A 72089-nucleotide genomic window follows, 5' to 3' on the forward strand; every position below is an offset into this window, starting at 1 on the left:
TTTGCTTGCTTACTCACTCAAGTGGGCTCTCCACACACCAGCCTTGAACAGACTGGCTGCACCTCTTAACCCTGCACCTGGTTCTAATTTACAATGCTCACCAGGTGCAGGGGATAATTAATAATAAAGCAATTAACAAAAACAATTAACAAATACCATGCATTTGCACCAGTTTTAACCCCCTCCCTGCTGTCTTACAATACATTAAAAAAAGATCCACAGATTTAGAAATTATTTATTTTTTAGCCATTGCTGCAACCACATACAGCACAACATTATAGCAAGTCACCTTGTTTGCCTTCATTACATTTCAAAAACATCATCTGCAAGAGCATTTTAGAACCCAGACGGGCTCGATGAGGGTGCATAATAATGCCACCTCTGCTAAACACACGCTCAATAGGGGCAGACGATGCAGAGACTGACAAAACCTTAACAGCCAAGGTAAAGTTTTGGGAACTTTTGGCGATTATCAGTCCAAAACTGAAATACACTTTCTAGGTCACTGTACAAAATCTTGGATGATCTCCAGGTACTTTGTAAGAGCCAGTAGTTACGTGTGTGTACTGGGGGGCAAGTGTCTAATCCCATATAATGACTCTTGAGTCTGCATGGCTAAACCCACTGACAGTGTGTAAAAACGCAAGCTACTAGCCGTTCATGAAAAAAACAACAACTTATAAACAACATATATATATATATATATATATATATATACACACATATATATATATATACATATACACACACACACACACACACACACACACACACACACACACACACACATAGGGTGGGGGGAGGGGGCAGTTGCTTCCCCCCTCCAGATGATCTACATGACATTTAATTCTTCTGCTTTTTGACCTCCGCCAGACACATAATATAATCACATACAAGATGGTTAAAGTTTTCTTCACAGACTAATAAAATACGTTTTTCAAATGTCATTATTTTTTAATCTAACCCGGATCCAGAATGATTGCTATGTGATGTAATTGCTCGCGCTCAAAGTCTCAAGGCGTCCGTCAGCAGCATTTGTTAAATTTTTATTGATAGTTCATCGTTTTCCAGCAATTGCAGCAAAGAATTGCTTTGCCTTTTATTCTATAATAATTGTGTAGCGTGCACGGGGGAAGGCAGCAGGGCTGGTAGGTGACGTAATCACACGTAGATATAAGCCCGATATATACCCTCCTTCTAAAGGAGCTGGCTGGTTTGTACAGTGGTATTAGCGCTATACTTTAGTGCGAGAGGTCCCAGTGTTCGCGCCTGCCCTCCATTACCTCACTCTGTGTGTTGCGCCTGCCTGTGTGAGATCGCTACAATATAATATTGTTGACATAATGATGAGTCAAAGGCAAATGTTGGATATGTTAAACACAGCGAGAAAAAGAAGGATTTACTTGCGGAAGAAACTATTAATATTGCTTATGCTCAGGTAAAGTATTTATAAATTCTCAAAAGAAAAGGTGCCATAGATTTGAAAATGAGATTTAGCCTCATGTGTAGGTCTGGGTGTGTTTTCAGATTTAGGCTCATGTGAAGGGCGGGGTTGTGCGTTTTCAGTTTTAGGCTCGTGTAGTTTTTGGGTTTGCATAACTGCTGTATAAACTCATTGTTGTCTTTTTCACAGCTGATCCAGGATCACAATCCTGCATAATGTGAAACCACGTACCTGGGTTGTACCCGGGTTAACCTGAGTCCCAGCAACCCACTTCAGAATGGGCTAAGCGAGACAAAGACAAAATGCGTGATATAACACTTCAGCAAGGAACGTTTTTGTTTATTCTGTTTAGCCATATTTTTGTTGCTTGAGACACACCATGAGCCAGATTGCAGCAGGGATGAAGAAACATTTGCTCTAATCAGCATTTGGGCCGACGCTTCATCCAGGGAAGCTTGGATGGAAGCATCTGTAACAAGGTGCTGGGGTATTGATAGGCATATTGTGCACTTGTGTCTGTCACCCCGGTCAACCTTGCTTTATCAAAAGCAGTGTGAAATCACATAGCCGACCCCTTTGACACCGGGTCCTGACCCGGGTAGGCTCCGACCCAGGTAAAGCATGCCAGTGTGAAAGGGGCTTATTTATTTATTGCATTTATATAGCGCTTTTTATACAAGTGTCACAAAGCAACATACAGTACAAAGCAGAAAAAAATAACAAATCACAATACATTTGTATAGCATGTCACACATACAACTGGCACAGTCAGACCATTTCATTAAAATATTTAAATAACAGTACACACAATAATAATAAATAATAATAATAATAATAATAATAATAAGAATAATAAGAATAATAATAATAATTAGAACTGCCAGGCAGTTTTACGGCTCCCAAGCCCCAGTATCAGTACCCGTTTAAGCGTGTTTAGTTCTCAATGTGTCAGGTTTAAAATCAGCAACTTCAACTGTTCCGCAGAAGAAGATTTTGAAAGTTTTTTTTTTTTTTTAAAAATGCATCAGGCAGCCATCTTGTTTAACGCGAGTTTCTTAAAAGTCATTTGTATTGTTACAGTGTCAATGATGATACTTGTGAAGTTTCGAGTTAGTCAAGTAAACCATTTGTCAACTGAGGCAGTTTTAAATTTCAGACTTAAACGTACACCTGGCGGCCATCTTGTTTTATAAAACAGAACCATTTTGACATATTTGTATTCCACTGTTACTGGGACAATAACCACCAAGTTTGGAATTTGTTGGTCAAACGGTGTTCAAATAGCAGCAGTTTGCTGTTAAGGGAGTGTTTCTTTAAAGTTTGTGGCAGCCATTTCGACATTGAAATTTATCGCAGAAACTTCTGCTTCGCAAACTTGATGCGGGTTTGGATGCTGATGATATATGCCAAGTGTCAGATCAATGGCTTCACCAGTTCCCAGGAAGAAGATTTCGAAAAGTTTCTAAGAAATGCGTCAAACAGCCATTTTTGTTTCCGGTCAACACAATTTTTTAAAAGTCAGTTGTATTGATACAGTTTCAGGGAAGATGCTTGTGGGATTTGGAGTTAGTCAAGTAAATCGTTTGTCAACTGACGCAGGTTTAAATTTCAAATGTAAACCTATAAGTGGCGGTCGTCTTGTTTTATTAAACATCACCATTTTCACTTATTGGTATCCTATTGTTACTGGGATGTTAACTACTGAGTTTAGAGTTTGTTGGACAAACAGTTTTCAAACAGCAGCAGTTTGTTGTTAGGAGCTCTTTTCGATAAGATTTGTGGCAGCCATTTTGACATGAAAATTTATCACAGCAACTTCAGGTTCGCAAACTTGATGTGGGTTTGGATGCTGATGATATATGCCAAGTTTCAGATCAATCACTGAACCGGTTCCTAAAAAGAAGATTTCGAAAGGTTTTATCGAAAAATGCATCACGGTGCCAATTGCAAGGACGCAGCACCAAAACATTTTCAACATCTGACAGCCAATGTATCCAGCTTGTTAACTGCCAAGTCAGAACCTGATCAGTCACACAGCTTCCAAGCAGTAGCAGTTTAAAGTTTTGGGAAGAAAAAACAAACAAACAAAAAAAAAAACACACTTTAACAATAACAATAGGCTTCCCAGCCTTTGGCTTGGAAGCCTAATAATAATAATAATAATAATAATAATAATAATACAAAATAAGCCAATTTAAAATTACATTAAAGCCCACTAAGATAAGAAAGCCGTTTTATAAAAGTATGTTTTTAGTCTTGACTTGAAAACTGTAACGATCCGAGCTTCCCTGACAAACGAAGGCAGAGCATTCCATAATTTGGGAGCTCTACAAGAAAAAGCCCTCCCTCCCGTGTTGCTTTCGTTGACCCTAGGAATAACCAGCAGCCCTGCATCCTGTGATCTCAGAGTTCAGTTTGGAAGATACAGGGTCAGTAACTCCTGGAAATAACTAGTTGCTAATCCATTCAGGGCCTTGTAAGTTAACAGCAAAATCTTAAAATCCGTTCTATACTGCACAGGGAACAAGTGTAAATAGGCTAAAATTGGGGTAATATGTTCACTTTTCCTGGTCTTAGTCAGAATTCTAGCGGCAGTATTCTAAACAAGCTGCAAGCGGGATACCACATGTTTTGGGATTCCAGAAAAAAAAAAAATTGGTTGAAATTTACTGTTATAATTACTACTTTAAAATGTTACATTGCTCTAAATAATGCATGTATATGGAAATAAATAATTAGGAAATGTTATACATGAAAATCAATGTTTTTTTTTTTCTAACATATTTTTGCCGTATTCAAATGTTGGTATTAGTTCGGCAAAAACATTGGACTTACAGGCTGGTGCTGACAAATTTGCTTAGATTAAAGCAAGACGCTACCACCATTTATTTGAGTTTATTTGTGATTATCTGTTTTTAAACATGTCATTTAAAACTTTGCTATGTATTACTACTTTCAGTATTCGTAGAATTGTGGTGGTTATTTAGTAGTTTATGTTCATTGGTTTATATTTGGTACAAAGTGTAATCCTTTGTGGAAAGCATGTGAAATGTATCCAACTTAACTTGAGGTTGTAAATATGTATCAAATCTGGTGAGGTGTATTTGGATGGCACTCTAAAATAGAGTTAAATTGCTTTCTTACCCCTGGCTCTTTTTGTAAAGCCCATGCAATACACAACTTCAGTGATCTGAAATAAGAGTAATTGAATGTCCCTAGCTGCTACTGTAAAACGATAAACAAAAAACTAAATAAAAATGCTGCATCGCTATTTGTTTAATGAGGCAGTATATGTGACTGAAATGTGCATTTTACAGGCATATCGGAAGCTGGCAGCAGAACAATTTGGGTAGCGTTAAAGCCTCTAACCTCTTAAAACACAGACGTTTTGTTGAAAGTGACGATGTAACGTTACACCATTTATTACAATAAAATGAGACTTAGTGGTACCATGTGTCTGAGTTTTGTTATAAACCAGTTCCATGTTTTAAAAATACTTGCATTGCACATTTTGTTTAATTTAAGAATAAGAACGACGTGTGGAGAAAGCGCAGTACGCTATCTCGTTGTATACTCGCCCAAATGCTGCCATTTTTTTCTCATCCATGATGCTATTTGGGACAGAGGATGTTCAATGTTGACACAACTTGGGCTATGTTTGGATCCAGAATTTTGACCCCCGTGGTGCTTTATTTAGTAACCCCATTGCTGGATCACTACAGTAGCCATGTATCTCAAATTAAAGAAACCCACAAAACCAAAAAAAAATAAAAAATTCAAAAAGAACAACATTTAAAAAAAAAAAAGAAATTAGATACAAATGTACAGTGGCAGCTTTTGCCAAAGTTAACCCAGCATTTTCTAAACAAATAAATAGTTATTATTAAGTTACATTGTGTTTTTCTTTCTGTGGCCAGTAATTAGCTTTATATGTGAATCCTGTATACTGCTTCATCCTTGTATTAGCAAAGAAATTAGTCATGCGCCTTTTTCAAAGGCAGATTGATGAAACAACATGTTTGCAGTTTTGCCTCTTCCGACTTAGAAGTCACCAGCCACCACTGGTACAGAAACAGTTTATAATTATTTTGTTGATCATATTATTTATGTCAGGTCAGAGTAAGAAACAATAAAAGCTTTGTTTCACAATTCTCCAGGGTGGTACGTTGTGTGGCAGCTGTTCCTGTCAAAATTTAAATTCCTGCGGGAGCTGCTGGGAGACACCGGGTCCCAGGAGGGAGACACTGAACCAACCGAAATGGAGGCAGAGTGTGAGTCTCCTCCAACGCCCCGCCACAGACCCAAAACTGCCCGGCAACGAAAAGCACCAGCTGAAGAGGCCATGTAGAGTACCCGGCCTGGGCACCCTGCTTAAACCTGTTCATTAGGCCACTAAACACAACTAGGAGTTAGTTTAGTTTCAGACACAAAGCATATTTAAGGTAACATTACTCTCTGTGGTACACCGCTGCTGAAATGTATGCAATATCTACTGTAAACCATGTTTTTCTCTGGTTTCACATTTGAACACATGCTGCTGCCAGCAAGTGTCCATGAAACCTTGCTGCTTGGTTCTCAGTGTTTACAGTGTCATGGATTTGCTTGCCAAAACCAAAATGTTGTCTTTTACAGTCAAAGAAGCATTTGGCAACTCCATTTAGATGGCAAAATCAGCTTATTGTAATTTGACAACAGTTCAGTAGATTAGTAGATTTTCCAACTCAGAACTGAATGATGCTCATAGGGTCTCACTAATGTGCAATGAAAGGAATATCTGATTGTGTCTAAATGGGGCAGCTGTAGCCAAACTGTTAAATGCTCTTCAGTAAGCAACACGATGCGATCCTTGGTCTGCTTCTGCCAGTAGGTACCTCAAAGGAAGAATGTTACACCAAGACACAACACTACATGCTAATGAACAACATTACATCCTAGTTTGCATGGCTTAAGAACGGCTGCTTTATACAATTATGCTATAAAATCAACTGAACATAACTTTTAGCCCTCTGTGAAGTACATGTTGTGGTGCACATTCACATTATTTGACTGTGTTTTTTTTTTTTGTTGTTGTTGTTGTTTGTTTATTGTACAGTACCTGATTGTGGAATGCTTTTATTGTTAATGTAATTGTAATTCATATTTAACATCTCCTGACATTGTAAACTGACAGTTTACAACTTGTATTTCACTTTTTTTTGCAATAGCTGTTGCCTTCAATAAATATATTTCTTCTTTTTTTATGGTATTACTTTATAACATGCTTGGCTTTGCATGAAAAAAGTCTATTAAGGCAATTAATTCTATATAAAAATGTGTTACAATGTAAAGAACCCAGTTAAATTATATAGTCTTTTTTATATTTTAATTGATTTTCAAAGTGTTAATAGCAGAACATAGCCTACAAATTATATTTATTATTAGTTTATATCCAAAAATATTTTTGCCTGTTTACTTTATAAATTGAAAAGATTAACTCAGTTAACATGTAAAACGGTCCCATGCTAGCATATGGGTGTTTTCTTGAATTGTCTTCCAATCCACTGTACTTTAAATATATATATATATATAAATAACCATCGCCAGCAGGACATTGGCTTGTTTATATTCCTGCTTGTATCTTTAGTGCTTCGAATTAATATCTGGCAAACAAAGTCTATAATTGCATGTACTGTACACAGATATTTACTACAGTAAACAAAGACTTCTTAGCATCAATAAATTAACCTTTATAACAGGGTTGGAAACTCACTCGTTCTGCACCCAGTTCTGGTGTTCAGAACTACCCTGAATTAAGTTTATATAAGGATCACAAGCCAGGAGTTTAATATCTCTGCTTTTATAAAAGAAGTTTATGGTTTTGATCCAGAGAAGGTTTCATTAACTGTTCTTGCTCAGGCCCGCAGAGGGAGTGGACGGCAATCAATCACTGGAACAGTGGAACTCAGCTAGTCTCAGGTGACACTAATTCAAGCTGTGATGAAGAGAGAGATAGGTTCAGAGCAGATTAGGCTTGAGCCTGACTGCTCCTGACACCTTGTTTTTTCAATAATATGCCTTGGTAAGTGTAGCTCTGAACGTCATGACTGCAGAACTGCGGTAGTGTGAGTTTCTAACACTGTTTATACTTGGGCAACAGCATATAATTTTCGAATTAATTATTGTTGTGTAAGGATCTCTGGTTATAGTGGAGTCATCATTACATGCATCTCACTAATGTGGAAAGTCAGTCAAAAAGGCAAATAGAATGTTAGGCTGTATTGCAAAAAGCGTGGAATACAAGTCTAGAGAGGATATGCAGTGACCTAGAGAGACCCCACCTGGAGCAGTGTGCAGTGGTCACCTCACTAGAAAATACATCACTGCACTCAAGAAGGTGCAGAGAAGGGCAACTAGGCTGATTACTTAATGACTTGAGCTATGAAGACAGGTTAAAACAATCTCACCAGCCTAGAAAAAAAGAAGGGAAAGAGGATTCTTGATTGAAGATCCCCCAAGTAAGGGAGAACGGTGTGCTAACGACGGATGAGCCTTGATGGGCCGAATGAATAGCCTGTTCCAATTCCCAAACTTTTAGATTTTTATAAGACTATACCGGTATGTTAAAAAAGAAAAGAAAAAAAAATACAACAAATTATACAAAGCATAGTTTCGTATTTGAAAGAATATTTTCTGTTACCAACTTGTACACAAAATTTGACTAAAAAAAAAAAAAGTTAAAATATCCCAGAAAGGCAAACAAGTAATGGTACAGATTGATTTGATTGGTCTGGCAACACATTTTGAAAAGGGCACTTTATGAAATTAAAGATTTTCAGGTGGGTGGTATAATTGATTTCCTGCATTGTCCACTTTTGCAAGGGCCCCATATTTTTTCAGTCCCTTTTGCAGGCTTTTACAGACAGATAACAACAGTGAAACAGTCCACATGGGGGCAGTGCTGGCTAACATTTAATATTTATCCAGCCAAAGTGAAATATTATCTACTTACCAAATTAAACGTACTATCTCGGATTTACATTTTCCCTGCTGAAGCTTGTAATATGTGTTTTTGTCACTGCTTCTAAAGTAAACCATTTTCTCTTACTGCAAGTAGGTGATGTAGTATAAAACTCACAAATACAATTACATTTATATGTAATAGTATTTATTCCAAGAAAGATGCTGTCTGTTAAGTTCCGATTAAGAACATAAGAACATAAGAAAGTTTACAAACGAGAGGAGGCCATTCAGCCCATCTTGCTCGTTTGGTTGTTAGTAGCTTATTGATCCCAAAATCTCATCAAGCAGCTTCTTGAAGGATTCCAGGGTGTCAGCCTCAACAGCATTACTGGGGAGTTGATTCCAGACCCTCACAATTCTCTGTGTAAAAAAGTGCCTCCTATTTTCTGTTCTGAATGCCCCTTTGTCTAATCCCCATTTGTGACCCCTGGTCCTTGTTTCTTTTTTCAGGCTGAAAAAGTCCCTTGGGTCGACACTGTCAATACCTTTTAGAATTTTGAATGCTTGAATTAGGTCGCCACGTAGTCTTCTTTGTTCAAGACTGAACAGATTCAATTCTTTTAGCCTGTCTGCATATGACATGCCTTTTAAGCCCGGAATAATTCTGGTCGCTCTTCTTTGCACTCTTTCTAGAGCAGCAATATCTTTTTTATAGCGAGGTGACCAGAACTGCACACAATATTCAAGATGAGGTCTTACTAGTGCATTGTACAGTTTTAACATTACTTCCCTTGATTTAAATTCAACACTTTTCACAATGTATCCGAGCATCTTGTTGGCCTTTTTTTTTTTATAGCTTCCCCACATTGTCTAGATGAAGACATTTCTGAGTCAACAAAAACTCCTAGGTCTTTTTCATAGAGTCCTCCACTTTCAGTATCTCCCATATGATATTTATAATGCACATTTTTATTTCCTGCATGCAGTACCTTACACTTTTCTGTATTAAATGTCATTTGCCATGTGTCTGCCCAGTTCTGAATCTTGTCTAGGTCATTTTGAATGACCTTTGCTGCTGCAAATGTATCGTCTGCGAATTTAACAAGTTTTCTTACTATACCAGAATCTAAATCATTAATGTAGATTAGGAATAGCAGAGGACCTAATACCCATCCCTGTGATACACCACTGGTTACCACACTCCATTCTGAGGTTTCTCCTCTAATCAGTACTTTGTTTTCTGTATGTTAACCACTCCCTAATCCATGTACATGTTTGTTAACAAAAAAAACACTCGGCTGTTGACTTTCAGCTGCAGTTTTTTCCCCAATGTCCTGTGTTTTCTGATTAAAGCAATTAAAGATGTCATTTCTCCTTACTGCTTCTAAACTGCTCTAAACTTTTCCATGCCTGTACTTCTCCCACGCTGTCGCTTCCACTTGCTGTCACTGGGAAGACTGCCTCGTTTATAGCTGCGTTGTTCTGTTGTGCTGTTGGCTCCTCCCCTTCTCTGTGTCTCAGAACGGCGCTGAATTTGAATCGGCTGCTCCGAGTTTCAGCTTGTTTGTTATCAGAAAAACACACGCCGCTGTTTGACTTTGAGCTGCAGTGTTTACCCAATGTCCTGCGTTTTCTGATTAAAGCAACTAAAGATGTAATTTCTCCTTACTGCTTCTAAACTGCTCTGCACTTTTCCATGCCTGTACTTCTCCCATGCTGTCACTTGTGAAAAAATGTGTAAAAAATTGTTCACACGTTTTGGGATGAATTTTATGGAATCTGATCTTATGTACTACTTGGATTTAACTATTTGTTTTGTATATTTGCCAATGAGACAAATATAACCAAGGTGGTTATTGCGGTGCTAGGATTAACATCAGCTCTGAATCATACCTTGTGTCCTCTTGCTCCAAAAAGCAAACCACTACACCACACTGTTCCTATTAAAACTATTGTAACTAATGCAAAACCTGGTGCTAAGACTTTAATTGAAAAAGCGAATACCTATGTCGTACTGCAGGCTGCTGATCATTTATACACTTTATAAAGTGAAGTGCTTTGGCCAGAGATCAGTCAAGAAATGGCTTTCTTTACCACTCTCCTCCATTTATAAATAGAAACATGTCAATGTTGTAACCACATTGCACAATTACAGCAGGATTATAAACCTATTTAGGGCAATGTTCAACACCAATAACATTTCCCCTGTCGTTTACATTTATTCCAATAATAAAGGGTAAAGTGCAGTGTCTCAGATTCCTCTTCAGTATAATATAATTTAACTGCATTCATCCATAGTTTATTCTTGTGCACTTTAGTCCATCATAAGAAATTGGCTTTGTTTACTACAAAAATAGAGGGGGTGCTTTGCTAATAGTGCTGAAGAAATCTATTTAACCCTGCCTTTTTTTATTTTGACATAGGTTAACAACAAACTTCAATGTGCTACGCCAGTGGATGTCATTTTATGGTAATTAAGGAGGGACTATGCTAATATTTGGGATGTCACACATTACATCCATTGTTGACAATGACTGTAAGATTTCACAATGCTGTACAGAAAGGTTCCAATTTTACTTGCCTAATAGTGGCCATCCGGGTGCTTTTTTTTTTTTTAGTTCAAAATAATAATGTGTTACATGTTTCCGTTAAGATACCCTCAGCACCCACACAAAAGTCAATGTTCTGTGCTAAAGCTGTTCCAAGTGACTAGTCCATCTTCTAACTCTATTTACCTACTAATATGTGCTTTGTTTTATGGTAAACCCATTCTGGGTGCCAGACGTCACTGTAAACAAAGCCAATCATGGCTACTATACTACTGTAAAACAAAGGCCTCATTGGCTTTTTAGTTTGCTTGTATTCGGGTACATTCGGCTGCAGGCCTGCAAGAAAGCTTCCCGTGTGAAGCTTTCTTGCCTTTCTTTTATAGTGATTGTAGTTGTTTTGCACTGCTCAGTATAAAATGTGCAGTTTTCTTGATACTCAAACGTTACTGGCTGAATGCATGTCAGTTAGGACAGGAAGCAGCTGAAGAAGATTTGCATAATTATTATTTTTAGCTTCAATCTCTACAACTGGCTCCAGGAACTCCCTTTGGCAGCTGGAGCTTAAAATGTAATCTTCCCAGACATAAGGTAAAAAAAAAAAAAAAAAAAAAAAAAAAATGGAAATATATCCAAACAATTTTTAATAGTACAACTTTCAATTTCTATCCAGGAAAAGAAACATGGAAGAAAACAAACCATATTTAGTTTAGCTTGTATTACAAACACAGAGCTGTGATTTATCTAAGCTGGTCATTACAGGCAGCTTGGTTAGGCAACACTGTCAAGCAAAGGGCAGATGTCAAACCCTTGTAGCTTCTTGTTGGCTGTCACGTGTTTTCTGATAACAGAACTTGCTTTTATGTGAATGGGATGTGCATCACCATGGACCATGTCACAACGTTCCCTGTCTCTTTAGAAGTTTCCAAACCAATCAGCAGTGAAAATTAATGATAATTAACAGGGCATCTGTACAGCTCAAAGCAGACAGTAGATTTTTTTTTTTTTTAAATTTATCTCAACATAATTCCTTTGCTTTTGGGAATCAGGCCTTGGCTTGTCCATATACTGTCATCAGTCATATCTTTCTTGGCGCCATCTTGAAGTAAGTTTCAAGAAAATGATTTTGGCTTCTGCCCCTGCCAAAAGTATCCGGACTTTAAAGTACTTGGGTGGGACAGTTGCCCATTCTACCCAGCTCAGCCCGCGTGCTAATTAAATAGCTTGGTATCGCTGAATAAATAACCATCATCTGCAATAATTACTGACGAGACAGGTATCACATTGAATATTTTGGAAGTCCCTTTTGCAGAAACACATTTTAAGGCTAAATGAAAGAACAAATATCCCATTCAGTCATTCTGCATTGGTAGTAATTGATGGAAACATTTGCCATGCTAATGCTCTTGTGAGCTGGCTTGCCCCTTAAAATCTTTTGTCAATTTCTGAAAAGGGCATCATTATCTATTCAGGAATACCAAGATACTTAGTTATCAAGTAGAGTGAAATGGGCAGCAAGTATTCCAGCTGCAAACATCACAAACCAGAAGGGATTTCCAGATACTTTCGTCAGTCAAATTTAACTGTAACCAATACCGAACATCAAAAGAAACTTATCACTATTATAACACATTTATTTTTGAAAAAAATAAGGTGTATAAATGATGGACAGTGACAAAATGTTTTTTTTTTTTTTTTTTTTTTCAGATCATTCATCCTTGATCATGACACGCTTGAGTGACTATAACTGAAGCATATGCACTTAATCACCTAATTAGTGAGACAGTTGATTGGACGCTGGGTGATTTCAGCTGTTGAATTGCAAGCTTAAATAAGAGCAATAAAGAAAATCACAGATAAAAAACCACATGCCACATCTGTCAAGAGAGCAGTGACTTCGTGCAATCGGCATGTTGGAGGCTGGACTAGGGCAGCGTATTCTGGCTGGCTGTCTTGGGTACTCACAGCCAGCAATTTCAAACCTGGCAAGACGGTATAACCAGACACACACTGTCAATGACAGGCCACGAACTGGGAGACCAAGAATCACGCGCCTGCCCAAGATCGACAGATCATTTTGCAGCATCTTTGTGATGTCAGTTGTTAATCAGGACAATAAAAAGTCACTGCACCTGCTCTAAAACAGAGTTTGTCATTTTTCAATCACATCTGGTGAATTTTATCAAAATATAAGTGATAAGTTTCTTTTGATACTTAAATATAAGTGATATGTTTCTTCTGATGCTCAAATATAGTGATACATTTCTTTTGATGCTCTAATATAACTGATAAGTTTCTTTTGATGCTCAGTATATACAGTGCCTATAGAAAGTCTACACCCCCTTGAATTTTTTGTCTTTCTGTTGTGTAAGTGCCACAAATTTTCAATTGGATTTAGGTCGGGGCTCTGACTGGGCCACTCAAGGACATTTACCTTTTTTTCCTTAGCCACTCCAGTGTAGCTTTGGCTGTGTGCTTTGGGTCATTGTCATGCTGAAAGGTACACTTCCGTCCCAGTTTCAGCTTTCTTCCAGAGGGCAACAGGTTTTCCTCAAGGACTTCTGTGTACTTTGCTCCATTCATTTTCCCTTCTGTCCTGACAAGTGCCCCAGTCCCTGCCGAAGAGAAACATCCCCATAATGTGATGCTGCCACCACCATGCTTCACAGTAGGAATGGTGTTCTTTGGGTGATGCGCTGTGTTGTGTTTGCGCCAAACATAACGCTTTGCATTTAGGCCAAAAAGTTCCATTTTAGTTTCGTCAGACCACAAAACTTTTTGCCACATGGCTACAAAATCTCTGGGGTGTTTTTTTTTTTTTTTTGCATACTTCAAACAGGATTCAAGGTGGGCTTTCTTAAGTAATGGCTTGCTTATTGCCACCCTGCCATACAGGCCAGATTTGTGGAGTGCTTGGGATATTGTTGTCACATGCACACTGACCAGTCTTGGCAATAAAAGCCTGTAGCTCCTGCAAAGTTGTCATTGGTCTCTTGGTAACCTCTCTGATCAGTCTCCTTCTTTCTAGGTCATCCAGTTTGGAGGGACAGCCTGATCTAGGCAGGGTCTTGGTGGTGCTATACACCTTCCACATCTTAATAATTGTCTTGACCATGCTCCAAGGGATATTCAAGGCCTTTGATATTTTTTTATACCCATCCCCTGATCTGTGCCTTTCAACAACTTTGTCCCGGAGTTCTTTTAGAAAGTGCCTTGGTGCTCATGGTTGAGTCTTTGCTTTGAAATACACTACCCAGCAGAGGGAACCTACAGGAACTGCTGAATTTATCCTGAAATCATGTGAATCACTACAATTTAACACAGATGGAGGCCACTTAACTTGGTGTGTGATTTTGAAGGCAATTGGTTACACCTGAGCTAATTTAGGCTTGCTATTACAAGGGGGTGGACACTTACCCAACCAAGCTATTTGAGTTTTGATTTTTAATTAATTTTCTACAAATTTCTAGAATAACTTTTTCACTTGGAAGTTGTGGGGTAGGATGTGTAGATAAATGAAAAAAGAAAAAAAATAGTGCACTTCAATTCCAGGCTATAAGGCAACAAAAGGTGAAAACTTTGAAAGGGGGTGTAGACTGTCTATAGGCACTGTATCACAGACACGTAAAATTGCCAACTACCTAATCCTGTAAACTCATTTAACTTGCTTATGTTAATATTCCTTCTTCAAAAACACCCCAGACTAAATACACTAGTGAATATGAAAGGTTGAAAGATGAAAATTCCTGAATCTAGCAGCAAGTCCTACAGTAGAGCTGATGGCAGTGTCTCCACTCACCAAGGTTTTATCTTGCCTATCCCAAACCCTCTCCCTTAAGAATTCATGTCCTTGAGAATTTGAGAAAGGATTATTCAGAGCTGGTATGAACAGGACCAAATATTAACCAGAAACACAGCAGTCTGTTTTCTGGCAAGTCCGGTGTTGTGGAAATACCAGTTTTCAATGGATTAATTGTTACATTGAGGTACTTTATCAGGTGTATTATACAGTTATTTGGTCACTTCATGGAATGTCAATTCCTGATCAAATTGAAGTACACAACCTGTGAAGATGCAGTACATGCCCATGTTAAAATGCAGACATCTACTGCAGGGCAACACTGTGTACAGGTATCAGCTAAGGTGCTCTGTATTGCCGAAGTGGTAGTTTTACTTTAAAAATAAATAAATAAATAAATAAATAAATCACCATTTGACTGCTCTACCAGCTCAGTCATTGCTCTGTTGCGTATGGGTGTTTTCCACAACACTAGCACAAAGTGGCCACATGACTATGATACGTAGCTCCGAAAGTAATGGCAACCGAGTGTAGAATATCAGCGTGGGGGCAGAGAATGTAAATGAGTTTGGTAGGAAACAGACAAAAACACATAAATTAGTATTTTAATGCTTCGTAATCACCTTCTGCAAAATTACACCCTGTATTTTAAAAAAGACCAGACATGGCTTAGTGATATATAGAATGCTAGCTTTTCTCATTCTATTTATTATGTTTTTTTTTTCTTTTAACAAAGCTACTTTAGAGACTAAATTATATCAATCAAGTCAGTGAATACATACACACCCACACATATACCTATATATATATATATACACACACACATACGTACATATACACACACATTTTATATATATATATATATATATATATATATATATATATATATATATATATATATATATATATATAGTGTGTCATTACAGCGTATTTTTCTAAGTCACAAGTATAATGAATAGCATACATATTGTATGCATGCATTTCTTCACCATAAAGAACAGGTTTAAAACTGTGTGTATGTATAAAGCAGACAGTTGCAGACAACAGTATGCTTCTCTAAATGACTGACATGCTTTCAGCCAGGAACATGCTTTGACCCAGAAAACACTGCTGATGTGAAATGAAGCACAAGAGTAACAGATACCTCCTGTAGTACCAGGTATATTATTTTAAAATAAAAGTAAATGTTTGCTATAAAAGATGTTTCTTTCAAAACTGCTTATTTGATGGAATTATTTTGTTAGCTAGAAACACTTTGTATTTTATTTTTGTTCATTGTGTTACAATTAATCATGTCTACTTTATCAGTTACCGGTCCAGAATTTTACCTATGATTAATTATTGCTCTGCTAATCTGTACAAAACACAAAATGTGTAGAATGTGTCTGGATCATTATTCCCCATATTTATTTAATCCTAAAATAATATATTTTCTGCTACTGTTTATTTTTTTTAAAACCTCTACAATTTTTCTATCCATACTTTGAAAATAAAAAAGGAAATGCGTAAAAACTCCAACTTAGAAAAGACCTTTGCAAAATATACCCATGTCCAGTTTTCAAAGATAATGTAAATATATGCCCCAAAAGGCATTTTAAAATTCCTTTCTAAATATTTTTGAAGTTTATGTCAAAGATACTGAGAATAAAAATATATTATTGTTTTCTTTATAATTGTTCAGCAGGTCACTGATTCTTCCAATTGATGTAAGCTCTAGAAGATTTATTTTAGCAAAGGAATTTAACTAAAATCCAATGATTTATTGGCCTATGAGAGATTTCACCTAACAAAACCACAGGGAAAACAATAAATAGTCATTAGTGTTTGTTAAACCTCGAAGAGCTACCAAATTTCCTTGTAAATGCATTTGAACTTTGGGTTGCTATGGATTTCAAAGCAGCTCTTTTACAAGAGAATTTGGGAGGTTAAAATAATGTATAATACAGGGTAGGCAACTCTGGTCATGGAGTCAATGTTTTCCAAATTAAACAGGTATAATTAAATGGTTTTATGACCTGGCCAGGAGTTTAATTGGTTCAACTAAATGATTAAAAGACATGGGTAGAACAGACCTGCGCAACAAGGACTAAGGCTTCCCCAATTTATGCACTCTTAAAAACATGTTCACATTTTTTAAACAGAAAGTAAAATGGAAAATATATTATCCTTTGATCCTCCTTTTTTTATTGAGTAATTATACCAATTAAGCACAAAGGCACTAATCAATTGGTTCTAGTAATATAAATTATGTATTCTTTACACATCTCTTTGGGACATTTCAATGTAACACAAGAATGCTTTTGTTAAACTTTCTAGTTAATTTACCCAACAATCAATTCAAATTGGTTTCAACTTCCACACAAATTGACTGCTGAATGTATTACTGTCCTTTTACTTCCCAATCCGACCCCTTTGCACAACTTCGGCAAGTCACATGTCCACCATGTTCAGTTAGATTACAAAATAAAAACAGTGTAAAAAAAAACAAAAAAAAAACATAACAAAATCTTTCCAGACAAAAAATATATAATATCAATATGTACAAAAACTAAGCTCTAATAAAATATCTAAAACTCATGGAAAACAGATGAAATAAAGACCCTGATATAATAAGCATTGGGTACTGAACAAAATATACACATTTAAAGGAAGCTTTGAATCCACCTCAGCATTTATTACCTGTATGCCACTTCTAGTTATGCTGGTTGAAACATAGGCTTCTCCTTAACGATTGAGATATAAAGCAAACTACTTGTTTAGTTCTTGAAACCCCAATTTCATCAATGAAGAGTCATCATTACTCATAGCAAGAACACATCATGACTTGGTATCATGTATACACCCTTCATCTTGTTTTAATTCATAACATTATAATAAAAAGCACAGAAGGCAAACAGCTTTCTGATTCTTTACATAAGTTACCATGAAACATACTTTATAGAGGCGTGTATTACCAGTAAAATATGACATTTAATTCAACCAAGATATACATCTGCTGATTGAATATTTCTGATGAATACTTCATAAGGTGCTTAATATGAATACCAATGGAGTGGAATGTTGAGACACGTCATCGTACTGTAAAAATAAATGTTCTTTTCTTTTGTTTAAAGCATCAAAATAGTTCTGCCAAGTTACCTTCAGCAAAAACACTAGACAAAATATATATACACTAAATATGTACAACATATTACTACAATGTATTGGTGCTTCTTTCCAGAAGAAAGTTTAAAAGTCACAAAGTCTGTTTTTTTGTATTTTATTTTACATAGATGCCATTTGTAGCAGCTGCAGCTTAAATTGCTGTGCATGATGGGAAAGATCCGTTACCCTGTCCACCATGTCCTGCACAGCTACTGTGCTGGGGTAGTGCAGGGCAGCCATTTTGGTAGATGACACAATTGATTTTAGATGTTCGCACAGGATGTTGCTGCAGTTCATAACTTTATTCCTGATCTCCAAAGTGGAGGTCTGTCTAGACAAGGTATCCCCGATAAACACGAGTTTGTGAGCACTGAGAATGACAAACTTGCTGTGAGCAACAAAGATTCGGGGAGGCTGGCCTGCACTAATGCAGCTGAAGAAGGCGTCAATGGCGTTCAGAAGTGTAACAAAGTGGGTCTCGCACTGCTCAGAATAGAAGAAAAGCAACTGCTTGTCCTTAGCACACTGGCCACTGTTCGTCTGGGGAATGTTCTGGGATGCGCTCCACGTAGACATGTCATTTTCTACAGGCTTGATAACCTCTTTCTCCAGCTGTTTGAACTGATTAAGCTGAAAAAGAGATTTTTTTTGTTTATCAGACACAATCTTAAAAACACAGACATACTGCATCTATGCTGCAAGGAATGATACGTGCCCTGATGGAGTCACCCAAAGTTCAACAATAAACTGGTTATACACTGCTGACTTGTGCCAGTTTCATAATGGCTGTTCAAAGCAGCATATCTGAAGGTGCCACGTTGCTGAATCCTTTCTCTTACAATATCTTACCAGAACTGCTCTACTGCCTACTGCATTCTGCTGGAGTATTGTTGTTTTTTAAGCTTGCACTGTGCTGTCATTATAGGTATCTGAAATGATGTTGTCCTTTCAAAAACTATTCGGGGTCTATTTTAATATTACCTAAACTAGGAGAGAGGCAACCTTTAAACTTTCAATCCAGACTTGTTTCAACCATGTTCTTAATTAAAACAAGCCAACTGAACCTATGACCAGGTGCTAAAATTCTGAATAAGCCCTGGCAGATCTAAATACTGCCACCCAAAACCACACAGCTCTACTGCAGAACTGTTTCCAGTGCATGTTTGGTGTGTTTATGAATAAATACAGAGTTGTTGTACTGATTCAATGCTACTAAAAATCCTACAATTCAATATTAGAACTTTGACAGAATAAATTTTGTGGTGTAGCGCTGAACTTACATTTTTAGGTCAAATAAGATATGCCAATTCTATTATATAGCCTCTGGCACTCCAGGTGTGAAAATATGTCCTTACTGCTTTACTTGTATCTAATGAGAAATTAAACTTTTATGCTGCAACAAGCCTGTCGATATATATTTAATTTATCGCCACTTTGTTTTAGGGGAAAAAGCTGTAGCTGCAAGTGAATGTATTCTTTTAACTGTGTGGACAAGTATGTGGTCCATGACTGCTTAGTATTAGAAACATGCTGAAGTTATACTGCAGTCTATGGACAGGATTAGTGTATGCAGCCCAACAAAAAGATTTATTATCAAAAGATAAAAATCGACCATTAAAAGCACATCTGAAAGGCATAACAAAGAAGTGTCTGGAATGCAGCCGTGACATACCTGTTCCTGTTCCAGCTGTATCTTCTTCTGTTTGATGATGTTCTCTTTCTCTAAAAGTTCTTTTTGTTGCCTCTCAAATTCCTCTTTTCCCTGTTGGAATGAATGCATTATGGTAATGAAAGAGAAGGTCCTGTACTCAAAGCCTTTCTTCTAGATCAGGTGCACTGTTTCTTAGATCACTCATTTAAAAAAAAAATATTATGATTATACTATACGTAATACTTAAATACAATAGAATCGTTGTATAAAGCAGCCCTTTACAGAATGCAATAATGTGGTATGGTCAAGGCTCCCACTTGCCTCATAATGTCATTCCACTCAACACCATTATAAGGAGGTAGCACTATACACATTTAAATAAATTAACTGCCTAGTTTGTGTTTGCATGGGAACTGATAAGCAGCTGGGGTCCATAATCACACATAAATCCCATCTATGTCAAGCTACAACTGTCTGGATGTTTCAAAAGGTACACTGTATCATCAGGGTATACTAACTTACACCACCAGGACCATCAAAGAGAGAAGAAATGAATCATTGCTCTCTACCTGTAGATGGACGTAGTCATAATCTTCCATCCAGCTCTTCACACATTTCTCAGCGATGCTGTTTGACTTTTGGTCAGTATCAGGCAGACCAGACAAAGCCCTGCTCTGGACGACTGTATTGTCCTCTTTTCCCAGGTGTGGCTGTGGGCTATTATAAATGTAGTCTACTGAGTTTTTATCTTCAGCTCTTGGATCAATGACACTAATAGAACTCAAGCCGCATGGGGATCTTTGAAACAGGAGCTCAGCGCTAGTGGTGATGGAGGATGCCAACTGCTTGACATCGTCCGGAACTGTCCTTGCCACCATGATGAACCGGTCCAGGTCATCACATTTGTTGTGTGGCTTATTGGTAGCCAATATATTTATGGACCAGCTCCAGCCATCCAGGGCATGACTGGTTTGCGTAAGGATTTGGTTAGAATCCTCCAGTCTCTGAAGCTGCTTTTTAAATTTGGTGTACAGGATGAGGTCCGATAGGCCTGATGCATTGGCTGTCGCCCCTTTGCTGAAATTTAAAAAATCTGTCAAGTTTTGCTTGATTTTGTTTACAGCTGCACGAATCTCATTCATGTGCTTCTCCATATATTCGTAGGACCTCCAGTTGGGGGCCACATAACCCATGAGACCCGAGACAGACGACTCGATACTCTGCTGAAGCCAGGAAACCCTTTGGATGGCTGTGTCTAAGTCTAAAAGGAGTTTCTTCTCCTGTATAGGGGTAGTGGAGACTGATGACTCTTTGGAGGTGGTGGAGGAGGTTGACATGTTGCTTCTTGCACTTCCTGTGCTGGAGAAAGACAACCTGTTCATCCCATCGATCACATCATGTAAACCTTTAGAATCTTGCAAAACCTGAGGGGGTACATCATATATGCCTTCTCCCTTCTCTGGGGCTAGCCTGTCTCCAGCAGCTTTTTGCTTTCCAGGGGGTTGCATCCCTCGAGGAATATCGTACACATCCTTCTGGGCCCCAAGTTGGTGACCAAGCAAGTGGGGGGGTGGGATGTCGTAGATGCCTTTGTTGTTGCGTGGCGCCATGTCAGAACTTGGTGGAAAATCATAGTTGGACTCTCCCTGTGGTTTAATGCTGGGAGGCGGTACATCATATACTCCTTCAGGTTTATTCCTCATTGCTGGTGGAAAATCGTAGTTACCCTCTCTTTGAAGGGGGGCAGAATACACCTAAAAAAAAAAATATAAAACACTCTTTACCCAAAAGTCTATAAAAACAGGCACGAGAGTGAAACAATATTTCATGTTATTTGAAAATACCGACGACAAAACTAGTTCTCTTAAAGTTATTTGCAGGTTTAACCACTTGATTGTTTTCCTTGTTTTATTATTGTTATTTGTAAATTGCTGTTGAAAATGCAGTAGCCAACTGTGCACTATATATGTAACAGCTAATGTTTTGGATGGTTGAACATTGCATATAGCAGTAAGTAAGTAATAATAATAATAATAATAATAATAATAATAATAATAATAATAATATATACATTTTATTGTTTGTGTGAAGGTGTCTGCATCTACTGATCCGTGCATCTGTTTTTTTCTTAGATCCAAATATATAACATAACATGTATCTGTGGTTTGGTCTGCTTTCCATCTGATGACAAGCGTTCACTGCAGACTTTAAAAGCACTATAATTACGACCAAAGTAAATAACAGGTTCACTCAGATAGAACATTATTAGCCATTTCCTACCAACAAGCTCTTATCTTTTGTCGTCACAATTCCGGAATGGTAGCTCGAAAATCAAAAAACACATTTAACAAGAATTTTCTCCTCTTAATCTTCACTGCTTCTACAAATACTCAAGTGAGTGGTGGGTGTTCCATACATAGAAGGGGAGGCAATTTAAAGGTAATTGAACACACCTATATGTGCCAGAGCCATTAACCCTTTGCAGTCCATTTATTCAGCGCTTGGCAGGCGTGTTAGGGCTAATTTATTTTCACTTGCTGTTTATTTTACATGCGCCGTTTAAAATATATATTTTTTCCAGAGTAAAACAAGTTTAAAAGGCATTGAATCTCAAACAGACACTCAGTACTGTATCTCCAGCAAAGCCCCACTCCTTGTTCGCTGTAGTTTTCACATACCTCTTTATAGACACGCATACTGATAAATCCTTTCCTGATCACTCATTTCATCAACAAAGTCCTCAGTAATGCGATCCAGGTGATTATTTTATTACTATAACATCAAATAAAAGCTCCATAAATGTCCATGATATTCTCCGAGAGCTGGATGCAGAAGCAGCTATTTAATTTGTTATGTCCGTGTTATCTCTGGAGCGCATGGGACTACGAGATACGCCATGGTTTAATTCAGGCATTGAAAGGTTTTCTCTGCTTTTTCCGGAGGAAAAATGACTACAGACATGTGCTTTACGTCTTTTCGATGATGTCGGACAAGGTCCAACATCGGACTGGAAAGGGTGAAATATTTAGGTTGATTTTCCTTCCAATTGCAATTGCCTCAGTAACTCCACTTATTCAATATTCTAAATAGATAATAAATCAACAACTCTATAATAGTCAGGGGCTTAAAAAAAACAAAATGGAAAGAAAACTTGTGTTCAATAATTCCTGTTGTCCTTGTATTACAGTATCAAGCAGTAGCAAAGTTATTTCTTACAAATAACTTGCAATTTCTTTCAGTGAAGGGCAGTTAGGTTTTCATGCACCTACCCCATGTGTTGAAGGGGGGATATCATAGACTCCTTGAGCCCGAGGATCTCCCATCTGGTCAGGGCCCTTTTGCATTCTTGGAGGGATGTCATACACCTGCCAGATCAAAATGAACTTTTTAGACCCCCATGCCACACTTTTGGAGTAAACACATATCAAAAATGAATAAAAATAGAGAGAGAAAGAGAGAGAGAGACACACACACACAACAGCGAGACAGTGCAAGACAATGAAAACAAGATATACTACACTTAATGACATAATGGTTAATTGTATTTGTGTTTATTTAACCGTCATGTTTAGAGTGTTATGGCAAACAGCAGCAGTCAAAATTTGTTCATACATGTCAGAAAGAGAACATTTCAAGGAGAGGAGCTTACATCATGTGATCGAATGGGTGGCACGTCATACACATCCTGCTGATATTGGGAGGGAGACTCATAGGCATAGCCCTGTCCAATCCGGACTGGGGTGACCACCTGTTTGTCAAGAAACAAGGAAATATGGAATTCAAAAATTACAAAAAATATTTTCCCAATTACATTATCCCGAGTTACCTTAACTATACTTCAAGTTTACCTGCACAGAGAAAATGAAATACTATAAATAATTTTTATATCCTCAAAATTAAAAAAAAAAAGTCCCTTGCCAGTTTAAAATAACTCCTTGACGTTTAATTCAGAACAATTTAGTTTAAAAGTATAAATCTGATCTCACAGTAGTGTCAATGAAAGTATCTCACAAGTATTTTAATTTAGTATGTGTGTAAGAGGAGTTGATATCTACAGATGCAATCCCTTATCAAGTTCTAGGGGACATGCCAAAAACCTCCCAAAGAAGTTGTGATTCCCCTTGCTAAATTCTAAGTAAGCAGACATGACTGCATAAGTATCTCAGAATGAATACAAGTTCTGCAGTAAACATTTCCAAAGCTTGCAGTCTTAATCAGGTATAGGCCCTCATCTCACCCACCCACGGTATTGGGTTCCCCTATCGTTAATCAATCTTGATCATCTCCCAAGAGGGCACGTTTACAGGAAAATGCATGATCAACAACAGCAGTTAGATTTTCACTTTTAAAAAATGATAGAAGATTATTTTCTGTAAAGCAAAACAAGCCCTATTCTCCTCATTGTGCCCAGAAGGTTTCTTTGGGACAAACATAAAAAAGAACTTTCAAAACCAGGCATAACTCCCACAGTCTTTTATACTTGGTCAGTTGAACTGTTTTTCTGAGAAACCAGAGAAACCGAGAGAAACCGTTGTTTTAGACAAGTGCTTCTTTTTTATCCAGCCATGCCATTTTCTCTTGTATGCAACAGTGAAAAACAATTGAATTTTAATGTTTTGTAAATTGAGATTGACATAAAGGCATTTTTGTTTTCTTACCATAACAAGAAAATACAAATACATCCCACAATGTACCCAGCAATGTTGTTCCTAACGAAGGAGAGCAGTGTACATCACATTATACTTCTGCTTCAACGACAGCAAACCCCCAGATACAAAAATAAATAAATAAATAAATAAATAAAATCTGTGTACAGCCAATATACACCGGAAAAACACTGGAAATGGTTACTGAATTCAGGTTTAAAAAAAAAAAAAAAACACCTCTACAAAAGAAATCTTTCCCTGCACAGTGGGGCAATGTCCCTCCTTCCTGACTTGTATAATTGATTTAACCCACCCTGCTTACGAGATTTAAAACAAGATTACAATTACAATACCTGAGACTTGTTCGCAGGATTGAAAGCTATATTACAATTAGATAGGGAGGATTTAAAACTAAACTGCAAATTGTGGAGACATGTAAAAAAATGCTTAGACACATAAAAGCCCCCAGAAGAATATGCCTGTGACCAGAAGGATTTTGTTGAAGAGGGCAGCAAAGGAAAGATGGCACAACTTAAGTGTGCAAGTACTGTCCAGTTACTATAGCCTATATATTGTGAAAAATAAATAAATAAATAAAAACGGCCAAGCATTTTGGAAACTGAAAATAATAATTTCATATGGTATATAAAAAGCAAAAGCCCTCTAGTCCGTTAGAAAGAAAGCTTTAAAAAAAAAAAAAAAAAAAAAAAAAAAAGCACTGCATGTTACTTACTAAAATAATTCAATTTCAACAAAATTAAGCCAGACGGCAGAATACATTACTGTCATGCGTGGTGTTGCTTGATTATTCTGAACTTGAAAACAGACTTCTGGGTTAGATAATTATTAGAAAGTTGGTGGCTTGCGTCCTCTCCCAAAATCATATTCACTATTCAGCCAACCAAGACAGGTTGCTGCACCGCAAATCTGCCACATGGACAAGTGAAACACAACCCAGATGCTTCTATCTCCAGAAAGTAAAGTGTTAAAACAAATGTCTAGCTTGCAGACTCCCCAAACTGCCATCAAGCCTCTTTTTTTTCCATTCTTAAGAGCGGAGACTATAGCACTCTGGCAGGCTGAACTATGTGAGGAATGCTGTTCTTTAGTACTCGTCAGGAAGTGATGGAACAGGGCTATGCGTCCTTACAGCTCACAGTAATGGGAAACACTTAACAGGGTTCATGAATGCCCAGAGAATAGAAACCATACGGTCGTCTTTTAAACACACAACCATCCGCACACCCATTTATAAAACAGATGCCATTCGTTGGTGAAGTACATTAGTTCCTTAATAGGTAAAATCAATGCAAATATCTGAAAAACGAAGTCAAAGAACCTTATATTAAAATTCTGTACTGTAGAGAAATAAATCTGTGGTCAGGGGAAATGCAGGCTATTGTTTGGGTATTCTTAAAATAAAAAATTATAATAAAAAAGTTGCTATCTTACTGGCTTAAGATTGAATAGCTTAGCACCATTTAAAGCAGCATTAGAAACATCTTTAATCTTCTGGTACCAAAGCACAAGTCTGCTAAAGCAAACTACTGTATACAGTACCCCCAACATTCTTACCATACGGACTCGTATGTACAGCAGTCCAGAGAACTAATGACCTACAGGCTTTAACCTGAAGACAGGAACATTAACCATATCCAAAAAAAGGCAGTGTTTGTGAATCTGTTTCCTGGGGAACGTCAATGAGCTATACAGGCTGTTCCTGTTTTTAGGAGTGACCATCTGGTTTCTCAAAAACCAAACTGTACATTCCAAACCACTCGTCTTGCTTGTTTATGTCTTTACAGATACAGATGGCATGCCCACAAACACCAACAGCAGCATTCTTGTGTCCTGTCACTATGCCTGGCTGTCCTATTTGTGAAGCTAAAGATTAGCCTGTTACTAAATGGAAACAGAGGGAGCCAGCCCCTGTGGAAAATTGGCATTGCCAGCCTCTCCTTTATTTAACCATTTATTAAATGGCTCCAGTAGTAGCGGGTGTTACAGTATCATTGTAGCTCAGACATCCCATTTATTTTGTGCAGTAATTCCACTCAAACAAATGTCCAGTCAGTTATAGAATGGCATTGGTAGCTATCAAAGTCATAAAATTGCTTTAGTCCTTTCAGAATTCTCCATCGAACTAAATTTAAAGCATTTTAAGGTTAAGGAACTTGTACGTTTTCTCTTTGTGTAATGATAGTGAAGCACAGCATGGCTGCTAGTTGCCAAGACTTGAAGAAAAGAAACAAGAAAGGTGAAGCAGTCAACAGATGAGAAAAAAAAAATCACTATCGCAGAGCCTGTGAGCCCAGGTCTTAATGCAGTTTTAAAAGTTCTTCAGCAACGTCAGTTTATTACTGAACAGAGAAGATTAGTTCAGAGACTGTAGATCCTACCAAAGTTTTCGTACGCTGCCACTGCTGGTGGGGTCAGGTGAGCTGTTCAGTGTGTTGATATGTAAATAAATCCTGTACGGCTACTCTGTCACAAGGGGAGCTCCCTTATAAAAGCTGAATCTCACAACAATAATTGAGTGAATATAGTAATTGTTACAGCTGTGTACAGTGTTATTTAAAACAGGATTCATTCATCTGACTTTTTACATATCCGTTCTTACTCTGGTCCCACCACAGTCGGATTGCTGTATCTCATTTCTTTAGCGTGAAGACCCTTTTTTCTTTGTCGGATATACTCTCTTCTATCTTAACATGGTACAAATGTGTTTAAATATTAGCTTACATTTTCCATTTTGATTGACCTGACAGCACAACTCATAACTTTTCAATTGCCAGTCAGATTAAGCTGTAGAAAAAATATTTCCTTTGGGTTGTTTCTGCAAGTTTTGGTGGTATTTACAGCCTTTTCTATTATCTAACAGAGGATCCAATTATGACTAGGTGCTTGCCTTTCTATAAATAAACTTGCACGCACCTCTAACAAACTTTTTGCAAGGTTCTGTATTTCCTCATTAAATTCACAAATTACACCATCATGGGAAACCTTTCCCTATCCTGTCTCAGCATCTAAGATTAAGTCAATGACTGGACTTTGGAAAGACCTTTGCCTTGGAGTGTACCCATCAATTGGTTCAAAGATGAGAAGGAAAACAAGAAAAACGTGGGAAAAAAAAAAAAAAACGATAAGTGGCTGCCGCAACCAATTGGTTAACCCCACTATTCATCTCTCTCTGCAGACATCTAAAAGGACATGGTGACACAGGCCATAAAGAAAAGTGTCCGTACACATACTGTGACCTCCAGTGCCCCCTCAGAGCACTGTACAGACAAGGGCAGGTGCATCCCCTTTATCCTCAGAGAGAGGCTTACTCATTAGCACCCAGGCCTACTGAAGACAGTACTGCAAGAAAGGGTATTCTTTTAACCTTTGCCCTCCTTTACAATGGTGTTTGAGGCCACCTGCTATCAACCTTTGAGGAGGACTATTTTCCCCTATAACAGGATCTGTAGCCATGCATTACCTTTCCAATACAACTGCATGGGAAGTGTTTCCAAAATTACAACCATGAAAACTTGATGAGCTCATGGAAAACACTTCCAATGAAAACACTACATGACAGTGGAGCTGTCTGCCCCACTTCTATAGATTCCAACTCGGTACATCCTACAATATATCAACTCGGTACAGAATCTGTATAGCGATAAACTAGGTTCATTTCCTTAAATAAGTTTGCTTAATGAACCCCCACCCCCCCTCCTCTAAATTTTGACATGTAAATGGCTCCATAAAGCTCCCTTTGTCTTCCCATAACACCACGTGGTTGCAATCCATTGAATATAAAATTATATTTTAGAACATTAATAAATATTGCTAACAGTTTTAAAATAGTGCACAAACAGCAATGTGTTAAAACTGTATGCACAGAGAGACATTGCCAAATGCACAATGTATTAATATTTTTCACGACTATTTCTAACTTGACTAAACGACTGGCAAAATAGTTGTTCTACCCCTGACCACTACTGTAATTGTTGCTGCATTTCAGTTGCATTAGAACATTTTTACTTGAATATTTTCTGTTGGTAGAATAAAAATAAATTTAAAAAACATGACTTAAATCCTGAGATTGTATCTTATAGCTAAAATATAATTGTTATACAGTTAAATTCGCTCAGGCGCTATCAGCTATTTTTATAAGCTCCTTGTAAACCTTAGCCAGCTCCGTCACAGTACTGTACGTGCTTTGTAAAGCATAAAACAAAGGCTACACTGCGTCACTTTCTTTGTGAAACAGTATTTGGACTATCAAAAATAAACGAAGCAGGACAGTTTCTTTACAGTGCCAGGCCCTGTTGGCACAGGTGGAGAGAATGTCTATTTATCCACCCCTGATAAGGGAAAATATCTTGCTGTGACACAGAGGGAAGGGAGAGTCTGTCTGTGAAAAACCTGTTAGATGATGAGGTTTTAGTTTAAAAATGTGGTTACCCTCCACCTTAAAAATAACCAAAATAAATGGTAAAGGTAAATTGTGACTCACAAAAGAAACGCCTGTCTCTAGACTTCTAGCTATGAGTTATGAAGTTACCAGTTTCTTGTGTCCTGTGTAATATGGCAACAAGGAAGTTCCATACATTATAAAGCCAAACTTACATATTGTATGTGGTTGTACATATAGTAATGTAACTTCTATGCTTGTAATGTGTACAGAAAACATTTACTGTAACTTCAGTGTTTGCTTTAGAGACTCGTCAGGTTTAATAATGATTGACGTACAGTTTTATATGGTAGCACATCTACAGCATTGTGCTTTCTTGAAGAAAGTTCAATTTAACACTTTTGTACAGTATGCCAGCTACTCCTATAAAAGTTGCCCCTTGGGCACTAAAACAGAGGAGATTCCTGTACTAGGCATAATGTTGTATCAGTGACAGAATTTAACTTTTACATAATAAATATCCGTGACTGTACTGTATAATGCTCAGCTGTGGGTGGGGAGGTGAGATCATTTACTTACTCAACTAGAAGCAGACTAATAAAAGTACCATCCTGTTTAAAAAAACAAACCCTGTTGCAAGTCACAACATCAGACAGCTCCTTGTTACTCAGCCAGACTCATGACTTGGGGCCCACATAGCTGCCTGCATCCAAAAGTCTAGCTCCTGTCAGCAAAAGACGAGATTAGCGAACAATCACTTGTGCTTTTCATCCGCTGTTACTCACTCCTACACAGAGAAAGATAAGCCCGCAGGGCGTTTGGCTTGGTTTTCAAGAACAGTGCACTTACTTGCGCTGTTGTGTGACAAATAATGACAGCTTCCAACACAATTCTTTAAAAAGGAAGACGCAGGGATTCAAGTCTTTAAGTCATAATACCGAAATAGAAAAAACAAGAACAAAAAGATAAAAAAAAATAATAATTAAAAATTACACAAAAGCACAATTACATTTTTGCAACTCCCTCAGCTATTTTACAGGATTTATAGGAAACTGCTTATCAGTGTTGATTCCGCAATGCCTGTTGATTCAACCGTCTACGGATGCTCCTCCCCCTTCTTGCAGGAAGATTTCTCCACACACCATACCTAGTATCTCTAGGTATACCACTGACATTAATCAAAAGAGAGATGGCGGGGAGCGAAGAGGGCACAATATTGTTGCACAATTATTATAAACCCTGACAGCATACAGTGTACACCAGCCAAAAAAAACAAAACATTTGTTATAAAAAATTATTTTAAATTATGATATGGATGAATAGGAGTAGCCACAAAACGCATGTATCCAAGCAAACCTTTCTAACATGCCTTTAGTCTCCCACTGTTAACAAATATTAACCTAGTGATTTCACCTCTTTAGTAAACACACATTTTTAAAAGGAAAACTGGCTAACACAAACAATTAAACCTCATAAGGTCTGCAAAAAGGCTTAGTCCCCCTTCTGCCCCTTTTCACTATGAGTGTCCATACAGCAGGTATGCAGATGCATTGTAGTTTGACAGAACCAATGATAAGCCTGCTTACTTTTTTCCATGCCAAATTCTCACAAGACCTATTTATAGATGACTGCTGCTGTACATCCGGAGAGCACTGTTGACAACTGCTTCCAGTCCTTCACCTACTGTACTTTATTAGCACTTCGGGAAACAATGTCCTATTTAGAACCAGGTTATCTGATGACAAGGGCATATGAAACTCAGCTTTGTCTGGGAGACTTGGGAACTCAAAAGTTTATCATTGGTAATATGCCAAAACAAGATGATGTTATGGCTTTATTGTTGTTTTGTCCGCAGCAGGCTGAGATGTAACTAGCTAGTGGTACAACATCAACAAATAAAGCAGTGTGGTTTACATTTATAATGAAAGTCATAAAGGCCGATTTTTAATTAATTTCGTACTTACATGTATGATGCCGCAGGGAACAAAAAAACAAATTGTCTTATTAACCATATCCCCTTTTTGGTTAGGTCATAGAGGTTAAGAGTTTTAATTAAAAGTCTTATGTCCAATAAAAAACTAATCCCACTGCTGACTCACCAAAAGCCAACAGCAATCCAGCAATAGGAAAACAACAACCACCATTTGAAGTCAAACACAAGTGAATATTACTGGTGAATATATGTTACAACGTCCCCTGTCACGGCTATAAATCACGACTGTAGATACAAAATTACAGCGGTCGGTATCATGGGAATGTGGATCACCATGACATTCTCCCACTGTACATATACAGTGCATGTAACATGACAAACGGAGAGACAAAACAGGTTCCTCAAAATATCTCATGATGATACTCTCAATTACGTTCGGTAATTAATGTAATAATCAGGTTTTATCACACTTAAATAAGCACTTCTTTATATACAAGTATAGTGTGTACACAAATAACATGAAGGAAAACACTTCACTGGTATGGGATTTTATATATTCTGTCTTTACTTAGCTCTCTTTTAGGGAGTCGTCTGTCTCTCATAGAAGTGATAATTCCTTCTTATCCACTACTGCCTGGTTTGATAGGACAAGCACACCACCCTAAATGATGCACTTTAAAACTAGGTCCTAAATGTACAGTACAGCAAGTGTGCAAGTTGTTATAAGAAACCCCCCCCCCATTTCTTATGTGATGATTTTTTTTTTCTTCACTAAATGCAAACAAAGACTTGGATTATAAAACATATCCAAAACAGGGAAAAGGGTGGAAATCAAAGCTGTCTGACCTTTCTGCCAATATAAACTGGACAGAGAATTTAAGCTGCAGTACCTTTCAGCCAAGCATTTCCTGTCCTGTCCTCTTCCAAGTCCCTGGGTAATAATAAAAATCTCTTCAGCAGGCATTGTAAATGCTCTCGCTTTGCAGAACTACTTTTGTTTACAGGCTTTCAGGACTTTTCTTATTTACTGCTTGGTTCAGACAACATCTTTACCAGAAAAAAAATTTTTTAGCAAGCAATGCAGCTGAAGACACTAAATCAATATATGCTTCTGTCCCTTGGGGATAAAGCTGCTCCCAACAGTTAGTAAGCCTTAGACTCTTGTGTCTTAAAATAATTATTAAAATAAAAAAAAAAAAAAAAAAAAAAGGTGCGTGTTTTAATTCGACACCTGCCTGTCTGTCTATGCATCAAAAACATAATATTTCACCTGGAGGAACTGTCTTGTTTACATGAGTAGCACAGTTATACATTTCCAGTTTGGCGAAAACCTGAAATTAGGACATTTACTGAAGCATGCAGAGGGGAAAACTGGCAGCACACATGTACTGATGCACCAACTTCATTCACTCGGAAAGCAGCCCGATGAAACACCCAAGCACATTCGCGCATTAGGGTGGCAAGACATTACGGAATATATTACGTGGATAATTTGCATTTAAGTAGAAATCGTGGATTACACATAAATCCCAGGCAGTTTATATTCCTTCAGACAGACAAGACAGCAAGTACATTTTGAAAACTTTGTTTGTATTTACACTCCTTGTTTACTGTAAAAATGAGATGAAACATCCTGTACTACTTCCTGCTAAAAGTACTGCGAGGGCTCACAATAAAGCTGCACAAATTAATAATTATTTCTTCACCACCAGGGAAGTTAAAACATACCATTTTCAGTAAGCAACTTAACTGGTAGTTAGAGTGTCAGTATTGTAAATCATAGTGCCATCTAGTTCACTTTTGTTCACTTTTAATAACTGTATTTATCCCCCCCACTCCCATTTCAAGTTTGCACAATCTTTTCCTACAAACATCTGACAACTCCTTAATCCTGATCTAGATTTTCCAATTTCCAAAATGCACAGATTGCTGATAAACACACCTTTCAGAACGCTCGCAAAGTAGAAAGAACACACTAACAAGCTTGCTTCTAGAACAATGCTGAGCAAGCCTAATCGCGTTTATAAAGAGGCAAGGATACTGTAGGAAATTAAATATCTTGTGTTAGAAAATGACTAATGGTGGTTGTTATGCCTCATTGAGGTTTTGCTGACGTCTAACAGCATGTTTTTTGGTGTATACAAGCCCTTATAATAGTTTACCATGGTATTTTTGCACAGGAATGTTTCTATGCCTTTCCCATGGCTACACTATGCACTTAGTTCAGTTAATATGCTTTACCATACCTCTATGGTCATTACTTTGGTTACTTATGCTTTACCATGGTTCCCCTATACTATCACACTTTGCTATGCTTTTACACAGTAAATATTGAATAACACAAACTGTCCTTAACTAGAAATGATGGCGAGTATCTGTATCTAGTATGTACTGTAACATAACGATAATCAAGCACATATTAATTCATTAATTAGCTTTTTTTTAAAAAATAAAAAAATAAATTCACTGGTGAGCAGCATCTCTCAAACCAGGGCTTATAATTTCTAAAAGTGATACATTTCTATAATTCCTATACACTAACCTTGCTGGAAGGTCCATCCGTACCCCAGATGCTCCTCTGAATAGAGGGAGGCACTTGGTATATATCTTTGCCAACTGGGCGGTGGCTGGGGGGCACCTGGTAGATGCTCTGTTGGTTCTGATGAGATGGAGGCACTTGGTAAACAGAGTCTTTGAAGGAGGAGTTCTGTGTGATGGGTGCCGGACAACCCTGATTCTGGGAGGACTGGGGTGTGGGTGTCTGGTTGGGGGACTGGCTGTCAAACATGGGCCCTATGAGGAGTTTCAAGCGGTTGCCCGGGGCGATGCCTTGTCGGCCATGCAGAGAGCAGAGCCACCATCCTTCGAGGCCTCCAGTGTTCTGCTCAATCACAGTCAGGATGTCTCCTTTGCGGAATGCCAGCTCTTCAGGGGATTCTGGTACATTGTCGTACAAGGCTTTTGCCATCAGGTTCTGGAAAAACAAAAGAAAACATGGGACAAATTAACCCACTTGAAGAAAAAGGAGAAATGTTACCAAGTAAAATAGCAGATTTATTGTACCTGGTGTGTTCTAGAAAGCTCTAACAGTAAGACAGAAGATAGTTAATGAAGTGTGGAATTTGGACAGTCAGTGGCTAGGCATATATCTGAAACCCGAATCTTCTGTCTTCCAGTCCTTAGTTCTCTGTTTTGCTACATACCCTATAAATAGATAAGCAAGCTAAAACATTTTAAAAAAATTCACAGGAAGTTGGCTGCTGACCCTCATCAGTGGTTTGAATAGGTGCCAGCATGTTCACAGCTCTTGGACTTTAACCAATTTTTTAATTCAGTTACTGCTGCTTGAAATATCACACGAAGCAGGGTTAAATGTTAACCGACACACTTTAGAAGGTGCTACAGCAAATAAAACAGCTATTTATGGTATGGTGTCCAAACAAGGAAATTGTATATTTTCAAGTTTACTGAAGTGATACACTGCTTTATCAGAATGAATAAAGACTGAGGCAATAACACCATGTGTTGAGCCTCACTCATTCTGCATTGGGGTTTAAGAAAAATAATATTTGGAACATAAGTTCAAGTATAGAACACAGCTATAAATTCTCAGGTTTACAGGTCAGGTTTCACTTCTGATTTTATTTTGGTCCCAGTAACACCTCACCATCAGAAATTAGACCATTTCACAACCTTATAGCAGCTTAAATGAGTAATGTGAAAACCTAACAGGCTTTACTTTTTATAAATCTCTATTTTTAACATCAGAAAGAACAGAAAGACATGAAGTAACATCTAGTCTATTTCTGGTCTCACATTTGCAGCACAGAATGTGGGGCTACCAAATGAGTAATGCAATTTTTTTAACTAGTTATAAAATATATAAAAATATAAAAAGTTACAGTACCAGTGAGTGGTTTAGAACTCATGTGTATCTACTACAGCCTGTGCTTATACCACAGTTCTCTGTTGATCCAATGTATAAAAGCCACAAAAGCCAATTAGAATCCTGCTAGCAAATTAGCACACCTTCAATTAATTCCATTAGCCATACCTGATATGGGGCTGAACCCATGCCGATGAATCACTGCTTTACTGACATACTGTAGGCTAACGTCTGAACAGTTAGTTGATCACTAGAACCCAACTCTCAACAGTAATGCAGATTTAATAGAGCCAATACACTGTATGTGGTACTAACAGTGTCAACAAGATAGGCACATCATTCTTTTAATTGTACATTTGTAAATTTATTTTACATTAAAAATATACCAGATACAGCATGGAGGGCAGTAGTACAGCTATTGCACAACAGAATCATGTACTTTATCTGATAACTTGGCACAAGACAGCTTTGGCCTGTAGTGTTTTTGCTTTGAACCTTATATATATTTTTCTCAATCCACTTTAGATCATTAGCACAACTGCATCTAGGAGGCGCCGACTGTCCAAAATAAATCAACAATGTAATTAAAACAAGATATGGCCATAATGATGCATTTTAATCCTTGGATGCTCACTTTGTCTATTGAACTGTTCAGGAGACAAGGAAATATTCCTTCCAGTTCACATTCCTTAGAAGAGGTTAACATAGTTAGCACTTAGCTAGGTTTCATTTTCCCATGGACTGTTCACTCGCTATATTTCGAAGGATAGAGATTAAATAGTCCCATGTGAACCCTCTAAAACGGGTTATTATCTCGGTTCCAATGCCTTCCCTGCCACCTCGGTCGCCAGTATTGTTGTGTTGTCCCGGAGTGCTGTTTTTCACAGAACACGTTTTAAACTTGACCCCACTGTTGTTGCCCTCAGTGGCACCACACTAAGCGAGAGTACCAAATTGGATTCTACCACATGAAATTAATTCAAGCCCACAAAAAATGTCCATTAAAACTTGAAGGGAAACTTACTGCTGTGAGCAACTTTTCTCCCAGCCAGTGTGAAGTATTTGAGAAATATTGCTTTTCTGAAGCTCAATTCTTCAAGAAGTACAAGTAACATGCATATACACTTAAATAATGAATGAATACTGCCTGTTGACAGCAGTCCAATAGGTACTGTACACATTAGGTTGAGAAATATCATTCATTACTGTCTTGGAAATAGCCCACTTTTTTGGTTCGCTGTGAAATTAACTCCAAAACAAATTGAGCTTATCTCAACTCAGCCTCTGTACTATCAGCAGCATTCCAGTAAATTCGAGAGCTGCCACGCAATTCCAATATTACGCAGAAAGATATTGGTCATTACCTAAAACAGATCTTTTCATAATGAGAATCGGCAGCAAAATGTATACGGTAACGTCAACAAAACCAAAAGAAAAAAAAAGAGAGAGGAAGAGCATCTGGTGAAATAGTAGCTGACAATCATTTATTTGTAAATACAACATTAGGGAGTACAGCAGCATTCTAGAATTTTAAAACTCAAAACCACACCAGTTCTGTGCAGGCCATGATTCTTGTTTCTCAAATTAGATGTTCAATAGTAAGGCCCTGTCTTCCAGATCTACACAAGCAACACGTTGCAAGCAAGGCTTTAAAAAAGCAACCATACAGATTCAGCCTGTCTATCCTCATCTGCAAAATATGCATGAGTAAGGCTATGAGTGAAAGGCTGTCAAACATGGGCCCTATAAGGAGCTTCAAGCGGTTGACAACGAAACCTTTGCCTAATGATCTGTAAATATGCCCATTGGGGCTATTTCTCGGTCATCTGTGAAATGCACACAATAAACAGAAATGAGAGACAAAAGACCATGGGCAGGGTTCACTGCGGTCCATTGTAAACTGAGAATAAAGCAGTAAACATTAGATATCTAGTAACAGTACTAGATTGCTAATGTTTAACAAAGATAACTATGTTATCTTCTTATAAAATTACTTTGGTCAAATACCCTCTATTGCAGAATTAGTAACACAAAGATCACAAAAAGTACACAGCAAGCAAGATCTCAAAACTGAAATACCATGTACAGAAACTGGGATCATTGCAGTGTATTCTTCTTTTAAACATTTGCACAAATGCAGGAAAAAAAAAAAAAAAAAAAAAAAAAAAAACTTGGTTCACCAATATATAGAATATACTCTCATACTTCACAGGAAATTACACATTTCATTACAACTGAGATACATGCTGTAAAGTGTTACTGCTAACAAAAGTGTTCTATCTTCAAATACATCTCATGTTCAAAAGAGGCCTCAGCATGTCCTCATTTTCTTACACCAGAGCAGGCTCACCAAAATGTAAAGACTCGCATTATAGATTACTGAATGCCCAGACTGTCTATTTTTTCTTTTATGGTCTCTGACAACCAGCAGCCAGTGGTTTTAGAGAGCTATGTTTCTCTATTAAAGGAAATCAACCGTCTCACTTTTTAGATTTAAAAGTATAACCATGTAGAATTTGACTTCCAACTGTACCAAAAAGGTGCTTCTGAATTTGATTATGAACAATTGTGATCCTTATATCAAGGAGGTGAAAAGCTGCATTTTTGCAATAACTGCTTTTGTCAGCTGGTGAAAATCCTTTTTCTTTTTATTTTACCTGGGATGCACACAAGAGGAAAAAAAAGTTACTTGAATGATCTTACATTTCCAAAAGAGGTTCCTGTTGTATATCATAGATGTTAGGACATGCCAAGATACTTTTACTGTTAAGAATGTACAGTATAAGGTAGCTCATTTTTAACAAATCTGAGGTTTTGTCAGTTAGCCCAAACACTTCCTGTGCACTACATTTTCTTGAAGATTTGAATATGCACTAGTTAAAACATATTTCATTACATGAATGCTGAAAGACCAACTTTGGTTTACAAACAAGAAAATCTGCTTTTAATTACCGTTTGGTTTGCAAAACTAAACAAGTTATTTGGGCAGGTTTGTTCAGTTGTATTAGAATCAGCCAAGGCGGCCCACATTTACATTTGTGGGTCATTAAATATTTAGTGGTTCCCTCACTTGAATTTCAGGGGCTTCCTAGGAGTCTTTCCTGGACGTTCTGCTGCATGTGTATTAGACTTAAGTGTATGAAACATAACTGAAGCACATGTCATTTCTAAGGCAAACATTTATCAATTTTACAAATACTAATTAATGAGTTGCAGGTCAGTGTGTGTGTTTTACTTGTGTATATTTTTGTGAAACTTCCTTACTCTCACATAATATTTACTTTTAAGATATAAAAGGACACCTGTAGACGGAGAAAACTCTCATGAAGATGCTTTTTAAAGAAAGTGTGTAACAGAGCTAGGGTTTGTACCATAGAGTTTGTAACGCAGCACACATGAAGGCATGATCCTGTCTATGGGGTGACCGCCGCATTATTCATCTCGCTTTGAATAACAAATATCTTCCATTGATAAAAACTATAGCGCATTACACATTTCACATGCCTGTAATTCAATCAAATACAAAGCAGAAGCCAATTAACGTTTATTGTTAGACTGTTAACATTATTAAAGTGTCTATTTTCTTTAAAGTAATTGTAATAGCAAACACATTACTGTTCTTTTTTTTCCTGTGTTGTCTGTATAAGTTAAAGCCAACACTGTGAAGCAGAGCTTCTTACACTCCAACAATGGGCTGGGCCTATAATTAAATACTACTAAAAGTCAGACAGATAATCTAGCTTTGGGCTAGAATGCGTGTGCTGGATTCCCTGAATGTGAGCTTTGGTTAAGAACAGCTCATAGTGAACGTTATTACACCTGTACGCAATAACTAAATTAGCGTTAAAGTTTGGGTTAGCATTCTGACTGGCTGTAGCATTAGAAAAGCATTGACGCTGTCATCCATTTTGATAAAATAAATCTGAAACATACAGTACACCTTTTATTCTCTTCCTGTAAACCACATGTTAAGACAGTGGCTGACTTGTTAGTGGTGCTTCCTTCTAGATGACAATTACAAGCAGATTAATTTAAAAGGCTGCACTTTCCGAATAACAATCTAATCAATCAGAATCAATTTCATTCTGAACCTTTGAAGCACAGGGTACAGTCAAATTTCAAAATTAAATGTCAATGTAGGGACATACCATTGGAGTTGTAAGGGAACACCAGTTCAATTCACCACAGTTCTTATTTAAACAGACGCAATTACAATGTGGTCCTTTTTCTCTACTAGATGCCAATGCAGTTAGTTCTTTCCATAGCAGATAAGTATAATCATTTGGCGAAGCGCTAACCACCACATTTTTGGTTTTGTCTCCAATAAAGATCTAATATATTTCCTCCTGATTAGGATGTTTATCAAATGATATTGATCAGGTAAAATGCACTGATCCATACAAAGCAGACCGATGACATATAGAGATGAACCCTCTGTAAATTAGCTGGGCATTTGTAGCAGGTAAATGATACCAATGTTTCATTAAAAAAAATTGTAAAAACAAAACAAAACAAAAAAAACAAAGAAAAAAACATAAAAATCAATTTTTAGAAGTGCCTACTGTAGTCAAATTGACCATGGTTTAAACAATATTGTTCCCTATTCACCAGGTTACTGTTCACAAATGGACTTGGATCACTCGGATTCTTGGTTACCCAGTTGAAATATCCTGTCTGTAGATTCATTTATTTGTTTTACATCAAAGCACATGGTGGCAACACATTTTCAGTTCACATACTTCAGCTTTGAAGCCACCCCTCCCCCATGCTCACTTTTATTTTCCAGTAGTTCATCTTACCCTTCATGTACTGTGACTATTCCCAGGAGTGTGTGTGTGTGTGTGTGTGTGTGTGTGTGACAAAAACTCATTGTGATGAGATGAATCAGAGTACTGCCACTAACCAAATCCCGCCTTCTTATCTTGGTGTAAATGCATAGGGAGAGCTGGAGAGTACTGTGTGGCAGTGCCTTCCATTTAGAGAGGTTTTGCACTGCTTGGCCAAACGAATGAGGTAAACATAGTCAAAGCAAAGCCTGGGTCGGCTCCAGTCCCTTGGGAGGAGGTTGATGTGGAAGGCCTCTGTTAGTTGTGTTTGTGTGTGTGACCCCGCCAGCACTTGTGCACTTCTACTCCACCCATTTCCTGCAATCATAATTGGGTTTTTCTTCACTACTCCCACATCTTTTTTTATTTTTATTTTCAGACTGAAACAGAGGTTGAGGCTGGAGGTCTGAGACTTTCAGGCCAAATGCTGTAACTGGGTGGTGGCGACTCTTGTGTGCTGGATGAAATCATGCCCTGAAGTGAACATTCAAACTAAGGCAGATACAGACATGTAACTTTAGAAACAAAACAAACAAAAAAAAACAAAACATGAAAACTGAAATTTCGCAAATCTAATCAAATGTGGTGGCGTATGTACCATCTCACACTGTTTTTCACACATTTAAAGAAAACATTTGGAAATATTTCAATAGGTAAAAGTAATTTTTATTTAAAAGAGAATAATAATTCTAGTAGACAGTAAGTAGTACAGCAATGAAACTTGGCAGGGGGAGGCACTAAAAGATTCTATTACCTACCCCCCACAGGTCTTGAGAGTGCACTGGCCAAGTATTATAGATTAATTGCTTACCTATTCATTCAGGAGGATTTCCTTAGCAATAACACTATAAACAGAATTAATAATGAATTTGTATTTTCCACAATCAGTGATTTTATAAATTATTAAAAAGGTTGATGCATGTGCCAAAAGGATAACAACTTGTCAGTAATCCGTTTGCAATGCAAAATATTTAAAGTTTTTGTTCTACTGTTTTTACATTAAGGGCTATACTACTACTCTATCAGAGTAACTGAAACAGAGTGTGTCAGTAGTGAACCTGCCTGTACCTACTAGACACATCTTCAATGCAAAGTAGTGCAAGAGACTACTCTGTAACAAAATCTGCTTGTCCTGTTGATTTTATGCGACACTGGTAATTTTAATCCCCACTGCGACATCCCCCTGGTTTCTTATCTTAAGCTTTTCTTCTATGTGGGACTCACCAGGCAAGACGACTTATCCAGTTGTCTTGGGGGAACAGTCCTAAAGATGCTCTTCACTGTAATCCTGAAAGTGTCCCTCTACACAGTTTTAACCTGACATGACAGCATAAACTTTAAAACACTAAACCAACGTGCCTTTAAGGGGAATTTATTTGATTTGTGCGAAGATAAAACTGTAGAATGAACTGTTACCATGTACAAAGTGTTTTTTAAAGGCTGCTATAGCAATTTGTTAACATTTGGAACATATCAAGCAGAGCTTTGTAGATAATCTGAGGGAAGAAACCTTTTACAAATGATTATTATATAATATATATAATAATATATATATATATATAGAAGATATATATATATATGTAATTATATATATATACCTCGATATATTGAGTATAATGAAAGCTTTTGGGTCTTACATTGTAAAAAATGTGTCATGATTCATATAAAGATCTCAAAGAATTACAAGAATGCTGCCTGATAATCATGTGTATAATGTGCAATTTCTAACTAGTTAAACATTCACAAGTCAGGAAACATTCCATTCAGTGGACATTAATTTATTTTCTTGTTCAGAACAGAAATAAGCCAGTTAGAGCAGTGCCAAAAAAACTAAAACACACGTTCAAGGTTAAAGTCCTTGGACTTCAATATGACCTCTACGTTACTAAGAATACTGGCACATCTTGTGGCACCTGTCAAATAACTTCATAAGACTTGAAACAGTTGAAGAGAAACTGAATTGCAAAAAAATAAATAAATAAATAAAAAATAAAAAAAGGCATTTAAAATAGAATTGGACTGTACTTTACCCAAAACTGAAAACTTGCAACAAAAAATACCACAAAAACCTTTTAACATATGCCAGGGAATACAACCGAATCACATTCCTTATAAGGTAGCCAATAAACCAAGCAGTGGATCATTACTACATCTGACCTATGATGTCTATACACTACAACTAGAATCAACCTCCTTCCACCTTAACAACCAGAGGCTTGGAGCAGGAATGCAAACAGTAAACAAAATGAATGGCTAGTCCCTAGAGGACAGCCATTACTTTTCCAGGACAAAACAAAATATCTTGAGCCTCTCGATGCCTGGGATACAAGTGTCTTTTCTCAGGCATTTACCCATTTCCCCCCTTTTTTTCTTACAGCATTCCACAATTTTAATATATTTTAATATGTCAACACAAAAACAATCAAATATCTACAGATCTTCTCAGAGAGATTACTATAGATACAAGCTATTTTAGAAATATCTGGAATGGCAAACAGTTAGTCACTAAATGTGTTTCAGTTAACTGCCCATGACCTAGACTTTGTCCCATGGTGGTGAACTGTTTTGTGCTGTGTTCAGGCCATACGCGTCTCTACTTATAACTGGGTATGTTCATATTTGACCTATCCGATTTTAAAACTGCAGAAGCAGCAACAACAAAAAAAGTATGCATTACTTTTCTTAGTTTAACAGCTTCCAGCATTTATAGTGGAACCCAGTTTTGAAAACATGTAGACATTCCCATTTCAGAGCGATTCTTAGGTGGAAAAAAAGGCTATAAGGAAAATGGGTTTCAACTGCTCTAAAGGTTTGGATCACAGGAACTTACTCCTATAAAAGAAACCTAATTTGCGTTCTCAAGAGTGTCATTGTGCCAATGCTTTACGATCAGACAGACATGTGTAACTCAATGACGGTTATTTTTTTCTCCTCAATATAATGCTTTATTTTGAGGTTGCCATGGTCAAATGCTCTTTCTGCATGCTGCTGAGCTTCTCAGACCTTCATATATCCCCCCCCCCCCCCCCCCCCAAAAAAAACTGACTTTCAACAAAAGTGCACTTACAAAGTCTTCCATTCCCATGCTACTTCACCTCTCATGTAGCCATACAGGTTTTCTGATTCAACAAATATGGCTCATCTAACCCTGTATGTCTGGATGGACAGTACTATTGGAACAGCGCTCACATAAGTTTCGAATGCTTAGAAATGAAAATGCAGTCAATATGCACTACAGCAAAGCGAATTTTTCAAAGATGGTTTTCTTTTGTTGGAATAATCTCTGGAGAATATATTCGATTCCCTCATTTGTTTTTAATATCTTCTACATGCATATGGATATAAATATGACAAATATCAACAGTACTGTATTTATCAAAAAGCGAGAACCCTTGTATAATTAAAAATGACGTACGTTCACAGGGACTCTGAACCATTTACACCTGAGGAATTTGTAGTTTCTAACAGTTTCTAATGGCACATCATTCAATCTAAGGATTACCGTGTATATAAGTTCTATCTTATATATATATATATATATATATATATATATATATATATAGTTATGTGCTAGAATGTGGAAGCGTACATTCCTTTCGTGGTATGATAACAATGCAAGCACTACACATGCTTCTGAGGAACAGAAGTAATCTGAATGCATAAGCAAGTAGGGTTACTGGCAATAGTCAAATTTGAGTATACAGAACTAAACATGAAATACTGTTACATTTCCTTTGCATTTTGGATTTAGAATGTGCAGTTAGGGGTATAAAGACAAATAAACCAAAATATTTTTTAAAAGATTCATTCCTTAACACCAAGACTTGTTTTTGAAACACAAGAAAGATATTAGACCTGGAAGACAGTCGACCAGTAATGCATGGAAGAATACATAATGCTAGCTTTTATCAAACACATATTAAAATATACTAAACAAGATGATGCTAAGCACAGAAATAATCAAACCTCCTGACTGTAAAAAATGTTAATTGCAACAAGCACTTATGCGCAATGAACCAGACCGTCCTAAATAATGTGTTTATGGTACCAGAAACACACAGAAATAGTACAAACACAAATTAACTATAGCTGCTGTAAGCATGGCGTACATATAAAAGAATACTAAATCATAGCACTCATCATGCAATACCAGGAGACTAGTGTTGTGTACATATACTGTGCTAACATTCCAGCTGACTGCAGAGTTAAAACAACAAACATCAGCTTGAAATATGAGTAATACAATGACACATTGTGTTTTTATAAATTCTTATGCGATAGGCTCGCTTGGTAACCTTTAAGGTGTGGTAATGTGTTTGCAAAGTGTTTTTATTTGGCATTAACTTGTCAGACAACTGGCTTTTACCTTCCAGCTACACCTTTGGGACGGGTTAAGAGATATATTATGTTCCAATTCGTAACATGCCAGAAAAAGGGTAAAAGTCAAGATTGAACAAGCATCTTAAAAATAGTGTTTAGCAAAACAGAAATTCTAGTAAAGCTGGGTTTACTTTGAGCATCAAATTGAAATATCTGACCCCCACAGTATAACAACTTCATCACTTCAAGAGATAACAAAGAGACAGAAATAATCCTGACATTTAATAATAATAATAATAATAATAATAATAATAATAATAATAATAATAAATAAATAAATAAATAAATAAATAAACATTGAACTATGTATATAAAACATAAACATAAAAGAGACCTCTTAAACAAACAAATTTGTGCGTTTAAATACGCCAAATTTAAAAATATATGGCGACATGATTTAAGGTTTTTTTATGAAAATGACAAAAAAATGGACTGATTTGTTTTGAGACTAAAATTAGACACCGTTCTGTGGCAATTTTATATTATATATAACTATATGTCTATATATATCTAATATATAATATATATTTCTATATATATAATATCATATATATATAATCATTTTAGTAAATAATTTATGATGCATCAACAAAGTTGTTAAAATTTTTTAAGGAAATTGTTTTTGTAAAAAACATTCTGAAAGACTAGAGCTGGAGTTTTGGTCAAAATGTTTCCATAAAATAGTAAACACGCATTTAAAAAAAAAAAAAAAAAAAAAAAACTGCTTCGTTGATACTGTAAAATACAACTATTTAATGTTCTGCTTTTTTTGGATTGGATTGTTATGGATTATTCAGGCGTTGCAATAAATTGTACAGTTTGTTTGCCCCAAAACATTTCTAAATCCAAACAATTAATATTTTGCACCCTGCACATTTAACAACTTAATTTCAACATCTAACTAACCTGAATGCTCCCCCAAAAGCATCCACTTTCTCTCAACCACTCAATAACAACAACGATTCTCTTTTAAGTTTAACGCTGGTTGCTGCAACACAACACAAGCAAACTCTCAGACAACTGTGTTAATCAAATTGGTAATAACTACTGTAACTGAGCTTTACAGTTTAAACCAAAAACTTAACAAGAATTGTGCCTACAGCACCAACCCACAGACAGGTCTTAACACAAAAATATTCACACTTCAGCGCAGGTACTTACTTTATACTTCATCGTGAATGGCTGTGGGTTTTATTTTTTATTTTTTTAAATATCCGCTTTGGTAATCACAGAGACGACATCTGAGACCTGGTGCTCAATTTCTTTACTAATGTAAGCCGAGCACAGAATTTACGTTTTCTCCAAGATGCACTTCGTCTGAGACAAGTTCCTAGTTCCAGACACTTCAACGAGGTCACTGGAGTATTTGATCCAAGCGATTTCATTACTCCTGGTCAACTGGCTGAGCTCGTTTACATAATCATGCCACCATTGGCCAGACTGACTAGTCCCCTCCTACCGCCTAAGAGAGAAAGTCTTTCATGACTGTATCGCCCCGATTTGCTTCCTACAACCTATAAAGGAGAAAAGAGACGGTGACTTTGAACGGTTAATTGAGCCCACAAACAACTACATGTGGCAATGCTGTTTCTTGTGCCCTAGCAACAGCCTCGTAAATGCACTTATTTCAAAGACATTCATTGACCTCACTTTCTCCGCATGAATTCGACATAAGAAACAGACGTTTCGCTTTGCTTTCTGCTGCCCACTCTCTGGAATCTTTTTTTTTTTCGTTTCTCTTTTGTTCATTCAAAATAAGTCATATGGATGCTGGGCATGTTAGCCTGCTACAACTCTACATTATGTTTCTAGAGTCATTTACATTGCAGAGTTTTGTTACCTTACAATGGTACAACACACGAATTAAACAACAACACATACAGTTTCACATTTCAGGTTGAGGCTGAAACTCCAGAGCAATAGAACATAGTATAGCAATGTGCACTACAGTTGCAGGGTCTGGGTTTAAACAAAAGCAAATGTTTTGGCCCCCATCACTAAGGCCCTGTCCTTCCTGCATTACCGATCTCGGGAACCGTACTTGAAGACGTTTTAAATCAGCTCAATGCATCCACACTAAAGTACTGTTTCATGTTTAGTCGGGCTTAATGCCTACAAACACTATTAAAATAGTTTGGTTACAGTTCCTAGCAGCGCAGTGGACTGTGGGATTTAATACGATAGTATTCCATCATGCACTGCCTGTTTACAATCTTGCAAATGTGGAGCCCGTGTCCACGGAAAACATAAAGCTGCTCAGCTTGAACATTATGGGTTTGTTTCTTAAAAACACAAGGTATCAGCAATGGAGAAGGCAGCAACCGTCTTGCCATAGACAAGCTTTGCATATGCTGTCAACGTGCCATAATTATTCATTTTATTCTGTCACACCACAATCCCCCATTTTACAACACAAGCCTAACAATGGTATAGCAGTATTGATTTCCTGTTCTGAGTACTGTATTTGTAATGTCCACGTGCCAAAACATATCAGAAAGAATTTTGGGATATTGGAGGATACACAAAAAAATCTATTTTGGTATTACAGTGTCCACACTTCTGACAGCTCGCACTACCTGATGTGATCTAATTTAGAACCAGACTCGAGACTACCCCCCGAGGTGGCCTCGCGTACAATATTAAATGCTTCGTAGTGTGAACGCTAACCGTATTTAGCACTTTTAAGCCGGTTTAAAGGCAACTAATACAGTTTACAGGCATAGTGTGGACAGGGCCAAGTGTGGACGCTTTGAGCTGGACTAATTCAAACATTTTTGAGTATGGTTCTCGAGATCAGTTATGTAGTGTGGACAGAGCCAAACAAGTAACCTTGTTTAATCAACTTTACCTTGACATGACTGGATTAATTGCAGCCAACCCTGGGATTATACCAGCAGTAAATACAGATTAATAGTGAGTCACTCACAGTAACTTGAAGTGTTAAAACTGTATCTAAAACTTACTCACAGAACTTGACAACAATTATCACCAGTAATACTGTATTACATTTGCACATGTATTACATCAGTTCCTCCTCTAATATATTGGCTTTGTATTGTTGTATTGTAAAAAGAAAAACAAAAAAATCACTATAACTGCTGCTAATCAGTCCATCTTTCTTTAACACAGATAACTACCCATTGTCCCATCGCCATGCAATAGATGCAATATTATTCCATGCAATGCGCAACTTATTATGACTTCCCTTCATTTACTTGCAAACAACTGCATCACAATTTATGTGTGGACTTCTTCAACCTCTACCTTAGTTACGAGTCTCCCTTTCACACAAAGTTGGAATAAAAACATTATACAGTACATCTTAGTTTACAACTACAAATTTCCAATAATCTATACAATTGGAAACAGTGTAGTTCCATGAAGAATGCTGGACCAATAAGATGGAAACCCAAACGGAAGTGAATGCCTTTGCAAAATACTGGTGTACATTCCATTAACATTCCTTAGCTGTGATCTAATCTACCCTGTCCTTGAATGTTACGTCAACATCATGTTGGAATTTTTTTTTTTTTCTCTCCAAGACATTCACTATGAGCCAGTTGCACAAGCCCTTAAACAATTCTACTAAATGCATTACCTGTTAGGAAGTTAAACTGTAACGATATATAGTTTAATTTTAAAAGAACATCCTATTGATTTACTAGTGTGATTTAGCTAGTCCTTTCAAACCAATGTTAAAGCAATACAACCAAACTTTCAGATCTCATTTCATTCCAATCAGGAAAATTAAGAATTTCAAAACAATAATGAGCTCAATAAAACACTCGAAGGTGTAATGGGTCGTATACAACTCACTCAAAGGTAGTGGAAGACACAACACGTCTGAAAAATCAGTGTCTGTTTTATGCATGTACAGTAAAAACATTAATTTGAAGTGTTTATTGGTGTTAGCCAATAATGGTGACACATTGAATGTAACCACTCAAAGCTTTGGGACAGTTAGTTTCAGTTTTCTGATGCTTTTTATATATATTTTTTGTGTGTTGACTGTTTTTTAAGTTGCATAAATGACAGTGAACAGTTACAAAAAAAATAAAAATGTAATTATTCCCTGTATTCCATTTCAGAAAGAACTGCAGCTGTTTTTTCTCCTTTCTCTACAAGTGTGCAAGTATTCAAGCCATACACTTGTAATTATGGATACTTGCATTAAATACATCTGTACTCACAAATGCAAACACACCACCATATATATATATATATATATATATATATATATATATATATATATATATATATATATATACACACACACACACACACACACATGCATGAAAACCACAATGTACTTTTATCAAGAGCATGTCTTATAGTGCTTTCTGAGTGGCTATTTTGAAGTGTGCATATTTAACAGGTGCTAGTATTACAAAAACTGCACAAATTACTGAAAAATCATACCTGTGTCCCAAGCCTGGGCGTCTGCCAATAAGACTTGTTGTAAAACCAGAGTTGACAGATACGAAAAGGGGGCAACTAAAATGCACCATAACTAAGGACAGATGCTCCTCCCTGGCTAGTGTCTCACATATTGTCAATTCAGCCTAATCTAACAGCATAAGGCCAAGAGAACTTCATATGATGCATGCTGTTTACACAGAGAAGAGCCATGTATGGAGTCTGTATGGAGGAGTAGTTCATTAGTGTTCTGGAACTTCAGTTACCAAGATGGTTTGTTGACTCAAATTAATGTCAGGTTACACATCCCTTAGATCCATCCCTGTGTAATGTGGCATTACTTATTGACGAAGAAGATATAGTGGAGGTGGGTGCCTGAAGACATGTCACACTTTATTTTTGTTTTGCTTCTAGAGAACCACATGCTCAATTGTGGCAAAACTTGCTAAGGACCTTCTTTAGCACAGCTGGCAGAGTGTATCATAATCTGTGGGTATTTGGAGACACCCTGTTTGTCTGTTTGTATCACCTTCCATGTGTCACACCAATAGTTGATTCAATTGTGTTATAGAGAGTATATGTGAAATGTACATTTATTCACATCCTTAAAGGGTACAAGTCTTGATTTATTTTTCATGTTAAGCTGTGGTGGGGGATTCATTTTTAATATGTTTCTGCACATCCTGAGTTGCAACCAGAAGAGGCCATGGTGTGTGGTATACCTTTTCATTGCTTGTGATGACTGAGCACTCATAACATGACATCTTTCTGCCTTCCAACACATGGAGCCATTTTTATTCACTGTAATAAAAACTATAATTAAAGGCATGCATATTCTTTACAAGTACTTTCACTGTTTTTATTCAGAACAATATTGCATAGTACATAGGAACGCTAAATAAAGCACTGACATAAAATCATTATGCCTACAATGAGTGGCGCCAGAGCCTTTCTAGAAGTGTGTGTGGGGTGTGGGGCACGATCCACATGTGACTGGGTTGGGAGTAGCAACGGTTTTCAGGAATAACCTTTATTTATTTTTTTAGCTAATACATTGGCTCTCAAAAGTATGCCCCCCCCCTTGGATTTTTTTCCACATTTTATTGTGTTACAACATGGAATCAAAATGGATTTAACTAAGAGTTTTTGCCACTGATCAACACATAATGTCAAAGTGAAAAATAAAATCTACAAATTGTTCTAAATTAATTACAAATATGAAACAGAAAATAATTGATTGCATAAGTATTCACCCCCTCGATTCAATATTTGGTAGAGGCACCTTTGGCAGCAATTACAGCCATGAGTCTGTTTGGATAAGTCTCTACCAGCTTTGCACATCTGGACACTACAATTTTTGCCCATTTTTCTTTGAAAATGGCTTTGACTGGGCCACTCCACGACATTGACCTTTTTGTTTTTAAGTCACTCCAGTGTGACTTTGGCTGTATGTTTGGGGTCATTGTCCTGCTGGAAGATGAATCAGATGAAGATGAGCCAGTTTTGTGAAGCACCCGGGCTATTGTTGCCGTATGCACAGTGTCTCCCAGCTCAGCCGTGGAAGACTGTAACTCCTTTAGAATTGCCACAGGCCTCTTGGTGGCTTCTCTGACTAGTGCCCTTCTCGCCCAGATACTCAGTTTTTGAGGACGGCCTGTTCTAGACAGATTCACAGTTGTGCCGTATTCTCTCCATTTCTTAATAATGGACTTTACTGTGCTCTGGGGGATATTCAATGCCTTGGGAATGTTCTTATATCCTACTCCTGATTGGTGCTTTTGAATAACCTTATTCTGGATTTGCTTTGAATGTTCCTTCATCTTCATGATGTAGTTAGGAAATGTACTAACCAACTGTGGGACCTCCCAGAGACAGGTGTATTTAACCTGAAATCATGTGAAACACCTTAATTGCACACAGATGAACTCCATTCCTAATTATGTGACTTCTAAAGACAATTGGTTGCACCAGAGCTTATTTAGGTGTGTCATAGCAAAGGGGGTGAATACTTATGCAATCAGTTATTTTCTGTTTTATATTTCTAATTAATTTAGAACAGTTTGTAGATTTTATTTTTCATTTTGACATTATGGACCTTTTTTGTGTTGATTAGTGGCAAAAACTCCTAATTAAATCCATTTTGATTCCATGTTGTAACACAATCAAATGTGGAAAAGTCCAAGGGGGTGAATACTTTTGAGAGCCACTGTATGAAATGCATTTTTATTTCAACCAAACAACTAAACTGTAAAATAAATTACAAAATTACCAGACTACAAAAATGAAACAATGGCATAATACCAGACCCATGGAGGTGGAAGTTTTTAAATCAACAACAAGTCTGTCATTTGTGTAACTTGTGTGTTTCTGCTTCAAGATGATTGTTCTGTGTGAATTAAGATTTAATTTTGCCATCAGAAATGGAACGAAGCGTCGAACACTTTCACAGTATTGGTACTGTCTACTCATAGATTCCTCTGATTTGTAAATGACACCTGCTTAAGTTCCACTTTCAAAGTCTCTTCAGGGTTATGTAGACATTTAAGAAACATGTGTTGCTGTCTGATAAATTTGAGCCTAACCTTTTGCAGTCAACAGACAGTTCTGGGAGCTGGAAATACAGTACAGTACTTGCAAACAAACAGAGTTTGCTAAAGATTGCAACAATAATCATAACATTGTCCAAGGATTGTGTCAAATTGAGAAACCGTAAGACAAAAAACCCCCCCAAAAAACGGAATATTAAAAAAGTTGTTTTTTTTTGACTGGCACTAGCACTTTATACACAACTATAATATACACACAAACAGGCATCTAGACTTATTAAACACGGCAGGACTTCTGGCTTCATATTACACCATTTGCCATTAAGGATTAAGTGTATGCCCGCTGTAATGTAATGCTAAGGATCTTAAGTAGGGCTTCTGTTTGTTTTTTTTTTGTTTTATCTATTTTTGAGTTTTATGTAAATCTTTTTTTTTTTTTTTTTTTTTTTCCGGGGCTTTCCCTTTGTATACTTTATGGAATTACTGTTTTCAGTTACTTTACAAAATGCTTGGGCGTTTTTTTCTGTCACAATAGTAGTAGCTCGACAGACAGTACTTGCACATTTAGTTGTTCCTTTGCTGTCTTCCACAACAGAATTCTTATGGTCACGGGTACATTCTTCTGGGGTGTTTGTGTGTCTAGGCATTTTTTTTTTTACTCTGCCACAATTTACTATTCTGTTTTAAATTCTCACTCTCTAACTGTAATATAGTATAGCTTTAAAGTGCCCGACACCCTCCAAACCATTTTTAAGAAACATAATATATGACTAACAAGTATTCCCAAAAGAGATTTAAAATTGTTGGCAGTGATATAGTTCTTTAATAAAATGCAAATTTTAATGTGACGGGCGCAACTTTCTGTCTTGGTTTTGAAGCGCAGTGTTTACAAAGGCACCACAAAATGTTCAACAACTGAGGAAGTCTGCACCTCCAGTCACTTTTTTATTTAAGTAACAAAAATGTTTATTCACTGCCAAACATGAACTACTTTAGATGTGTAATGACTGCAGTATAAGATACTGCCCTTAAGGTTAGGGTTTCGGTATAGGGAGGGGATTATTCATTGTTTGAGAAACGGCAGTTTCAGTTTCTAAACTGGTTACTAAGCAACTCGGCTCAGAGATTTCAGTATGTCAATGCCTTAATAAACTGTCAGTGAAATACAGTATTAAGAACCATTCATTCATTAAAAAAATAAACAAAAAACACATGATATTGAAATAATATTTTATAAAAGTTTGGGAGTATACATAATTTATTTAAAAATCATAGTATTATACCCCTTCAACGTAGCGTCGTAGCAGAACCTCCAAAATACCAGGTAGTACTGCTGCTATGGCCAAATCGGAGCCATTGGCATCTCTGTATTATGATTAGGGGTAATATTCATAAAAACCAAAAATGTGGACGTCCTTAATATACTGTACATATGTATATATAGAGAGATATGTTAAATACATGCCAGTAGCAATACACAGTGTTGGGTTATTCTGCTAGTATCAACATTGTTAACTAAAAGACTGACATGACTATACAAGTAGGGGTAATATGAAATATTTTATGTATCAATCTATGTTAAACGTAAGAATTTCTATTAACCATTTTATGTTGCCAAGACGCTGAGTCTCCATGGACACCTGTGCTGTCCCTCTGGTCCGCCCACTTTGGTGTTGTAGGAGTCTCTCTCCGAATTTGACCCTTCTGATTCAGTTAAACCCACTGAATAAGTTATTTCCACTAGGAACTACCATACAGCAGGAACAACACTCAATAATGTAAACACAATCCCTGTTGTTTGCTACTTCTAGTGTCTCACGTGGATTATGAGCTTTACCCTCTTACTAGTGAGAGTTTAGGCATGTATTCCACAACAAGCCATGACACATCTGTTTATCATACTGTATACACAATTTACACTGAATTTTATATTGGTTCAAAGTCAATTGATTGTTGCTCTTTTATTTCTGAACTCTGCACAGTGTATATCTTCTTCATTGATGTCATGTTTCAGCTAGTTAACATGCTTCTTTGTGCGTATTTCAGCTTGACAGATAACATAAAGCAGCAACATCTAACTAAAAAAAAAGAGCTAACTAGGGAATGGGTCTCATTCATACATTTCTTTCTCGGTTTACCATGGATCGTGTGAAGACAGAGGACTCCCTAGTGACACAAGGGTTATCTTCCGTTGAGGTTCATTTTCTGAACCATGTTGGCAGCATTCAAAATGGCAGTATAGGAATCTTCGGTATGCGCAGACAAGAGAATGCACAGAATAGGCTAACAGCTGGTACAGGACCTAAACAGGGTGGAAAATATTTAGGAAATTTAGCAATTGGAAACACTGTCATTAATTGCTTCCACCTTGTAAAACTCAGGCATTTCCTGTATGTTCGGAGCTGCATGCAACCCTTGTTGTCCCTCCCCCTGCCACCCAGATAGCAAGAAACAAACTTGATACTATCTATTATTATCTAATCAGTTGCACTCCAGGAGACAAATGTTTGGGCCAGAGAAAGCTGGAGCCGAAGGCTGGCAGTGAAGTGAGCAGGCTAGAGCCAGTCGGTTGAAAGATATTGCGGGAGCTTTTGTGCCAATCTAAACCACTTTAGGCAATGCACAATTAGACAACCTTTCAAAATCATTTTAACAAGATGGGAAGTTTCAACTCTTAATGGGCACATTATGTAACAGTATATCACCCATGCTAAATGACCTGATTCAGCTGATGTATACTGTATGTAGGACTTAGTAGGCTGCCTCACACATCAAGTGCCTGATTCTTATATGTTGTATAAAGTACAGTTAGTACTGTCATTTGCTTTCTTTGTCTTTGGAAGCAACCTTTAAGATTACTGCACAACCCCCACATGCAGTGAACGATATTTTCATAGAACTTCGAAGAAACCTTTTTTGTATTGGGCCACTGTATTTTTCTCACCCAGATATCATTAGCGTATGCATAAGTGTTGCTGGCTTTTCAGAAAAGATTCAAAGATGGCTGTGACAGGATGGCTGAGTGGGTGACATCACAGACCAGGAAGTTGACACACATAAGTTCTGCCGGTGAGTCGCAAATGTGCTCTTATTTTTATTATAAATAAAATGTTTAAACAAAACAACACACTTTACCAAAGAAAAAGGCTGTAAAACAATTACACCAAAAACACTGTGTTTCCAAACACCAAACAATACATCTGAATCATAACAAAACAACAATAAACCATCCCTTTTGAAATCATAATAATCAATTTACTAGCAGGGCTCTGCCTTGCCACAGTGACTAAGTTCAGTTGACCACTTCACACTGCTTTATGTTGTGTACAAAGATAAACTTTAAATTTCAAGGGTGGAGGTACAAAAAGATTCTAGAACTATCACCTCTGGTCATATATATTCAGCTATAATTATAAATAATTGTATCAGTTGATTATTATTCCATTGTCCATAGTCCATAGAACCAGAAATTTGATAACTATAAAACACAGATTTTTAAATATCCAGGACAAATAACATGTTATCAATCTGTAAAGTTCTCTGAATCTACAAATTTTTGCACTAATTATCAATGTCATGCATCAGTGGTGTTAAACTTAAACTCAGGCATAATGTGTGCATTACTGGAAACAGAGGCATGGGAAATACACAGTTCTGAAGGTGAGGGTTAAAAGGTCTGCCTTTTGAAATAGATCAATATGTCATGAATAGCTTTGTGAAATTGGTTCTACGTGTCTATTTGCTATCGGTATTGTTCTTTGTTCGTCATATGGCCAACCAAAAATAAATCTTTTCATTATGACTGCCACATGCTATTTAGTGGTTGAGATACCAAGTCGTAGAAACACAAACTCTGGGTCAATTAACAACATTAGGGTATTTATTATACATTGTTTAGCTATTCATAAAAATACAAAAAAAATTTAGGGTAATAAAAGAAGCATTTGTGCTTCACAAACAGCATCCAAGTAACAAACTTGTTTAAACCTGTACCTTGTGCATGTTTTTGGCACCCAAAATTAACAAAAATAGCAAAAAATATTAGCCATGCTATTATTTGTGTGAAATACCAGAGCACCCTCAACATATTGAAAAACAAACAAAAATTGAACATGTCTTTAAAGGCTACAGAAAATCCTAATTATCTCTTCATAGTTGTATGAATATTGTGTTCAGTGTATCATTTGAAGACTAGCAATCCTTGATGACAGAACAGGATTGTATTTCCACCTGTTTAAATCCTTCTTGGACATTTTACCGAATAGTTATTTTAATCTTCTCACATACCTGGCTTTCCAGTGTGAAAAACAGTAGCAGACTCGTAGAGAGACTGGGGCTGCTATTTTATCAATACTAGCACTTGAAAAGGTGCTTGACGGTGACAACACTTTGAAGCTTTGAGACTGAGAAAAGCAATGCAAGTGGTTTTGTAGCTTTTTACAATAAAAACATGTTTTTGTTTATGTAATCTACAGTACTGTGATATAAAAAAAAAAAAAAAAAAAAAATACTTTCATCATTTATTTTCTCATTGCTGTGCTATTGTAAATAATATTCTGTGTTAAAAATAAGAGCCCTAATTAATAATCAATACAAATTTGACTATAATATGGTTTGCTTTAAAATGCCACATACTATTTATTATCAAATTATGAATTAAGAGGTGTTCTGGAAAAACTTGATTGCCCACAATTTTATATTCAGCAATTTGAGAAAATTAAAAAAAGATATGGTGGAAAAACTTTATAATAATCTACAAACATTTCAGTTGTCAGAACATTGTATTTGGTTGATGAAGCAATGGTCTTACTTAAAGAACACTTAAATGTGGGTTATCAAAGACACTCCTCAATTGATATAAATTCTTTACTTTTTGTTTACTGTTAAAGAAAAGCATATATAATGAACTAAAACTTTAATAGGAAATGTGTAGCAGCAGGGCAATCTAAATACAATCTGGCTCACTGTATAAACAAAGTAATTGCATTTGGCTTATGGGGGAACCTCAGAGGTGTTGTTTTTTCTTCCACCCCTTTTTTCAGTCTGAAAGCCGTATTTTATCTTCCCACTTCTAATCCCTGAGATACCTTTTCCTGTTCCAAGTGAATGGAGTTTTCTTGATCGGAGCCTCTCAGGCCTCATTCCAGACCTCACATTAGACTCTTCCAATTGTCTGGTCTGCACTGCTTGTGACAGCAGAGCCTCACTGGGTTACCCTGAGCAGTGGTGACATCATCCCCTGCACTTTTGGCTGTGGCTGCCACTTTGGGATAAAAGGAGTCTTGTTCACCTCACAATCAGATAAGTACCAGTCCTTGCCAGACATCATGGCTCTGACTTTGCTTTTATTCACTATTTATTAATATATAAAGCCTTTTCTTTGTTGTTTTTTTTTTTAACTAGGTCTGTGTGGTTGAGCTTGAAAATGCAAACCTACACCTTAAGGTGTTGTGTTCAGTGTTACGCAGATAACAACACAGTTGAATCAGCTTTAAAGTATTTTAGTTCTTCTGTAAGACAAAAGGAAGTCTGTGTGCCAGTTACAGATAAAAAACAGGTATTTGGCTGGCTGCAAAAGATAAAATATTTAATTCACCTTAACCTATATATATATATATATATATTATATATATATTATGATATATATATATTAATATATGTTGGAGATCTACAACATTAGAATGTAAGCTTATACATTTATGTTATGAAAATAAAATTTCATACAACTTTTAAAGTATGTTAGGCGTAAAAGTAACACTGATGGACACCACTGGTTACATCGTGCCTTGACCAATGTACACGGCAACTGTAACGCAATACAACAATTTTTGAACACCTTGCAATTTCTTCAATGGGCTCATCCAGTTGATATTTCCTGTAATAACCAGGTGATTATTACGGGTAACAGCATTGCTTAACACCAGTAACAGAGCTATCAGAGCTGGTATGTGATAAATGAGAAATGAATGCCCACCTTTGGGGTGGGATGTTTGGATAAACCCCTTGAGCTTCACCCTCAAGGTTTATGTAGCATCCCACCTCTCGGGTGGGCATTAAGTTCTTATATTCCACACTATCACATGCATTATACTATATATACTGTATCTATGTGGGCAATAACAAGGAAGGGGAATGTATTGTTGTTAATGGATTCTGGACCGCATAGGAGATTGACTAAATTGAACAGATCAATAATTGCATGTTTGTTTGTACATCATTCTGTTTAGAGCCTATAAACTTTGAAGCTCTGTTATAAAGGAGAACTTGCTTGTTTCATTCTCTTAAATGACATCTATTCAGATTTCCTTAAAGATGATGAAATTAACTGAAGCTTAACACATTTTGACAGTAGTTCTAACTGTACAAGCTTACTGCATCATTTCTCTTTGTTTCATTCGGAGCATACTACTTCAACATTGTTCAGTTTGGTGTTAGTCACCAGCTGCGTCCGGTTGATGCCAGTCTATAAAAGAACAAACTGAGTGGGTTTTAGGACCTACTATATTTACCAGTGGTTTTAGCTTGTATGCTTTTTTTTTACAAGTTTAACCTTTAAACTACTTGGGTGACATTATCAACAACAACAAACAAAAAATGGGCTTACATTACAAAGCACTGTACATCAAAGAATAAGAGGCCATGATCTGCAGAACATTGACAATCGAAAGAAAACAAATGGGGGTTTGATCCTCAAAATGAAGGTCTCCTAGAGTATGTGTTATGTATGTCACAGAATGCTCCTCTGTTTACAATCTATTAAGGGGAGCACATTAGCAAGCAGTAGGGAATTCAAAGAGAATTGAAGACAATTTCAACTTATAAGACTAAAATTGCTACAGTTTGAAAACAAAATACATACTGAAAGGCTGTGAGGAGAAGAACATTGTCCACATCAGAGTTTAACAAGTCACAGTCAGCAATCCCCTCCATAACTGGACTTGAGCTGCTGCCCCCCAGGATAAAAGGGAACAATATTAATTGAGCCAAGGACTTTTTACTGCTGGGATGTTCAAGGGTACACCTCTGACACGTTATTGAAGTGATTGTCTTCTTGACTATACAGCAGTTGTACCTCATGATTTATGATTGTGTTCACCAAGTGTATACTAGATTACACTTCCCTGAAACAATAAAGTATTTTCCATCTTTATTTGCATGTATCTGATAATATAAGCATGAAAAACAAACATGAAACAACTGCTAGCTTAAACTTCTTGCAAATATGGTTTATTTAGGGACCAACTCAATCAGCATCACCAGGAACCATCGTTTTTAAAACACTGGGAGCAATTGATCCATTGTTTTTATCTTTTTAACTAAAGCGGTTGTTTGAGAAACATGCTTTTTTATTGGGCTAAGAAACTAAATAGCTTGTCATCAATGTGTTTTTTTTTGTTTGTTAGTTTGTTTAGTGCTGTAGTTTCATTACTCTCACACCCAAACTAACTGGGCAGCAGCACAAAAAATATCACTTTGCTTTTCTATGGGGGTCATTCTACTGTGACAAGCGCCAGACGTCTTTTGCTACACCTCCCAAAATGCAGTGCACACAGAACATTATTCATGTTTTCTAGGGCCGGGCTCTGTTAATATGAGGAGGCTCTGTTAAGATGAGGATAATGATTGCTCCATTTTAACTCATCATTGTAATGGAAAGAGGAACGATATGCCTTTCCATGGTAATATACACCAGTACATAAAATAATAAATCACAAAAGTGAAGTCAGCTTTAACAATCAAACTATTATGAAAAAAACACATGCCATGAAAATATCAGTCCTGGTGATGTAAAGAGCTATCCTGCCATATCAAAGTTTTCTTTTATTCCTCAGAGGGCTTTTTAAACCTACTGTGAAAATTGCCCACCTTGCCTTTTTGTAAGTTTTCACTGGGATAGGCTGACATTACTGCTTAACATGCTGGAGGTCTGGAAGCAAGCAGGTGACCTCAACTTTTCCATTTATGAGACAACCATTGCAAATTTTTTTGATGTAATAACCCCCACCCCCTGCATTGGATGTCACAGAATTTTCTAATGCTGAATTCAGATAAAACAAAGGTTATGCTAGTGGGCTCACAGAACCAACTAAAAGGATATGTGGCATTACATGTGCTTCACCCTTGCCGTCTCTCATCAAAACTTAAACTAGAAATTAAGAGTTTGGGGATCATCTTTGATCCTGATCTCTCATTTGAGACTCATGTTAGGGAAGTTACTAAAGTATTTTTTTTTTACCATTTGAGAAATATAGCCAAACTTAGACCAATTATTTTTGTATCTGATGCCGCAAGACTAATGCGAGCCTATGTTTCATCTAGAATTGATTATTGTAATGCACTTTTTTCTGGTGTCCCAAAACATGTGGTATCCCGCTTGCAGCTTGATCAAAATACTGCTGAAAGGATTCTGACTACAACCAGGAAAAGAGAACATATTACCCCTGTTTTGGCCTCTTTACACTGGCTCCCTGTGCAGTATAGAATTGATTTTAAGATTTTGCTGTTAACTTACAAGGCCCTGAATGGATTAGCACCCAGTTATTTTCAGGAGTCACTGACCCCTGATATCTTCCAAACTGCACTCTGAGATCACAGGATACAGGGCTGCTATTCCTAGGGTCAACAAAGCAACACGGGACGGAGGGCTTTCTCTTGTAGAGCTCCTAAATGATGGAATGCTCTGCCTTTGTTCGTCAGGAAGCTTGGACTGCTACAGTTTTCAAGTCAAGTCTAAAAACACACTTTTATAAAATGGCTTTTCTTATCTTAGTGTAATTTAATGTAACTTTAAAATTTCTGCTTTTGTATTATGTGTATACTTAAATGGTCTGACTGTGGCACTTGTATGTGTGATATGTTATACAAATGTATTGTGGTTTTTTTTTTTTTCTGCTATGTACTGTACAGTGCTTTGCAATACTTTTGTATAAAAAGCACTATATAAATGCAATAAATAAAAATAAATAAATATTATATGGTTATATTTAATGAATTATTTTATACCAGGTAACTACTTTTTTTTCTTGTTGTTCGGTGTAACAATAAATTTGTCTACCACATTTGTAGGCTTAGTTGCAACTACAGTCATCACAGGGGCTACCACCCCTGACATGGTACAATATTGAATGATTTAACCCATGGTCCACACACACTGCACACAGTACTTCGAAATGTGTTTGATCTGGGTTTCACAAGTGTAATCATTTTGTTGTCCCAACTTAGCGCTCAGTGCTAAGTGTAATTTTAACATTAGAAGGTGCAATTCAGCAAAATTTGCACTAGTCAAATAGAGGCCAAGCCCTGGATAGGCATAGATCCTGAATTACTGTACCCTCTAAGAGAGGTCCTGTCAGTGGTTTCGTGCATGCTGTGTGTGTGTGTGTGTCTATATATATATATATATATATATATATATATATATATATATATATATATATATATATATATATATTATATATATATATATATATATAAATGTTAAAACAGGGGCGAAATTCTCGTGAAGTTTCCCCATCGTATTTGACACTGTGGGTGGAGTTGATATTATCAGTATGATATTATCAATAACCTAATAAACCAAACAACCACGTATACATTTAACATTCTTGTTTTTCTGAATCTTTGAGATCATGGATGGGTGCAAAGAAAATCTGTAAGTGAGAGTTTATTTGTTTGTTTTTCCCCCCTTTCTTGGATATAGCAATTATTTCAGCCTTCAGATCTATGTTTACATCTTTTAGTTTTCTAGGCTTGTTCATTTTAATATGCGCTGGTCAAAAAAAAAACACTGAACATACACTCCTGATCTATTAACCAAAGTGATATTATCAGGAGCTTGTTTCCATTGACTCCTGTTATATTGTGGTCGGGACATTTCAATTTGATGACAATAAGCGGAATGTTATATTTACAGGTTTGACTGTATTTATTTAAATACATACACACCTACATGAAGGACTTCAGTCTCCATTTCTGCTTATCCAACACATTTCAAGAGCCTACATTTTTACCCCAAAAAGCCCGTATAATTGTAATTAAAAAACAAGAAACGGTAGTGAAATTAATAATTGGTATTGTAATTGGACCACTTCCTTAAGCAATGATTACTTCCTAGGTCAGGGCCACAAACAAGGACAGCTGTACACATTTCCAATCAGCCCCTAGGGCATAAAATGAGAGGAGAAAAAAACACAGTAAACAAAATAAACTAGAGGAGCCCTTTCATCTATTTTTTCGTCCCTTTTAGTTTGACATCCTGTCAATTACCGACTCAGCAAAAAGGGTCAAGAGCCTTGGAAAGAAATTGCAATAGCAGGATTGCTTCTTAGTCGAAATTAATTCACCTGGAACACTAATGCCAGTCTTTTTGATGTACGAGTAATGGTCCTCCTACAGTCTGCTGACTACATGAGAGGTTTGCTTCTCTTTTAGGGCAGGACAGCCTTTGTTTTTGTATTCTCTCTTTTTCTTAATCTTTTTAAGCAAAGCAAACTATGGACGACAAACTAGACCAGGCTTAAAAAAACGACAAAGCAATTGTTGAAAAACCTTATTTTTTACCCTTTTTTTCCAGTGCTTTTTTGTATGGTTTTGGCAGTAGTTAGTAAATGCAAAGCAGAAGAATTTGTGTATACTTAATAATGACACCATGCCTAACATAATTAGCCTCACTGAACTATTACAACCTGGAAACAAACTCAATTATCAGGTATCTGAAGCAACAAGAAACAAAAATGCTGCAATATATATTTAGGAAATACATTTCCTAAAAAATAATAAGAAGGAAAGGATTTCGTATAACGAAAACATGCAGAAAAGTGTTTTTGTTTTGTTTTTAGCTATGTTTTTCTTTCTTGAGCTTGGGACATGCCTGTTACATTTACAGCTTTCAAGGAGGGAGAAAGGTTGTGTGCCTGCAACTTAACAACCTTTTGGTAATTTGAACACATTTTAAAGCCAAGAAGGGTTAGATGAAATGAAGCAGAGCAGCAGTCACAAAGAATCTGCACAGGGGAAAAGGCCATCACTGCTTTTTCTCAGTCGTACAAAGTTCTGGGAAACTCTAGGTAACAGTAGGTAACAGTTGCAAGGTGATGCGCAGCATGGAAAGTCAAATATCAGGTCCCCTAGTGGAGCTGTATTAAGGGCCTAGAATGGGTTGGGTGCACCATCCATGTGAATCTGTGTTGAGCACTAGAAATATGTATTAGTTAGTGGCCCATATTTAATGTTTAGTGCTCCAGGAATATGTTTATGGTTATCAAATGGGCCTATTTGCAAATAAAATAAAATAATAAATAAATAAACATTTGCACAATAGTTTACCCGAGCCTTTGCAACATTTATATGTATTTACAGTGCTGAACCATGATCATTATTTTACAGCAGTTTAACAAGCCAAGACAAGGGGAGTGATTAAAATGAGATTATCACACCTCTAAAAGTACAATAGAGGTAGTATCAGTTATTAAGAGTTGATTGAATTTTAGTGTTGTGTATTTTGTGTGATGAGGTAGCTGGTAGTCTACTAGTGGTTAATCTATTCTTGCTGCTAGCCAATAGGAGTGGGCCATCAATCCATGTACAGTAATGCAGAGAGCCAAGTATCTGGAATAGCCTGCTACCATTAAAACATGTATTTCTTTATTATTATTATTATTATTATTATTTATTTTATTTATTTATTTTTTTTATTTATTTATTTATTTATTTTTATCATGTAAAGACATTCATTTGGGGTTTCCAGACTACACAAATTTAGAACAATCAGCATTGTATTTTTAAAGCAGGCAAAGCCAGACACTTGCAGTAATTTTCTGTCTTGTAATGTGTTCTTGTTACTTCAAGGGAATGGGTGAATTATCCAGAACCACATTGTTTACAAACCCCATTTTTCTGGTTCTGATGTTTTACTGTAATTGAATGATCCAGTAAACTTGTATAAGGGAATATAAGTGTGATTTTCAAATGGTACAGTTTTATGCAACCAGTTCATAGCTTTCATTTTAATTTGGATACTTGCATTGTGTGACAGTATTACTCAGCCCCATCACTGGTCCCCAGTTACTTGTTTGACTGGCAGTTTACAGGGAAAGTACATGTACCAAACTCTCTTCAGTGGGAGGATGACACCTTGTATAAAGCTATGTGGTTCTTTTGATCCATACTTCTTGAAACAGCTGTTTTAATAATTCAGACTACCTTGCTCATTGCATTACTCCTAACAGACCCTGTTAGCACATATTGACTGACATACCGTTACTACTCATACTGTATTTACACTTGATTCATACATAAACAAACATTTACTACAAATGAAGCTTGCTGTTTTATATATAAGCCCTGTATGGTATGGTTATTGAATTTATTTATTGTCACACATATTGTCTATTTAAAAAATGTTACAATGCCTGTTTTTCAATATCACTTTGTTATATTTTAAATAATTTTTGATATAATATTAAGTATAATGGTTAAACAGTTAAACAGAATCTACTACTACCCAAATTATGTTTCAGGATATACATCTTAAACTAGTTTTCCAATCAAAGCCCTGTAAATATGAAAATGTGACACCCTTCTAAATCCATACACAAACCTTAAGGTACTCTATTTAACAACTAACATACATTATATCGGCTCTTATTAAAAACTTAAGAATATATATTTTATACATTTTTATCTTTTATATATTTTTTACTCAATTCCATATTTGGACATAAAATAATTATTGGTTTTCCATAAACCACATTGCAAAAATGAAAATGGGTAGAAACAATAGGACTGTATGTTGTGAAAAGGCTTTGGTAATCTGTAAAGAGTGACATTGGATTAGAAACAAGCAAAGTACATTGTAGTGAGAGGTGGTGTAATTCCAAGGTAATATTTCCACTGGAATATATTGCTCTGCTCTGCTGTAATAGATTTATTGGATTCATTTATGTCCCTGGTACACACTGCTGTTACAAGACTACTTACAAAGAAATGGTCAGACGTCTGTTGATTTTTATTTGCAGATTTATAGGTTGGTTTTGCTTAATTTGTTTAGCTCAGTCTGAAATTATCCAGAATGTATATTTTAAACACAATTATGTATTTATCCTCGTCATAGTGCATCACTGGACTTTGTTGTTTTCACCTACGTCCATCACACATCTGATTCTACTGCCTCTGATTATGGATTACTATGGATTCGTCTTCCCTGCCGGTGTGAGCGGCGGCGTGTGCTGCAATCGTCTAAGAACATCGAAAAAGGACACTGGCTATTTTGGGGCTGTTCTGGGGTGTTGCTGTGTTGTTATGTATTGTTATTTTATTAGTTAGTTGTTTTTAAATTTTTATAATTCTTCATTTGGTTTATATGTCATTTCCCTCCGTAGCCTTATTTTTCTTTTTCTATTTTCTTTTTCCTTCTTGTAAGAAACATTTTACAATGTTTAATTTATTATTTTTATATTTTGTTTAATTTCTGCAAATCACTTTGCATAAAAGCGCCTGCTAAATAATTAAAACTAGAACTGCCAGACAGTTTTACAGCTCCCAAGCCCCAGTATCAGTACCCAACTAAACGTATTTAGTTCTCAATGTGCCAAGTTTAAAATCAGCAACTTCAACTGTTCCACAGAAGAAGATTTTGAAAGTTTTTTTTTTTCAAAAATGTGTCAGGCAGCCATCTTCTTTAATGCAAGTTTCTTAAAAGTCATTTGTATTGCTACAGTGTCAAGGATGATGCTTGTGAAGTTTTGAGTTAGTCAAGTAAACCGTTTGTCAACTGAGGCAGTTTTAAATTTCAGATGAAAAAATACACCTGGTGGCCATCTTGTTTTATAAAACATAACCATTTTGACATATTTGCATTCCATTGTTAATGGGACAGTAACTACCATTTTTGGAGTTTGTTGGTCACACAGTGTTAAAATAGCAGCAGTTTGCTGTTAAGGACGTGTTATGATAATATTTGTGGCAGCCATTTTGACATTAAAATTTATCACAGAAACTTCTGCTTCGCAAACTTGTTGCGAGTTTGGATGCTGATGATATATGCCAAGTGTCAGATCAATCGCTTCACTGGTTCCCAAGAAGAACATTTCAAAAGGTTTCTTAAAAAATGGTCAAATGGCCATTTTTGTTTCCGGTCAACACCATTTTTTAAAAGTCAGTTGTATTGATACAGTATCAAGGAAGATGTTTGTGAAGTTTGGAGTTAGTCAAGTAAATTGTATGTCAACTGACGCAGGTTTAAATTTCAAATGTAAACGTATAAGTGGCGGCCAGCTTGTTTTATAAAACATCACCATTTTCACATATTTGTATCCCATTGTTACTGGGACGATAACTATCAAGTTTGGAGTTTGTTGGACAAACGGTTTTCAAACGGCAGCAGTTTGTTGTTAGGGGAGTGTTTCAATAAAATTTGTGGCAGCCATTTTGACAATAAAATTCATCGCAGCAACTTCTGCTTCACAAACTTGATGCAGGTTTGGATGCTGATGATATATACCAAGTTTCAGATCAATCGCTTCACCGGTTCCCAGGAAGAAGATTTTGAAAGTTTATATCGAAAAATACATCACAGCGCCAATTGCAAGGATGCAGCAGCAAATTCTTTTTCCTCATCTGACAGCCAATGTATCCAGTTTGCTACCTGCCAAGTCAGAACCTGATCAGGCACAAAGCCTAGAAGCAGCAGCAGTTTAAAGTTTTGGGAAGAAAATAAAAAACTAAAAAAATAATAAAAAAAAAAAAAAAAACTTTAACAATAACAATAGGCCTTTGGCTGGGAAGCCTAATTAAAAAAGTAAACCCTTGTTTGCAATTAAAAACAATGTTCACTCTTTATTTTAAATACATTGACAAGCACCATCTTGGCTGTTAATAGTTTCTAAAGACTATATTAAAGTTCTTTCTTTGTGTTTTTCCCTAAATGCATAGTTGCCAAAAACTCCAGCTGTGGAGTTAGGGTTATGAAGCCACACATTTAACAATGGTCTCTTCCTCCTACTACCAATATATGACATGTCCTACATTTGTTTTTGCCCAACAGCATAAATAATCCTCCCGACTTGCCTTCTGGTTGCATCAATTTCCTCAATTATAGAGTTATTCCCTAAAGGATTTTACGGGAGAAACTTTCACGAAATGGAAAAAGCAAAGCTTTTTTTAAATAACCTCAAAAATCCACCCACTGTAAAATCGGAATCCAAAAAGTATATAGACTGCAAACGCCAAATCTTGCATGTGCTTGTTATAGAAAAGGAGCTATTATTGGGCATCTACCATTTTTATTGTAAGAGAACTATAATTGGAAGTATATAAAAGTGTCAAAGATATCAATACGACTCCAGTATTTTGCTCTGAAACATTTTAGACAAGTGGGAATATATTACATATAGTGGGAATATATTACATACAGTAATTCTTAAAACTTTTAATTAGAAGTCTTTGGATGCACAGAATCAGAAGAGAGTAGTAGGGAATACAACCACGCCTAAAAAGAAAAAAAACATATTATGATTATTATTTATGTTTATAGGAACATTTATGCTTCTAAAAATGCAGAACGATTGTGCTTCACCAATTAGTATTATAATAATAATAATCTTTATTTTTATATACTGCCTTTCATAGTGGACCACCATCACAAAGCACTTTACAAGATTGGTGTGTGAACTATGCAAACAGCTGCAGAGTCACTTACAACAACATCTCACCCAAAAGACAAAGCACAAAAAGAGATTTAGTGACTTGCTCAGGGTCACATAATGAGCCAGTGTCTAAACTGGGGTTTGAACTGGGGATCCTCCGGGTTACAAGGCTGTTTCTTTAACCGTTGGGTCACAATTCAATTATATATTGCCATGCTGACCTGATAAGATCTTGTTTTTAGGCCCGTAGGATTTAGTTTTTCTTCTTCATATGAGAAAACTGGCACAATAATCTCCCCATCTGAAATAATTTGTATTATAATTTCATTGAAATAAACCCCCATCCCACCCTCTCCCAGCAGCAAGGAAGAAAGGCAGCTGACAAAAGCCCAGGAGCACTCCGAACAATACACACAGTCTAGCCCTCAGCTCAAAGTTTTGTGAAGTCAATCAAGTTTTTAAGGCTGATAAGCATCACTTAATAATAATTGCATATTGTGTTTTTGTATTTTTCCTTTGGTGAACTTTCTAATTGAATTATCATTCTCAGTGGATAAGACACATTCTTTAGCTTACTGAAGGGTTTAGAAAGAGATTTTGTCAACTTGTTTACTGTTAACAAGTGCATTTGACACCTTTCCTACTTGTGTTAACTGGGTGGGCTTATCTCTGACATATATAACAATTCATGGATTTCCATGCTTAACGTTGGGATTGTTTGGTTCACTCCTGTTTTGTTTAGTTCTTCCTTTTTGAAAAATAAAAGAAATAATGTATGTTTTACTTTCCACTGCATATCTTCTTTTCAGTGTTTTGAAGCGAGTACAGCATTTGCCTCCAAGGAATAGAAGAAAAGGAATTTAAAAATGTGAAATAAGCAAGAAAAACAAAATAAAACTGCATTAGCAGCTAAGTTGCTTCTTGCTATAATATTAATGATGGTTTATTTTCTTTTTCAGAAGAAATGGGAACTTTTCTTCAATTTCTTTTTCATTTCATGCAAATCTTAAAAAATATACTAGAAATAACTTAATAAACTAAAAAACAAACATTGAAATATTTGTCACTTCTGACTTTATCACTATTGAGTGTTTAATAGTTATAGATGAACATTTACTGGCTGGTTTTACAGTAAAAAATTCAGTCATGTAATACTGGTGTTGTTGCTGAAGATCGCTGTCTTGGGGAACAGTGCAGCAGCGTTCCTAGCTCACTTGTAGTGTAGAAAATTAATTCATATTTATTTTAGTAAGTACCTGTAATGTATTTGTTATAACTCACCTTTGCCTTTCTTCAATAAGGTGGTAGACAGCAGTACTGCATATCTACAATGCTTATTTTTTTCTTGTAGTGCATTGATTCACAATCACATATAAACTAAGGATATTCACTCATCATTTCTAGTTTTTATGTTTTCAGTTTAGTGTTTTCATTCATGCATGTGTCAAAAGCATGTGCCACTGTTGTAAATTGGGTTGATTGGAATGATGATAGTTCTGGCTTCAGGCCATGTTTGGAAAAATTGAGAGGTTTTCAGGCTAGGTCCAGGTTGGTTTGGTTTGGGTTCGATCGGGCCTTAAATTTAGGCTTTCGTCGAATTTTAGTACAGAGTGTATAAACTGAAACTTCTAAATGTTATTCCAGTGATATAACAGTGTTGGCCAAGGAGTCATTTGTGATTTAAAAATCACTCAATAAAACAGATCCCTGGCCATGAAAGCAACTAACTGTGTGTGTGTGTGTGTGTGTGTGTGTGTGTGTGTGTCTGTGTGTCTGTGTGAATCTTTCTGTGTGTTGACGAGATGATGAACAAACCTATTTTGGGAGTAGTTAATACATTCAAAGGCTTCGCTGTTAACTGCTAACACAAAGCTTTTTAACTCCCCAGTAAGTCGGCCGTACAATCCTGGCACTCCACCAAAAGGTTCTAAACTTGACAAATGAAATTTCATTAAAGTGTCAGAGTTCTTTCTTCTCTTTATAGCTCCTCTGGTAGCTCTCATGTAGACCTCAGTGTTTTTTTTCCAAAGGAAATGTCTCCCAGTCATCTGGCAGCTACAAAACACTCTGCATTTGAAACCAAACCTGTAGCATGGCTTTGAGTTAAGAAGGTTCAAATAACATTTCTTAAATGGCCCAACCAATGGCTAATGAAGCGTCTCATTATTTATTTTGTTTCTGGCGGACTTACTTGTTTTCTCAGGGAGTCTCATTATCCCTCAGTTTCTCCATTCTATTAAAGTGAGAAACCCTAACCGGACAGACAATAGGGCCCACAGTCTACCTTGAAAACAATGATAGTTCTCTACCATAGAATAGAGGGCGAAGGTATCCAATAGCAGAGCTCCATTAATAATACTGTCTTCTCTGCACTCCTCTGTACATTCTCTCTCACTATTAAATAGTAGAATGCAGTAAATGGATCACGTTGTAGTGTATTTTGCCTTTTGTTGAAAATACGTTTTTTGTGTGCATGGGGACATGCATGTAGACATCATCCATCCATAAAAATAACAGCGATCTGTTTTATATCTTAGATGCTCATTTATAAACATCAAAAGGTAGAATACTTGCCATTACTAAAGCATGCAGAGTCTGTGTCTGCTTGTGTGCCTATGAGTTTGATTTGACACTAACGTGTATATTAACAACATGCTTCCGACACATTTAGTGCGATTTATTCAGATATTTGTGGAAATTGATTAAATGTCCATTTTATATATACTGCCTTTATTTTAAATATAGTAAGAAGTGCAAATAAAGAACAAGAAAACCTGACTGGTACTGCTCTTTTTAGATTTATTTTTTACTAGAAAAAACTACGATGCTTTCAACTACAGTGTGTGTGTATATAATATATATATAGATATATATATATATATATCTATATATATATATATTTTTTTTTTTTTCCATGCAAAGTTTGAGAACCCAGTGGGTCAAAAATTTGCAAAACGTAAGTATTGTCACAGGGTTGTTTGCAAAACCAGATTACTTTTTTTCTAATTTGTCAGGACAACTTCAGATATCAACTGAAACCCAGTTCATATTTTTAAAGCAAAACAGCAATAAAACCCAATGTTTACTTCCAAGACCACAGCATTCTAAACCAGTAGAATTTGATTAATTTACCCAAACTACCCCATAATTTCAACTGTCTATTTCCATGTGCCTGTAGCAGTTTGGATAAAAAGGTGTCTATGTTACAACTATTATATTGCACAGTATACTGTAATGGTTTATAAAGCTAATTATATCATTGTCAATGCTTTATAAGGGTGAAAATAATAGAAAATTAAAGGGCTGCTAATTGTCAATTTAGAACAATTTAACCTCGACTTCAGCCTCAACTAGGTGCCAGATCAGGTTACTGGATAATTCTTCAGTTAACAGTGGTCAAAGCATACAAAGTTTGGAATGTATTCAAAGTATAGAATCTCTTAGCTATGTGTGTTCGTAAAGTCTAAAAAGGATTTTTTTTTTTGATGGAGTGAAAATAATATGTAAAAAGTTTCCCATGAAGAGTTCTGTTAATATAATTTTAAAACACTGTGTCATAACCTTAATGAGATAACATTCTTTGTATGTGAATCTTGTTATTTGGCAACATAATAGTAAGTAGTTTAGTGTTGATCACATTTCCAAAGGACAATACAGTATATTCTTGTGACCACTGCAAGTTTTGCAGACAAGCCTGTGGTAAGACACTCAGGGCAGGATTTTCATGCACCATTGTTATTGTATTGAACTCGTGGTATAGTAACGACAGCTTTAGTAGTAAGTGATTTTCAAACAAAATGTGTTAATTAAATCAATCCGTTAATGCTTTGAAATTGAGTCGATGAGGTTGTTAATGAACGCATTTCTTATTAAAAAGCTTAATTGTCGCAGGTCACAGACATCACTTCCTGTCTCAACGACTTGATAAGGGGAACCCGTTCATCAAAATCCATGTTAACGAGATCAAGAAAAATGAATGGACGCATACTCCGCTGTTATGGAAACCACTAGCGTACAGGGAGATGCCCCTCCCACCAGCGAGCAGCAACCAAATGGACATAAAAAATAATGGGAATATCGATTTATCTTTTTTTGGTTAAAAAGAAAAAAAAATACCATAAGCCATCCATTTTTATCGGTTGGAATTTATTTTCTTATGATGACATCTACTTTTGTATTTATTTTAGTATGTATGATTGTAGGCTGAATACATAAGTTTCAGGTTCTATTGGTGTGTGTAGTTGATAGCTGTTATACATGTATACCATGTATGTAACACTTCATTATATATTTATTAAGCTTTTTATATTACTCCCTAACCTAATACACAATTTGTTCATAATTGTTTGGTGAATTCCGATAATCATGCATCTTTTCTGTTACTCTTCGGCCTCTGCGATAAATAGACTCAGCATGATTAGCCACCAAACACTTATGGTGTTATAAGAACATTGTACATGCATACAAACCTGTTATTCTATCACTCCCGTCCTCTGTCCTCTCTCCACCGCTGCTCCCCTAACCCCTCTGCCTCTCCCCTCCTCTCACTCTCTCCCTCTGGAATTGTCACTCTTCTGCTGACAAAGCTGATTTCATCTCTGCCTTTGCCTCCCACCTCTCTCTCGATTTCCTTGCTCTCACTGAAACCTGGCTCTCTCCTGATAACACTAACTCCTGCTGTCCTGTCCTCTCTCTATGTCCTGTCCCATACTCTATGTCTCACTGGACAGGGAGGTGGGTCTGGTCTCTATCCCTCCTTACTCTTTTCTGTCTCCTCTGTTAACACCTCCCTCCTCACTCTGTTAACACCTTTGAATTTCACGATGTCCAACTAACCTCTCCCTGTCAACTCCTGCTAATTGTTCTGTACCGTCCCCCTGGACCTCTCACTCACTTTCTCGATGAACTCCTCCCTTCCCTCTCTGTCTACCCCAACTGTCCTGTTCGGTGATTTTAATATCCATCTCTCCAACCCCACCCACTCTGCTGGATTCCTTCCTTTTCTTCACTCCTTCAACTTCTCTCTCTCTCCATCCCCTCCTGCCCACAAAGCTGGCTGTCAACTGGACCTCACCTTCTCCAGGTAATGCTGCACCTCCACTCTCTCTGTCACCCCTCTGATCACTATTTCATCTATTTTTCTCTCTTTCCCCTCTCTCCCTACTCCACCTACCCACACTGTCACCTCCCATTGTAATCTCCGCTCTCTCTTCCCCTCTGTCCTTGCCTCCACCACACTCTCTCACCTCCCTCTAATCGATGACTCCTCCTAACTCTCTGTAGCCTCTGCTACCTCGGCCCTCTTTTTCTCCCTCACCACCTCCTCCCTCGACACACTCTGTCTCCTAACCTCCTGACATGCCCGTCCCTCCCCTTTCCAACCCTGGCTCTCCTTTGTGCTCCGCTTGGCAAGAACCAAACTGTGCTTTGCTGAAAAGAAATGGAAGAGAACCAAACCCTGCTCCTCCTCCTCCCTCCAGAACTACTGTCATGTCTCCCTCTTACCCTTCCTCTCTAAAACCCTTGAGTGGGCAATACACCGCCAGCTCTCTGCTTTCCTGTCTAACCACTCTCTGACTCGACCCTCTCCAATCTGGTTTCCGCTTTGCTCCCTCCAGTGAAACTGCTCTCCGGTCTGCCACTAACTTGCTAAACTCTGCCCGTGCTGCCTCTCTGCCTCTCTGCTCTGTCCTAATTCTCCTTGATTTCTCTGCTGCCTTTGACACTATTCTGCTATCCTCTCTCGCTGACCTGGGAATCTCTGGCACTGCTCTGGTCTGGTTCTCCCATTTCTATGCTGATGATGCTTAGATCTTCCTCTCCCACCCCACTCTGATCCCACCATCCCCTCCCGTAACTCTACCTATCTATTCTTCCTGAGCAACATATC

General features: G+C 36.8%; 2 protein-coding genes across 2 annotated transcripts in view; one reads left to right on the plus strand and one right to left on the minus strand.

The window, feature by feature from the left end:
- Positions 1 to 6679, plus strand: part of LOC121314860 (small integral membrane protein 13-like) — an 8312-nt gene extending 1633 nt beyond the window's left edge. Inside the window, exon 2 of the mRNA XM_041248574.1 lies at positions 5602 to 6679. Coding sequence (XP_041104508.1) covers positions 5602 to 5792 — 191 coding nt within the window. The 3' untranslated portion in view covers positions 5793 to 6679. The remainder of the gene's footprint in view (positions 1 to 5601) is intronic.
- A 10431-nt stretch (positions 6680 to 17110) lies between these two features.
- LOC121314861 (enhancer of filamentation 1-like) lies at positions 17111 to 45049 on the minus strand. The gene is made up of 7 exons (XM_041248575.1): positions 44755 to 45049; positions 33044 to 33475; positions 23173 to 23271; positions 22793 to 22888; positions 20093 to 21277; positions 19545 to 19634; positions 17111 to 18502 (listed from the first exon to the last, which is right to left on the minus strand). Exons 1-7 carry the CDS (start codon positions 44764 to 44766, stop codon positions 17993 to 17995), a joined length of 2424 nt encoding a protein of 807 aa, XP_041104509.1. The 5' UTR covers positions 44767 to 45049; the 3' UTR covers positions 17111 to 17992.
- Between the last annotated feature and the right edge of the window lie 27040 nt (positions 45050 to 72089).

This window comes from Polyodon spathula, chromosome 4, assembly GCF_017654505.1.
Source record: "Polyodon spathula isolate WHYD16114869_AA chromosome 4, ASM1765450v1, whole genome shotgun sequence".
NCBI lineage: Eukaryota > Metazoa > Chordata > Actinopteri > Acipenseriformes > Polyodontidae > Polyodon > Polyodon spathula.

Bases quoted from the DNA above. Each gene is read 5' to 3' on its own strand.
- LOC121314861 (XM_041248575.1), bottom strand. The intron at 19,635-20,092 runs GTAGAGAGCAAT...TCATTCCAACAG, and splicing joins ATGACTACGTCCATCTACAG to GGAAAAGAGGAATTTGAGAG. The intron at 18,503-19,544 runs GTATGTCACGGC...TCTCTTTTTCAG, and splicing joins TACAGCTGGAACAGGAACAG to CTTAATCAGTTCAAACAGCT.